Source organism: Siphateles boraxobius, unplaced genomic scaffold (assembly GCF_051911475.1).
Source record: "Siphateles boraxobius isolate OS27281-9 unplaced genomic scaffold, OSU_SipBor_1 39, whole genome shotgun sequence".
Lineage (NCBI taxonomy): Eukaryota > Metazoa > Chordata > Actinopteri > Cypriniformes > Leuciscidae > Siphateles > Siphateles boraxobius.
The window spans coordinates 1,449,988-1,512,485 of NW_027509019.1; the positions used below are offsets into that span (position 1 = coordinate 1,449,988).

At 45.9% G+C, this 62,498-nt stretch overlaps 1 protein-coding gene and 18 non-coding genes across 19 annotated transcripts; 18 read left to right on the plus strand and 1 right to left on the minus strand.

Moving 5' to 3' along the window:
• Nucleotides 1-10,993: 10,993 nt before the first annotated feature.
• On the minus strand, nucleotides 10,994-17,580 carry LOC143703921 (uncharacterized). The gene is made up of 2 exons (XM_077197387.1): nucleotides 16,738-17,580; nucleotides 10,994-16,394 (listed from the first exon to the last, which is right to left on the minus strand). The coding sequence occupies exon 2, from the start codon at nucleotides 12,915-12,917 to the stop codon at nucleotides 11,940-11,942; it is 978 nt and encodes a 325-aa protein (XP_077053502.1). The 5' UTR covers nucleotides 12,918-16,394; nucleotides 16,738-17,580; the 3' UTR covers nucleotides 10,994-11,939.
• Nucleotides 17,581-26,509: 8,929 nt separating this feature from the next.
• On the plus strand, nucleotides 26,510-26,595 carry trnat-agu (transfer RNA threonine (anticodon AGU)). The gene has a single exon. It is a non-coding gene; the product is annotated as a tRNA-Thr (tRNA).
• Nucleotides 26,596-26,768: 173 nt separating this feature from the next.
• On the plus strand, nucleotides 26,769-26,843 carry trnat-ugu (transfer RNA threonine (anticodon UGU)). Its single transcript has one exon. It is a non-coding gene; the product is annotated as a tRNA-Thr (tRNA).
• Nucleotides 26,844-27,800: 957 nt separating this feature from the next.
• trnat-agu (transfer RNA threonine (anticodon AGU)) lies at nucleotides 27,801-27,874 on the plus strand. Its single transcript has one exon. It is a non-coding gene; the product is annotated as a tRNA-Thr (tRNA).
• A 751-nt stretch (nucleotides 27,875-28,625) lies between these two features.
• Nucleotides 28,626-28,699, plus strand: trnat-agu (transfer RNA threonine (anticodon AGU)). Its single transcript has one exon. It is a non-coding gene; the product is annotated as a tRNA-Thr (tRNA).
• A 1,060-nt stretch (nucleotides 28,700-29,759) lies between these two features.
• On the plus strand, nucleotides 29,760-29,833 carry trnat-agu (transfer RNA threonine (anticodon AGU)). The gene has a single exon. It is a non-coding gene; the product is annotated as a tRNA-Thr (tRNA).
• Nucleotides 29,834-30,006: 173 nt separating this feature from the next.
• trnat-ugu (transfer RNA threonine (anticodon UGU)) lies at nucleotides 30,007-30,080 on the plus strand. Its single transcript has one exon. It is a non-coding gene; the product is annotated as a tRNA-Thr (tRNA).
• Nucleotides 30,081-35,291: 5,211 nt separating this feature from the next.
• On the plus strand, nucleotides 35,292-35,365 carry trnat-agu (transfer RNA threonine (anticodon AGU)). The gene has a single exon. It is a non-coding gene; the product is annotated as a tRNA-Thr (tRNA).
• Nucleotides 35,366-35,903: 538 nt separating this feature from the next.
• On the plus strand, nucleotides 35,904-35,993 carry trnar-ucu (transfer RNA arginine (anticodon UCU)). The gene is given in 2 exon segments: nucleotides 35,904-35,940; nucleotides 35,958-35,993. It is a non-coding gene; the product is annotated as a tRNA-Arg (tRNA).
• Nucleotides 35,994-36,410: 417 nt separating this feature from the next.
• Nucleotides 36,411-36,484, plus strand: trnat-agu (transfer RNA threonine (anticodon AGU)). The gene has a single exon. It is a non-coding gene; the product is annotated as a tRNA-Thr (tRNA).
• A 173-nt stretch (nucleotides 36,485-36,657) lies between these two features.
• trnat-ugu (transfer RNA threonine (anticodon UGU)) lies at nucleotides 36,658-36,731 on the plus strand. The gene has a single exon. It is a non-coding gene; the product is annotated as a tRNA-Thr (tRNA).
• A 2,068-nt stretch (nucleotides 36,732-38,799) lies between these two features.
• On the plus strand, nucleotides 38,800-38,873 carry trnat-agu (transfer RNA threonine (anticodon AGU)). The gene has a single exon. It is a non-coding gene; the product is annotated as a tRNA-Thr (tRNA).
• Nucleotides 38,874-39,046: 173 nt separating this feature from the next.
• On the plus strand, nucleotides 39,047-39,120 carry trnat-ugu (transfer RNA threonine (anticodon UGU)). The gene has a single exon. It is a non-coding gene; the product is annotated as a tRNA-Thr (tRNA).
• A 656-nt stretch (nucleotides 39,121-39,776) lies between these two features.
• trnar-ucu (transfer RNA arginine (anticodon UCU)) lies at nucleotides 39,777-39,866 on the plus strand. Its single transcript is given in 2 exon segments — nucleotides 39,777-39,813; nucleotides 39,831-39,866. It is a non-coding gene; the product is annotated as a tRNA-Arg (tRNA).
• Nucleotides 39,867-40,329: 463 nt separating this feature from the next.
• Nucleotides 40,330-40,403, plus strand: trnat-agu (transfer RNA threonine (anticodon AGU)). The gene has a single exon. It is a non-coding gene; the product is annotated as a tRNA-Thr (tRNA).
• A 173-nt stretch (nucleotides 40,404-40,576) lies between these two features.
• On the plus strand, nucleotides 40,577-40,650 carry trnat-ugu (transfer RNA threonine (anticodon UGU)). The gene has a single exon. It is a non-coding gene; the product is annotated as a tRNA-Thr (tRNA).
• An 844-nt stretch (nucleotides 40,651-41,494) lies between these two features.
• On the plus strand, nucleotides 41,495-41,568 carry trnat-agu (transfer RNA threonine (anticodon AGU)). The gene has a single exon. It is a non-coding gene; the product is annotated as a tRNA-Thr (tRNA).
• A 588-nt stretch (nucleotides 41,569-42,156) lies between these two features.
• Nucleotides 42,157-42,230, plus strand: trnat-agu (transfer RNA threonine (anticodon AGU)). Its single transcript has one exon. It is a non-coding gene; the product is annotated as a tRNA-Thr (tRNA).
• Nucleotides 42,231-42,403: 173 nt separating this feature from the next.
• Nucleotides 42,404-42,477, plus strand: trnat-ugu (transfer RNA threonine (anticodon UGU)). The gene has a single exon. It is a non-coding gene; the product is annotated as a tRNA-Thr (tRNA).
• The last annotated feature ends 20,021 nt before the right edge of the window (nucleotides 42,478-62,498 follow it).

The window sequence follows — 62,498 nt, forward strand, 5'->3', positions numbered from 1 at the left end:
TTTTTTCGGCCGTTTTGATTTTACTCTCTCGTACCGCCCGGGTTCTAAAAACATCAAACCCGATTCATTATCTCGTATTTTTGAGCCTTCCGAACGCCCGTCTACTCCCGAGTGCATTTTACCCGAAACCCTATTTGTTTCCACACTCACATGGGAGGTCGAATCGAAGGTCAAGTCGGCCTTAGAAGGGGTAACGCCTCCGTCCGGTTGCCCACCGAATCGTTTATTTGTGCCGGAGGAATTACGGTCCGACGTCATTCAGTGGGGTCATTGCTCCAACGTGGCTTGTCATCCAGGAGTCAACCGAACCAGTTTCTTGGTTAAGCAACGATTTTGGTGGCCACTTATGGCTCGTGACATTCACAGTTTTGTCTTGGCTTGCTCAGTTTGTGCCACTGGTAAGACTTCTAATCGACCTCCAGATGGGTTACTCCAACCGCTGCCAGTCCCTTCGAGACCCTGGTCCCACATCGCGCTAGATTTTATTATCGCCCTCCCGCCCTCCCAGGGTAACACAGTCGTTTTGACCGTGGTGGACCGGTTCTCGAAGGCGGCTCACTTTATCCCCTTACCCAAATTACCCTCAGCTAAGGAGACAGCGTTGACTGTCGTAGATCACGTCTTTCGTTTACATGGCCTCCCGATGGACGTGGTCTCCGACAGGGGACCCCAGTTTGTGTCCAAATTTTGGCGAGAATTTTGTAGATTACTGGGTGCGACGGTTAGTCTGTCCTCAGGGTTCCATCCCCAGAGCAATGGCCAAACTGAGAGAGCCAACCAAGATCTGGAAAGGATGTTACGGTGCTTGGTCTCCAAGAATCCTTCCTCATGGAGCCAACAACTATCCATGGTGGAGTACGCCCACAACACGTTACCGGTGTCGTCCACGGGCCTTTCTCCGTTTGAGTGTAGTTTAGGTTACCAGCCACCTATTTTTCCCAGTCTGGAATCCGAGGTCGCGGTCCCCTCTGCTCACGCCTTCGTCCAGAGGTGTCACCGTACCTGGACTAGAGCCCGTGAGACTCTACTCCAGGTGGGGGCGCGCACCAAGGCCAAGGCCGATCGCCACCGGTCAAGGCCTCCCGTATACATCGTCGGTCAAAAAGTGTGGCTTTCTACCAGAAACATTCCTCTCCGCTCCGTCTCCAATAAGCTTGCTCCCAAATTCATTGGCCCGTTCACTGTCACCAAGATCATTAGTCCGGTGGCAGTCCGCCTCAATTTACCTCCGGCGTACAGGAGGATTCATCCCGTCTTCCACGTATCCAAAATTAAACCCGTGTTTCATTCGCACATTAATCCGCCAGTCCCGGTTCCCCCCCCGCCGCGACTCGTAGATGGGGAAACCACTTATTCGGTCAACCGTATTCTGGACTCTAGGCGGAGGGGGCGCGGATTCCAGTACTTGGTGGACTGGGAAGGTTACGGTCCGGAGGAGAGAAGTTGGGTACCTGCTAGAGACATCCTGGATCACTCCCTTATCGATGATTACAATCGACAGGTAAGGGAGTCTGAGAACGCCAGGAGGCGTTCTTAGGAGGAGGGGTACTGTCACGGTATACTATTCTCTGGTTCCTTCTCGTCTCGTGTTTATGTTGTGGTATGAATGCACGTGCGTAGTGGGCGTGAGTGTGATGTCATTACCTGATCCGCTCCAGCTGATCATCATATCACCACCAGCTGCAGTCCATTTCCTCACCCTATTTATACTCACCGGTTTTTGTCCTCTTTGTCAGATCGTTGTTTGATGTCTCCTGTGTCGGTGTTCCAGTCCTGTTATCCCGCTCGTCCGGTGTTCGTGTTCTTCGTGGATTGTCGTTTCGTTGTGGATTATCGTTTGGGTTGTGTGGATTCCGTCTTCTGTGTTTCACCACTTCACGGTTCCTGTCATCACTTCTGGCCATCGAAGTCCCTGCGCTACCATTCCACGCCCGTGTCATTGTTTTGGTCATTAATAAATTGAGTTACTTGCTATTGCTTCCTGTGTTCTGTTCCCCGCCATGACACATTCCAATTGAATTTTTTTTCTGTTTTTGTTTTTTATCCTGAGTAAAAGTTATTCTTCCATAAGGTGTTGTGACGTGTAAGTAACATGTTTTCTCTAAAATCATAATCTCTAAAAACCCTCTTGTTTTGCGGAGGCTCTTAAGAAGACTGCACAGATCAACTGGCAAGAAACACACATGACTGTCTGCAGTGTAAGCTGTACTGTAAATGTATAGTTGTATAGTTGCTGCTTCTTCTAACTGTCCCCTTTTATTTCCTGTTCAAAGATTTCAGTAAAGACTGGGTCAAATACAGGTTCAAAATATGTATTTTAACAAATATGTATATAAATTTAAAGAGATACTCTTTAATCTGACATAAATCTGCTTCTTTAAATATTGTCTCTGGAATTTCAGAATATAGCATAATATGATGGGTAATTTCAATAAAATTGAAATTTGAAAAGATTTAAATCTCATTGTGTGCTCTAATGCTTTAAAACTTGTTTGTGTGGTGTTGCTACTCATTTAGATGGAACCCAGATGATCCCTAGTTGGGCCAAATGCATGAGATTCCTAGTTGGGCCCCACCTAAAGCCCTGTGAAATCCTGCATACAACCTAAATGAGTAAGTTGCTGGGGCCAACATGGAACCCCTGGACAAACCCACTTACAGCCCGTATTTCAGCCCATGTAGTAACCTTGTAGTACCCACAAAAAAACTAAAGCTGGGACCAAGATGGGTCTTGTGCATGTAGCCCAGTTGGGGCCCACCTGTTTATAAGTGTCATCCTATATGAAATCCATGTGGGCAGTTGCCATGGGGCCATTATGGTACCCGTGGACAATCCCATACAGAGCCCATTTTTCAGCCCATTTTAAACCTAAATGGGCCCCACATACCAATATTAGCAGCTGGGACCGAAATGGGTCTTGTGCATGTTGCCCACTTGGGTCCCGCCTAAGTGCAATCATACATGAAATCCACCTGGGCAATTAACACGGGGCTATTATATAACCCGCGGACAATCCCATACAGAGACCATTTTACAGCCCATTTCAAACCCACATGGGCCCCACATACAAATGTCAACTGGGTTAAAGCTGGGACCGAGATGGGTCTTGTGCATGTTGCCCACTTGGGTCCCACCTAGTACCAAGTCCAATCCTATATGAAATCCATCTGGGCAATTAACATGGGGCTATTATGTAACCCGCGGACAATCCCATACAGAGACCATTTTTCAGCCCATTTCAAACCCACATGGGCCCCAAATACAAATGTCAACTGGGTTAAAGTTGGGACCGAGATGGGTCTTCTGCATGTTGCCCACTTGGGTCCAGCTAGTACCAAGTCCAATCATACATGAAATTCATCTGGGCAATTAACATGGGGCCATTATGTAACCCGTGGACAATCCTACATGGGGCCCATTTTTCAGCCCATTTCAAACCCATATGGGCCCCGCATACAAATGTTGGCTGGGGGAAAAGTTTACTTTTCTTCTTTTCTTTCTATTTTTTTTTTTAAAGAAATGTGTGTTTAGTTTAGTCCCTGAGTAGGGAACGGAGACGTTACCTCTTCCTGCCACTTCCGCTGTACCGCTGGGTAGACGCCTGAGTTCAGTCTCGGCTCCTCAGCGAAGACATGATCTGCCTTTGCCGATGTCTCTCCTTTTATACCCACGCGATGGGGCGGAGTTACGCTATGCAAATTCCGCAGACCCATGGCATTTCATTGCCATTGGCTCGTTTTTATAATACACGAAGATGATTGGCTTTCTAGGCGAAACCCCCATTCGTCGTCATCCGACGTAACGTCTCCGTTCCCTACTCAGGGAACGAGGGTTACATACGTAACCGAGACGTTTTCATGCTTTACTAATACATTATTGTGGAAAATTAATCATTAATTACTAGTGTATTTATGCTTAACTAATGCATAATTCGGAACTCTTAAAATAAAGTGTTACCATATATTTATATATATATATATATATATATATATATTTTTTTTTTTTTTTAAAAACCTTTATTTAACCAGGAAAAGACTCATTGAGATTAAAAATCTCTTTTTCAAGAGATTACTTGTGTTATCATTTAAGACATTGTAATATTATTATTGTGATGTATAATTATATATTTGGGATTTATAACTATACATTCAAATGTTTGCATTGCTTCCTGTTTGTCTCCCATAATAGAATGTGCTGGAACTCAAGCCTACCTGGACCTTGGGTGAGCACCCGTCCCGCTTTGTGTTTGTCATGGCGTTTAAGCACAAAAGGAAGCAATAGCAGGTTTACTCAGGTTTATTATACAGGCGAACACAGAACAGATGATAGACACGGGCGTGGACAGACAACGCAGGGACTTTGATGGCCAGCGTGAGAGGTCCGTGAAGTGCGAGTCCGTGAAGTGCGAGTCCGTGAAGAGCGAGTCCGTGAAGTAATAATCCGTGAAGTAATAGTCCGTGAAGTGAAGACACGAAACGACGATCCACAACAAGACAACGAAACCACGGGAACACGATGACAGGAAAGGCAGGAAGACTTGACAGGAACACCACACGAGACATCAACCAAAACGATCTGACAAAGAGGATGAGAAGGCAGTTAGAATATATAGTGAGATGAGATCTGGTGCAGCTGGTGATGAGATGAACAGCTGGAGCGGATCAAGGAATGTCACACCCACTACACACGTGCTTTCATACAACAACATAAACACGAGACGAGAAGGAACCAATGGATTTGTATACCGTGACAGTACCCCCTCTCCTAGGAACGCCTCCTGGCGTTCCCAGACACCCTTACCTGACGATTGTAATCATAGATCAGAGAGTGATCCAGGATGTCTCTAGCAGGTACCCAACTTCTCTCCTCCGGACCGTAACCCTTCCAGTCCACCAAGTACTGAAATCCACGCCCCCTCCGCCTAGAATCCAGAATACGGTTTACCGAATAGGTGGTATCCCCATCTACGAGACACGGGGTGAACCCTCCTGTACGCCGGAGGTAAATTAAGGCGGACTGCCACCGGACTAATGATCTTGGTGACAGTGAACGGGCCAATGAATTTGGGAGAAAGTTTATTGGAGACGGATCGGAGAGGAATGTTTCTAGTAGAAAGCCACACTTTTTGACCAACGACGTAAACTGGAGGCTTTGACCGGTGGCGATCGGCCTTGGCCTTGGTGCGCGCCCCCACCTGGAGTAGAGTCTCACGGGCTCTAGTCCAAGTGCGGTGACACCTCTGAATTAAGGCGTGGGCGGAGGGGACCGCGACCTCGGATTCCAGACTGGGAAAAATAGGTGGCTGGTAACCTAAACTACACTCAAACGGAGATAGGCCCGTAGCCGACACTGGTAATGTGTTGTGGGCGTACTCCACCATAGACAGTTGTTGGCTTCATGAGGAAGGATTCTTGGAGACCAAACATCGCAACACTCTCTCCAGATCTTGGTTGGCTCTCTCGGTTTGGCCATTGCTCTGGGGATGAAACCCTGATGACAGACTAACCGTCGCTCCCAGTAATTTACAAAACTCTCTCCAGAATTTGGACACAAACTGGGGTCCTCTGTCGGAGACCACGTCCATCGGGAGGCCATGTAAGCGAAACAAGTGGTCAACGACTGTCAACGCTGTCCTCTTAGCTGAGGGTAATTTGGGTAAGGGAATAAAGTGAGCCGCCTTCGAGAACCGGTCCACCACGGTCAAAACGACTGTGTTACCCTGAGAGGGTGGGAGGGCGGTGACAAAATCTAGAGCGATATGGGACCAGGGTCTCGAAGGGACAGGTAGCGGTTGAAGGAGCCCATCTGGAGGTCGATTGGAAGTCTTACCAGTGGCACAAACCGTGCAAGCCAAAACAAAATTGTGAATGTCACGAGCCATAAGTGGCCACCAAAATCGTTGCTTTACCAAAAACTTAGTACGATTAACTCCTGGATGACAAGCCACGTTGGAGCCATGACCCCATTGTATAACGTCAGACCGTAATCCCTCCGGCACAAATAAACGATTCGGTGGACAACCGGGCGGAGGCATTACCCCTTCTAAGGCCGTCTTGACCTTCGATTCGACCTCCCATACGAGTGTGGAAACAAATAGGGTCTCCGGTAAAATGCACTCGGGAGTAGACGGGCGTTCGGAACGATCAAAAATGCGAGATAAAGAGTCGTGTTTGATGTTCTTGGAACTCGGCGGTACGAGAGAGAAAAATCAAAACGACCGAAAAAAAGTGGCCACCGAGCCTGCCTGGAGTTCAGTCTTTTATCGGTTCTGATGTACTCTAGATTCTTATGATCGGTCCAGACGATAAAAGGTACCCCCGAACCCTCCAACCAATGACGCCATTCCTCCAACGCTAACTTGACTGCCAACAACTCTCTATTACCAATGTCGTAATTGCGTTCAGCTGGGGACAAACGATGAGAAAAAAACGCGCAGGGATGTATCTTGTCGTCTGCAGAAGAGCGTTGGGACAGAACTGCATCGACCTCCACCACGAACTGACGTGAAGAATCAGGGGCAACGAGGATGGGAGCTGAAACAAAGCGGCTCTTGAGTTTGGCAAACACAGCCTCGGCTGTATCTGACCACCTGAACGGAGTTCTGGGGGAGGTCAAGGCGGTCAGAGGCGCGGCTAGTTGGCTGAAATTGCGAATAAAACACAGATAGAAATTGGCGAACCCCAGAAACCTCTGTAGGGCCTTACGGGAATCTGGACTTGGCCACTCTACCACAGCCTTAACCTTCTCAGGGTCCACGCGCATTCCCTCAGACGAAATGATGTACCCTAGGAAAGGAACAGACTGTGCATGAAAATCGCATTTCTCCGCTTTGACAAAAAGCCCATTCTCTAACAACCTCTGAAGCACTCGTCGGACGTGTTGCACATGTTCCTGGAGAGACGAAGAAAATATCAATATGTCATCCAGGTAGACATATATGAACTGATCAATCATGTCTCGCAACACGTCATTGATCAGTGCCTGGAAGACTGCTGGGGAGTTGGACAGCCCGAAAGGCATGACCAAGTATTCAAAGTGCCCCCTGGGGGTATTAAAAGCAGTCTTCCATTCATCCCCCTCCCTAATGCGAACCAAATGATAAGCGTTACGTAAGTCCAATTTCGTGAGGACGGACGCTCCCTGCAACCTCTCGAAGGCTGAAGACATCAACGGCAAAGGATAAGTATTCTTTACCGTGATGTTATTCAACCCCCGGTAATCAATACAAGGTCGCAGAGACCCATCCTTCTTCCCCACAAAAAAGTACCCCGCCCCCGCTGGAGAAGAGGAAGGACGGATGAACTTGGTTGCTAGAGAATCAGAAATACATTTCTCCATGGCCTCCCTCTCTGGGACAGAAAGCGAGAATAACTTGCCCTTAGGCGGAGACTTACCTGGCAGTAAATCTATAGCACAGTCATAGGGACGATGCGGAGGAAGAGAAGCAGCCCGAGACTTACTGAACACTTCCTTCAGATCGTGGTACTCCTCGGGCACGTTAGACAAATCCCCTGCCTCCTCCTGTAACACAAAAACAGGCACAGACGGACAAGCAGACATCAGACAAGACTTATGACATTCCTTGCTCCACTCCAACACAGCTTTCTGATGCCAGTCCACTCGGGGGTTATGACGGATGAGCCAGGGATGTCCGAGAACGACGGGTGCCAGGGGTGAATCCAATAAGTAAAAAAAAATAGTCTCTGAGTGATTGCCTGAAGTAATGAGAGTGATGTTTTCAGTGATGAATGAAATGGTGGGAAGTTCCTGACCGTTTAGAGCGTGTACTGCAATCCTCTGTGTGAGTGGTTTGAGAGGAATTTGAAATCTGTGTGCAAAAGTGCTGTCCATAAAATTACCTTCCGCCCCAGAGTCCAGAAGTGCTTGACAGTCGTGTTGGTGAACTGACCATCTCAGTCTTACCGGGAGGATGGGAGATGTGGATGAGGTCTTCTCGGCGGAGATCCCACCCGATAGTAGCCTCATACTTACTATCGGTCTTGACCTTTTACCGGGCAGTTGTAAGCATAGTGTCCCGCACCTCCGCAGTATAGGCAAAGGCCCTGGGACCTCCGCCTCTCCCTCTCCTCCCGGGAAAGCCGAGCTCGACCCACCTGCATGGGTTCGTGATCGAAGATTGGGCTGATCGCGTCCCTGCCGCTGGACCGTTGAGACTCTACTCCTCCCGAGTGTCGAATAGACGGGACTCTGCCTCCTGCTCTGATAAGTCGAGCGTCCACCCTCAGAGCTAACTCGATCAACCCATTCAACGAGGTGGGGAGGTCCAGGGCGTAGATCTCTCTCTGGACGCGGTCAGCCAACCCATGCAGGAACATGTCCCACTGCGCCTCCTCGTTCCAATGACATTAGGCCGCCAGGGTGCGGAACTCGATGGAATAATCCGAGACTGACCTCTCACCCTGACCTCTCACCACCTCGGGGTGGAGTCTCCAATCCCCCGTTCTCGGCCCCTGTCTCCAAAGGGAGTCTGCTACCAAATTCAAATACCCAGGAAGATACATTGCTCTCAGAAATAGTAACCTCCCTTGGGACCACAGGAGGATCTGACGGGCCAACTTGTAAAGCCGGCGAAACCGAAGGCCCCCCTGATGATTTATATAAGAGACCACCGACGTGTTGTCTGACTGAACTAACACATGATGACCTCTCAGGTCTGCTAGGAAGTGTTTCAGAGCCTGGAACACCGCCAACATCTCTAGAAAATGTATAAGCCGTGATAGATGGTGGTCCTGCGACAGCCCTTGGGCTGGACGACCACTCGTGACCGCCCCCCACCCTGTGAGGGAAGCATCCGTCGTTAGCGTTACGCGACGACAAAGAGCCCCCAACACAGGCCCTTTGAATAGGAACCAAGTTTCTTTCCACATGACCAGAGCACGAAGGCAGCGCCGCGTGACTTTGACCGTGCGGAGCGGATTTCCCCTCGGGGAGAATCCCTTGGTCCTGAGCCACCACTGTAGCGATCTCATGTATAAAGTCGGACGCTGTTGCCATCAGACCCGACAGTCTCTAAAACTTTTTTACAGTAAGTAGCTGGCCTAGCTTTACTTGTTTCACAGCTGAGAGAATCGAAACGATGCGGGTCGGAGCGAGTCGCGCCTGCATCGAAACCGAAACCCAAACGACACCCAGAAAAGTGGTCTTCTGAGGAGATAATACACTTTTATTTGCGTTCAGCCTCAACCCCGACTTCCTGATATGAACGAGAACGACATCTCAATGTCGAATCGCCATCTGCTCTGTCTGAGCTAAAATCAACCAATCGTTGATGTAATTGAGGACACGAACACCCTGAAGCCTCAGGGGCACTAGTGCTGCGTCCATGCATTTCGTGAAAGTGCGGGGAGATAAAGCTAGGCCAAACGGAAGAACCCTGTGCTGGTACACCTCGCCCCCGAAGGCGAACCTCAGGAACTTCCTGTGTTGTGGAAGGATGGAAATGTGGAAGTACGCGTCCCTTAGATCTATCGTGACAGACCAGTCCTCGGATCTGATTTGTGACACGATCTGCTTGATAGTGAGCATCTTTTTTGGCTTCCCTACCGAGCGATTCAATAGGCGCAGGTCTAAAATTGGACGCAACCCCCCATCCTATTTTGGAACGATGAAATATCGGCTGTAATAGCCTGACTCCACACTGGGAGGAGGAACCCGTTCTATAGCCTCCTTTTGAAGGAGTGCTTTCACCTCTTGTTCCATAACCAGAGCCTGCTCGGGGCCCACCACTGTAGGCAGAACCCCTCTGAATCTTGGTGGACGACACCTCAATTGGATAGCATAATCCCTTTCTATTGTCTGCAGGACCCAATGAGATGTTTTTGGAAGGCTTTTCCACTCTGCCAGAAATTCTACTAAGGGTACCAGTCTCTCGAGACTGGCCTCTGGTGTAACTTGAGCAGCAAACGCAGCGCCCTGTAACGGCACACCGGCAGGGAACAACTGGTCTAACCGCTCTGAAACCCTCCTCAGAGGGAGCGAGCGTCCCTCGGGAAATCGCTCGCTGGGACCGTCTGCGCCCCGGCATGGAGGGCGGGGTTGGCAGAACGGGCCCCTGAGGGCACCGAGGAAGAATGGGCACCGTAGAAAGAGGTGAACACCTTTCCGCCTCGGTGGGGACCACCCTCAGTGTCCTGCGCACGGTGGCGCCAGGACTTCTTCTTAGCCGAAGCCTTCTTAGCTAATATAACTGTCCTCAGATCAGTTCTATTACTGGGAGATTTCGGCTGAGAGTGCCGCGGCTGAGCCCACTGTCCAGCAGGGGGAGCACGAGACGTGACACTCTGCTTCAGCGCCCTATATGATGAGCTCGCAGACGGCCGGGGCTGCTCCCGCCCAGCAGCCCCAGGGACATGAATTTTTAAAGGGAGAAATTTCTTAAAAGCTGTTGTTTGCTTTTCCTCCTCCTGGAATTTATCGATGACAGAATTTACAGCATCACCAAATAAACCCAGTGGGGAGAGAGGAGTGTCTAAAAGGAAAGCTTTTTCTTTTTCTTTTATATTTGTCTGATTTAACCACAGATGTCTTTCTGCGGCCACCAGTGCTGCCATAGATCGACCAACTAGCTTGGCCGACTCTCTGGTTGCGCGCAGGGATATTGAGTTTTGATACTGAGTTTTTCTACAGCTCTTGTTAATACCTCCACTAGCTCATCACTTTCGGGAGTGTAAGGTGGCAAATCCTCCACATCTCCCTCATTTATAACTGGTGCCTCAGCCCGAGCGGAAGAAACCGCAGCGCGTGCTTCCGAACACGGGACTGAGGCACTGGATCTCACAGGTGAAGGGAGAGATAAGGCAGAGCCCGTCTCTAACCCCGCTGAGAGATCCATCTGCGATCCCCACGATACGCGTCGTCGCTCTGCCTCGGCAAGAGCGGGACCCGAACCGCGGGGAGTGCGCACCGAACCGCTCTCCTCGTAGAGCGCCCGGCGGGAGCGGAGCGTCCTTAATGGCAGACGCTCGTAATGCTCACAATCAGCTCCCTCGAGAGCTGACTGGGCATGCTGCACTCCCAAATAAACAACACAAATAACGTGTGTATCCCCACTCGTACAATAATGCGAGCAGGGAGGGACACACTTCCTACACTGCTGTTCGTTCGCCATATCTCTCTTAATATATATATATATATATATATATATATATATATATATATATATATATATATAAATTGTTTGTGTGGTGCAGAGTATATGAAGACAGACAATATTCACACAGGGACAGATTCACATATAGCGCGACTGAAGGCACAGAAAGCTGTTGCGCTTGTGTTTATGGGGTGCTTTATAGTTTCCTGGTCGATGACGTCACCCGCCTATGACGTTCCATCTCTCCATTGGGCTGATTCCATACGTGCTTCATGACGCACAACGCAGGGGCGTTCCCAGAGCGTTTGACACAGCTCAAGTTCCCTTGAAAGGGAACTGATATGACACACGTACACTCAAAACTGACAAGAAAAAACAAAAACGTCATATCCCCTCACACAAACACTTTTTCCCTTTTTCTTACTCCCTCTCTTTCTCTATCACTTTATATGAATATTAACTCATATATATCTACTAAGACAACAACTCGGATATACCTGACATACACGCATGCAACCACTTAATTTAATAACATGGAATATACGCGGCTTTCGTAACCAATCCAAAAGACTTACAGTTATTAATCATCTAATAAAATTAAAGGCTGATATTTGCTTCTTACAAGAAACACATTTAACAGACACAGAATCACAGGATCTTAAATTCAAACAATTTGACAAAATATATGCTTCAACTTATAACAGGAAACAAAGAGGGGTTTCAATTTTAATAAATAAAGATATTCAGTTTTCACTAAATCAATCTATTATGGACCCAGAAGGAAGATTCACCATCATTAATGCAACCATCAACCATACAACATTTACATTAGCAAACATGTATGGCCCTAACAATGATGATCCATCTTTCTTCCACAATTTTTTCGTAATACTGAAATCGGACACAGGACTTTTTGTGGACCTCACAATCAGCGAGGTAGTCGATGGTCCGCCTAGCCCACTCCTCACTGTGTATCTCCTGCAAGGCTTGCTGTAAATAGCTGGAGCTGTTCCCTAATGTTCTTGGGCGCAACATCGCAACACACCTCCTGTCCAGTGCCAAATGGGTTGTGAGGACAGCTGGGAATTTGTAACGGTAGGAGGGATCGAGCTGTTTTAAAATGTCAATGCTCCAAGGCCAGACGGGAATCATCCATTTGCTGCACCTTGGATAGTCTCCACCCACCAGGTAATGTTTTGAATCAATGTCAATTACCTCCCTGGCTTTAGTGTAAATGCCAGAATGGTGCATCTTTCTATTGCACTGGGTGCATTTCAGAGGGATGCCCCACATCCGCATTGGAACCCACAGGAACATCTGCTGTTGGAAATAATTATGTGGATCAGGAGTTGAGATGGATTTGGTGGGGCTGGGGGGATGAAACCAGCTCTGAGACAGGTTTTGTTTCAGCTGTCCAGTACTGTCATATAAAATGTGGGCGATCCACTCCTGGTCAGCTGGCTGGATGACTCTGGTGAACTGCTTGGGTAGAAAATTCACCCAGTTTACCTCAGGAGGCTGCAGAGTGAGTGGGTGTCGTGGTGGTGCTAGTGACGTCTCATGGGCTGTGGGTGGAGCAGGAACAGGGGCAGGAACATCGGGTTGGTCACTGGGTTGCAGTGTCGTCTCTTGGGCTATGGGAGTGGTAGCAGCAGCAACATCTGGGAGGTCTGTTGGACAAGTCAAAAGGTGACATTCCTCTATGTGCTGTAACAATCCAAACGCCCCCCAGGCCTTTGTACCACACTGCTCACACTGCCCCTGGGTGTGGTAGTCTGACAGGTGCTGCGTGAAGTCCTCGCACATCACCTCCTAACTACACAGCGAGCATGTGATAGACTTCCCCTCGCTCATCCTGCACATAGCTGGAGTTTTCTGACCTACACCTGTCTGTAGGGCTGGGCAAAAAATGTGATTTTTCGATCAATGTTTTTTTTTCTCAATTCAAACACCTCAAATCGCATTTTTTTCCATATTTATTTATCTATTACCCAAAAGCCAGTATTAATTTTCCTCCACTGTTAATAAGCTTGCAAACTCCATTTAATAGCTAATGATGTGAGATTTTATGTTTGTTTTATCTTAATCATAAAATAACCTCAACTAGTGCTGCACGATTAATCATATCGCAATCCCGATGTCAAGCCTACGCAATTATATGATGCAAAATGCTGCGATTTTTTAATGAAATTAACAAAGTTGGGCTGTTAACGCAATTAATGCAGCATCTGTTAATTTTTGTCATCCTTTGGCCAGTGTTACATAATCCTGCTCTTATTCATGCAAATGTTTTTAAACCATTCATGTGCGACAAGACAAAAAAGAGCTGTCGTGAAAAATGTCGTGACTGTGACACACAGAAAGACTTGTGCTGATATCGTGCGTGCGCACAAAACAGCCCAGAATAGAGTTCACTTTCGCGCTTGAACGAACAATAACACACAATTATGCCAAAATGTCTTTTTGTCGAGTATCTTCATAAAATTAGAGCAGTCTTAGGAAGAACGTGAAGAGTTGTGACTCGTGAGAGAATGAGGCGCGTGTGAGATCAACGTCTGTCAGCAGCGACTGGTCTTAAAGGGACAGTACACAGTAGTCACTAATTATATCTTTCGTTAAAATTAATCAAAGAACAAAGGGAACAGAGAAAAACATTCACTGCTCTTGACAAGAACTTTTGTAACTTTAATAAGGATTAGTCTATATATAATTTATAATTAATACAGCGCAGACTGTTTGATAACTTTATTCAATTTCTGCATATGTCCTACCTGTTAGACAGGAAGGGCACAGGTAGATATGATTCTGTTTTAATGTACCCAAGTGTACCTAAAATAAAAAGAGTTTAATATACAGGTTTGTGGCTCTTAATGTCTTTTTATTAATTAACCACTTGTAAACTAATGTTCACTTTTCTTTTCTTTTTTTTTAATAAATATAGGATTTGTGTTAAATATATATTCATTGAGTCGAATCGAAATCGAAATAGAATTTAGAATCGAAATCAAAAAACCGAATGGAGAATCAAAATCGAATAGAATTGAAAGCTTGCGAATTGAAATCTAATCGAATTGTAACATCTGAATCGATACCCAGCCCTCGCTACCTGTCTGTGGTCCTGGAACTTTAACAGCATTCCCAGCTGCTGCACTGGCCTGAGAAACTGTAGCTATTGCACCTGCACTGGCCTGTAAACTCTCAGCTGACCTGAGACACAGCTGACCTGCACTGGATGCTGCTGTCCCTGCCTTCTCTGCTGACTGGGAACAATCAAAGTGGGTTTACATTTAAAGTAAATTTCCACTAATAATTACATACTCACACTGTTTAACACTGGAAACAAACAGTAGAACTGAGGAGAAACCATTTTCCATTACATTTTCCAGTATATTTTCATCACATCACATGTTTAATGAATCAATGGCATCGTTTACCTGGTGGTATCCACACTTGCAGGGGATCCTTTTCCCAAATATGTCTAGTTTGCGGACAATAGTTTGACCTTTCAGGGGAGGTCAAAGGACAATCAGCAATCCGCAGTATTACCGCCCTCCATCTCCTGGACCCCGGCCTCTTGCCAGTTGTAAATGTGTACTTTCCCTGGGCATACAGGGACATCACACCTGCCCAGTAGGCATCTGGTTTCCCAGTCTTTGTCATTTCTGCAGATATTAGGGACAATATATGGAAAACAACAAAAATGAATCGTAACAGATGGAAATACTACTCAACTACTGATTTACTACTTTATTTCTCAATATTTCAGCAATATATGTCTATCAAATGAACAGTATAGCCTACCTTATCATATAACAAATGTGTTGATTGGTAACTAATTAATTTCACAATTTATTTTACTCAGAAAGTTAATCCATAGGTCTACACTTCAACTAGGGTCTTCGTGCTGACCTCACTAGATTATTAAAAAAGCACACAAAAACACCTCAGGCATTAACGGTTTTCACATCAGGTCAATGACACAAAACATAGTTTAAGATGAGCACCATCGAAGAAAAATCTCTTAAACGACAACGACATTAACTGGCCAAACAAACAAACAAACAAACGGCTAGCTTACGTTACCCTACGTAAACAGGGTTTACATCTAGTCTAATTAACCTTACACAATAAATGTCGTAGTACAATCCGAATGTGTTAATGTAACAGAAAGAAAGAGACTAAATGTAAATGTGGGCAGCTATCGCAGTTTATTTAGAAAAATTCACAACAGCGGGTCATTTTAACGTATGGGGTTAACGTTACCTCATTCGTTATGTTACCCTTTCAACATCATTTCCCACGTTTCTCCAAAGGAGCTAGCAAAAACCTACTCTCTCATAGATTTTATAGAACATTCACCCTAAAGTCTATTATTAATATAACATACCTGTCAACGTCGAGAACCTGAGTTTGTAACCTGTCACTAAACGTTGGCCATCCAATCAGCGACGAGATTTGCATGACAACCTTACGCTGTTCGATGGCTAAGGTCCCTCACCAATCAGGAGGAGGAAAGAAGGGGAAGGAGAAGAGAAAAAAAGAGGGGAAAAAGGCGAAAATCGTCGGTTCGAATCCCGATTGGAACATGCATCAACTATTGCAAACTCTTACAAAGTGCTATGAATCTATGAAATATAGCTAAAAAAACTGATACAAATAGAATTGGTAATTGTTGCAATAACAATAATAAAAACAAGAATATGATACTACTACTACTGCTTATAATAATAATAATAATAATAATAATAGTAATAATAAACCTTTATATCATTCTGACAATCACTTCTCACATCCTGTGGACCTGTCCATACAATTATGTCCCTTTCTTGTAAGTTTAATGCTTTGTTGCAATACAAATACTTAAAATAAGAATATGATACCACTACTGCTTATAATAAATAATAATAAACCTTTATATCAAAGAAATGTTTCTGACATTCACTTCAGTTCTCACACACTGTGGATTTGTCTTCAATACCATTATGTCCCTTTCTTGTAATTTTAATGCTTTGTTGCAATAAGAATAATAAAAATAAGAATGTGATACTACTACTACTACTGCTTATAATAATAATAAACCTTTATATCAAAGAAATGTTTCTGACAATCACTTCTCAGATCCTGTGGACCTGTCTGTTATACAATTCTGTCCCTTTCTTGTAATTGTAATGCTTTGTTGCAATACAAATAATTAAAATAAGAATATGATACTACTACTGCTTATAATAAATAATAATAAACCTTTATATCAAAGAAATGTTTCTGACATTCACTTCGCACACCCTGTTTGATCTGTCTGGAATACCATTATGTCCCTTTCTTGTAATTTTAATATCTGTGTGAGTTTGTAAAAAGTTTTCCAGATAGGTTTGATAGAAAAAAGCCAAAGGATACTGTTATAGAAATAAAGTTCTTTTTATTTTTTATTTACAAACACCTTCTCCTTCTCTCTCACATAAAAACACCCTCATGAGCATACACACACACATGCACACATGCACGCACGCACACACACTCACACACACGCACGCGCACCCACACACACACACACACACACACACACACACACACACACACAGACAGTATATAACAGGTTGTGGACTATTTAGAAACAAAAAAGCTTTACGTAAGCTTACATAGTCTCATATGGGGTAAATGAACTAATTTAAAAAGCAAGTGAACAGATTAGCTTCATGGAGGGTGAACAAATGACCCTAACGGATGCGCACACGCACACACACACATGTATACATTTTGAAATAAACAAATTATTTTTTTTATCTGCCCTCTTCTTCTTCATCTCCTCCATCCACTGGTCAAGTGGCATAACAGCAGTCTGGGGACAGTAAATGTGGCCATAATACTGGCTGTGGCCAGTATCTTTGTTGCGGGGCTGGTGGCACAGACTGCACTTGTTTTTGTCCACAGTGCGGACGTAGGGCCTCCGAGCAGGTGGTGGGGAGGGAATGGGGCCAGCAGGAGCAATCTGCCGGACGGCAGGAACTGGAGCTGGACACAAAAACACAAACGGGCCAAAGGCAGGACTGGGGTTGGGGATGACAGGTGAAGGAGCAGAAACAGGTGTTTGGACTATGGGGGCAAATGCAGGACTGGGGTTGGGAACAACAGGTAAAGGGGCAGAATCAGCAGGGAACAACTGCCTTGGCCGGAAAACTTTTGGAGGAGGGGGGTGCGGAGCTGGAACTGCAGACTTTCGCTTGTCCACTGCCTTTCCCACTGTGCTTTCAGGCAAGTGGTAGCGGTGTTGGGGACCAGGCTGTAGGGGTGCTGCAGTGGGGCGAATCTGTCCAGGGGGGAGAGGCCTAGCAGCAATAGGAATGGGGGCTGGCAAGTTCACTACCTGAAGCAGGATGGCACATTCTTGCCTCTTCAGCCGCTTGTTGTGCCACTGAATTAAGGTTGTTTGATTCACCTCAAACAATTGCAGGGTGGTATTCTCCATCACAGTCCCATTGCACAGGACCAGCTGCCGAATCTTGCTGTAGTCCCTCAGAATTAGAGTCCATCTTGTTACGGCATGATTTCCCAATTTTTTTGGGCTCCTGTGAATATCACACAGTTTAACGAAGATAGACTCTACCAGGCAGCAACAGTCTGGCCACTGAGCAGGGGATCCTGTTGACCCAAGGACGCAACGGGTCATGCTGTCCACACCAGGCGTGAATTCAGGCTTGGTTTTTGAGCACCTGAAGCGTCCTGTTGTGAGACGCACCTGGTGCCGGGCAGCGTACGCCACTCTCTGCTGGTCATACGGAAGCAGGCTTTGCCATAGGGCAATGATGGTACTGGCCTGCTGGTGGCTCAGAGTTTGCCCAGTTTCCACCCTAAGCCCCACCAAGTAGCCCGCCAGGTTGTCCACTCTCTCTATCCCTGGTACACCGCGCTCATCCACAGCCTGGTAAAATATAAGAGTAAATCAATGTTAAAAAGATACAATATCACAAGCAGAGGAACAACACAACCATCACAATGTACTTGTCACAAAAAGTCTTACCAGCAGTTGCTCAGGCACTGGTTGCACTGCTGGAGGAGCAGTGGCTGCAGCAACAGAGACAGTGAGAGTGGTCGGGAGAGGAAGGATGGAGGGGTAGGTGGTCATGGCAGATGGACCAGAGGCGGTGTGGGTGGTCATGGCAGATGGACCAGAGGCGGCGTGGGTGGTCATGGTGGATGGACCAGAGGCGCTGTGGGTGGTCATGGTGGATGGACCAGAGGCGGCATGGTTGGTCATGGTGGATGGACCAGAGGTGGCGTGGGTGGTCATGGTGGATGGACCAGAGGCGGCGTGGGTGGTTGTGGAGGATGGACCAGTCATGGCAGATGGACCAGAGGCAGCGTAGGTGGTCTTGGAGGATGGACCAGAGGCGCTGTGAGTGGTCATGGTGGATGGACCAGAGGCGCTGTGGGTGGTCATGGTGGATGGACCAGAGGCGGCGTAGGTGGTCGTGGAGGATGGACCAGAGGCGCTGTGAGTGGTCATGGTGGATGGACCAGAGGCGCTGTGGGTGGTCATGGTGGATGGACCAGAGGCGGCGTGGGTGGTCATGGTGGATGGACCAGAGGCGGCGTGGGTGGTCATGGTGGATGGACCAGAGGTTGTGGCAGAGGATGGACCAGAGGGCACCCTGGTCATCCAGTTGTAAGACTGAAAAAAGGGGGAAAAACATGTTTTTGGAATTTAATTTATCTTTTTTACTTTGCTTTTTTATTAATCTATTTACTCTTTAGATTGTATTAATGGTATTTAGTTTGTTTCTATTTTTCTTTTCATTGCGCTATACAAATAAAGTTAATAGTGCTATACAAATAATACTGCTTGTACTTTTATTATTAAGAATAGTTACCAGTTGTTGATTAGGTGCAGCTGTGGTGGTGTTAGCAGACCCAGTCTGGACAGAGGCAGGAGTGCTGGCTACGCTGATTGTGGTGGGTGATGAGCCAGGGGACAGGTCCAGCACCTCAATAGTGGGATCTAGGTTAAGGTCCAAACTGACATCTCCGAATCCCTCATCCTCCAACTCCTCCTCCGTGCCCTGATCCTCCAACATCTGTTCTGTCACCTCAGAGTCAGGATCCACGTCCTGCATGGCCTGCCCTGTTTGACGGTACAGGTAATCTATACCTATGAGTTCACCTGGGACAGACAGGAGAACACATTAGAGGGAAATCAGTTTTCAGAAAAATAATATAAATATTCTATTTTTATGCAATATAAAAAGCAATTTAAAGCTGAAACTCACCAGTATAGACAGATGGTGGCTGAAAAGACGGTACAAGCTGTCTTCCAAGTACCTTAACACTGTGGGTGTTGACACAGTGCACCAAGTCCCCGGAGTAGCTTAACAGGGACGGAGGTGTGCCTGCCAGAGATGCCATTTTACGGTCCTGATTCCACCTGTTCAAGCCTTCCATGAGGTACAGCTGGAAATTTAAGCTGTTGGCGCTTGTTCCTTTAGATAAGATCAATAACGTTACATTACTTTTTTTTTTTTGCTATGCTATTTGAAAGACATTCATTGTGTCACCCTTAATATTTCTGATGAATAATGATTTATACTGACCTGGAATGAACCTGTTCAGGTGTAGATGAAAGGACTCCAGTGATGTGGAGCCCCTTGCGCATCTGTATTTTGGCAGCACAATACCATCGTTGGTGGTGGTGCCAGTCTGTGTGTAGAGCAGCACACCTGGTTCATCCTGAATGCACTTTACGTGCCTCATCTGGACTTGCCAGATGTGCTGCATCCTCTCCTGGTCCAAGAGAGGGACACCAAGAAGGTCTCGACCCTTTACCCCCATCAGCTCGCTGAGGAGGTGCTCGATCATCAGAATGGTCTGCTGCTCTCCTCTTGTCCGCCTTCGGCAGTCCAGGGCCAATTCATCCTTGGTGATCCGTTGGTCCACCATAGTGTCGGTGATACCAGGGACACCTTCATGTTTCAGCTGCTCCCTCTTGGCCTGCCTCAGCAGAGACACATCCCCACTGTCCCATTCAAAAATGCAGCAAGACATGCGTGCCATGAAAATGGGGTAAAGAGGATGTGCATCTTTAGTGCACCCAGCTGCCAGTCGCCGCATAAAATGGTAGATGTCCAGCTTCACCACCAAGTCTGGCCACCCACCAAATCGCTGCTTGAGCTTGGTCTGCCCAGTGCCCTCCCGACAGCAGTCGCAGTCCACATAGAGGAGCTGAGGCGGAGCCACACCCGCATGTACCTCCGGATGAGGTCAGCTGCCATTCGGTCCAGGGCTGGACCCTCCTGAGCTGTCAGAACACTAATGAGGATCTGGCCCACCTCATTGCTAACAGATGTTAGCCACATAGCTGTCCCCTTTGCAAACCCCGACAGCTTCTTTGTGATCTGTAATCACACAGAAAAGACAGTGAGTGATGCTAAATTATTTATATATGGAACATTACATACATACTACTGTACTACTACTAATGGTGTATTTTCAATTCTTTTGATTGAAATGTAAAAATAGTTACCTTTTTGGTTGAGTCCATCTTCAGAATGCAGCCATATGTGGACGTTATGCTGGCTTTAATGTGGTCAATCCTGCACAAGATATCTCGCCCATAAACAGCCAGCATCCACCTGTGGGAGGGGATAGTTTCGGGCTCAGGTGGCTCCTGAAACCTCACAGGGAGCAGGCTTGGCTGGGAGATGAAGTCTGAGCAGGCACCAAGGTATCGGCAAAGACGATCGGCCACTCCTCGCTGTGGTTCTCCCGCAGCTGCCTCACTAAGAGAGAGGGGCTGTTGCCCAGGGCAAGGAACCTTATGACCCGCATGTCACAGGCATACCTGAATAAAACAAAGGGAAAGAGAGACAGAAATACACAAACATTAAAACCAGCTCATCTCAATTGTGTTTTAAATGACAAACATTTGTTACACAAGATAAGTAATCTCAGTATACTCACTTTCGAGTTAGGATCAGCCTAAATTCCAGTCTGTGGGCTAAGTCCAGCTGGTCCAAGATGGCCTTGCTGGTGGAAATTAACCCTCTGGGGACTAAGCTCTTTTTGGTCCGTTTTCTCTATTTTTACATTTGGGCTTATAAACTATAAGTAATGGAGATGGAACACTATGTGTTTGGTATCTATGGATTCAGAAGACCCTAATCTAACCTAAGCACGCATGTAATATGTTTATAAAGGAAGTATGAGTGAAAATGTATTATAAACTAGAGAATTTCAAAAACGGAAATTCGATTTTTGGCATTTATTTCTGAAAATCACACATCACACAACAATGGTGAACAGTTTTTGAACAAAAAATATATTTGTCAAAGCCTTTGCTTGACAGACATGTGTAATTGTTAAATAAAATGTGTAAAGAACAATGAAAATTTTAACTTTATTTACAAATAGTCCCAGGCGTTTTTCTTAGGAATGCTTAGAATTTTCTAAGCAATGCTTTCTCCCCGTCACTCTCCAGTAATTGTTCCAGAGCTTGTTCTACCTAAATCGTTTACTCCTTGCCATCATAAAAGTGTTAAAACAATAAATAATTATATAATTGTATGTGTATATTATAATTGTTCTGTCTCTCTCTCATATCTCTGTGTGCTCTCGCTCCGTAAAGCCTTGTTTATACTCGACGCGTCCGTTCACTTTCTGTAGTCTCTGCCACTCAACGCTGTTTGCGTAATAGTATATAGTACCACCCCTTGCACGGCTACAGTGTCCTCCGATTTGCTAGAATACGTCATAGTAACCTTCCTCTGATTGGGTAAGAAAAATATTCCTCCATCGGCAATTTTTCCATTGGTTGTTGCTTGTGAATCTGCCAAACAACATCGATTTCATTGGCCTTTGACGTAGTGGTATTGCGCAACAAGGAAGTGTGTATACAAGCCGGGTAAGTTTGTTATCACTGTTTTCAGCGGAATCTAAGGAAGACGGCAAAAAAGCGCACATCTCTATCATTAATAGTTTTTAAGATAATGACACATTTGTAAAAGTATGCCATTTTGGGCGGTACCACCCAATCCGTCCCCAGAGGGTTAAGGCCGTTTTGCACCCACTGCACCAGAGAGTCTCCGTGATCATAAGGTAGTACTGGTCCACATCCAGAACCTAACGGGCTCTCTTGTGTGCCCCATAGCCTGTGAGCTGTCTCCCACACACAGGACAGGACAGCCTGACCTTCCAGAGGTGGTATGGCATCCACAGTAGAAGCCGGTGTGTGAGATAGATCGGTGATAGATCAGAGCTGGCTCTGGTGGATCATGCCACAGCTTCAGGTCAGTACGAAGCCGATGTTGCTTCCACAAAGCTGCTGAAATCCATTTCTGATCCTGTGGTGGTAAGGTTTTCATCAACTTTGCGGGAAGCCATCCAGACTCTGAACCTGGAGCGATCACCCTATCCTCGGCAGGTTGAACAGAGGATCCAGCCACAGATGGAGCAGCAGAGGGAACACAGGTGGAGCTGATCACAGGGGTGAGAGGAGCAGAGGACGTCCCAGAGGAGGCAGCGGCTGACACTTCCTTATGTATTAAAAAAGGCAAACACATACAGTAGATATGATTACAAGCCACTTATGAGGAATGTTTGTTCAAAATGTAGCATATTTATGTGATCCAACAATATTAGTGTGAAGAAAACGATTAAATGAAAGAGTTTCTCACAACTCTAGAAGCAGCTCCTGGAGCACAGGAAGCAGAGGTGGCTTCAGACACAGAAGGAGGAGGAAGAGACAGGGGGAAGACGGTCTGAATATACAGCCTGGGACTGCGAGCTGGAGATGGTGTCCTAGATGCAGGGCTGGACAATGCAGAAGTGCTAATAGGCTGCAAGATTAAGAGAACACAGTTTACAATATTGAATGAAATAATATATCATTATCAGGTATTGCAGTAACAATGATTAGATAAACTCAGCATATCTTTATGGAATGAAATTTCATTTTTTTGACTATATACCTTGGTTGCATGCGTCCTTGTCACACCTAGGTTTGGCTTTAAAGCTGCACCATGGGCCCCACCATACCGTGGCTTTGTAAACTGACAAAAGAAATTAGTAACATTATGTGAAGCATTTTAAAATGCTATAACATATGATAACATAAATATCTGCAAAGACATGCATTTACCGATGCCAAAGTTAAAGTAGGCTTTAAAGGTGCGTTTCCAGATGTTGTTCCTGACTGCCCTGGTGTTACAGGTGGTGAGGTGGATGGTGTGGATGACACAGGGGCCAAACTGGAAGGCTACAGTTTCACAGAAAAGGAAATTAAATTCAAAAATACACAATACACCATCAACACATTACAGTTTTATGAAACACTTATACCTTTTTTGTATGGAAACCACAGTAACATGTCTGTGTCCCCCCAAACAGAGACATTTGCCCCCTGTGTTGCAGTGGACACTTCTCAATCTGTAACATATGACAGTGAATCATAACTATCTGCTCCCTCTATATATGACATAGCTTCCCTGTGTTTATATACATGCCCAAGTTTACCTTCTAAAACAGGTCATGCCATTTCTTCTGGCGTGGTGCCGGTCTGATTCCTTCCTCAGAAGGCCAGACCCCCTGTGTGGCAAATCTGCGCAGGCGGGTCATCCATTCACCCTCACTCATAGCCCTGTGCTTCTTGTGCTTGGAAGCCATCTTCCAATAAAAGATAGCGTGTGGCAAAATACAAAGTTTATGACTATTCAGTAGAGTAGTTAATCAATTTCATACATTTATTTCACATAGCACATATTTCATCTCAGTGTTTTTGGACAAGGTTATAGTTTGATATTTAGTGAGGAAGGGATATTGTGGTGTGTGGGTATATGCCATAACATAACTCGATAACACTTTACTTGAAGGGGTGTACATAAGACTGACATGATACCTTCATAACCATGACATAACATATGTCATGAATATGAAGTAGGGTTTATGCATGTTTATGACAACTGTCATTAAGTGTCTTTCGCTCAATAATGACATTTTGAATGCAAATATGACATTGTTTAAGATGTCTTTGTTATGACACCTTGACATAAACCATAACATCATAACCTGTCAGTGTCTTTGTCATGACAACTTGACATTAAATTAAGTTAAACTGGCATGTGGTTGGGTTTGAAATTGGCTGTCATGAGGCCATTATAACTGTGTCATGAATATTTTTCGTGACCTCAACTACAGTGGTGCAAATTGAATTTGTCATTAAACAGTTATAATGGCCTCATGACAGCCAATGTCAAAACCAACCACCTGACCCTTTAATGTAATGTTAACCAATAAAGCTAAGTGGTTTCTTAAGTTTGATAATTAATCTGCTATGTCATGTTTATGACAGGTTGTGTTGTTTTAGTAATGTCAAGTTGTCATGACAAAGACACTGACAGGTTATGATGTATTGGTTTATGTCAAGGTGTCATAACAAAGACATCTCAAACAATGTCATATTTGCATTAAAAATGTCATAATTGAGCGAATGACACTTAATGACAGTTGTCATAAACATGCATGAAACCTCCTTCATATTCATAACATGTGTCATGTCATGATTATGAAGGTGTCATGTTAGTCTTATGCACACCCCTTCAAGTAAAGTGTTACCCATAACTCCATAAAAATCAGATTATTACATACCATTTCGATTACATAGACTTACAATTAGCCCACATTATGATTATTATCGATTATAGCCCACTTAAACAACACAAGGCCCATATTACGTCATACAACGTAATGTTAATGTTAATAAAGGCGCAGTTTTATGGTTAGCCTATGTATTGAATTACAGCTGAAATTAACAGACACAAATTATTTTACCTCTGGTAAAAACTGGCGCCCAAAACTGTAGGCTAATTAACGTTAACGTTATGCATAATTCAGCCATATAGCGGTACGAGGTAATCTATATGATAGGCTAGCTATTTTTAGCCAACTTAATGTAAGCATAACAACGTAATAACATACATTATGCCCGATAGTAATTATATTGATATAAACATGTAAAACTGTAAACATTAAAAATAATGAAACAGGCCGCTACCCTTGACCTCTGCTACATAAATAAGACGTTCTGGTAACGTTAGTACACGTAATACGCTAGCTAACTAGTGCAAGTCACTTAACTAAATATAACAACATTGTCGGTTTCTTACCTCCATGTAGTAACATGAAATCCAAAGTAAACCCAGTACTTTGACACCTGTAAAGTTTCAACTTTTTTTTCAAAACCGCTGGAAACCACTTAACCTCTGGCGATGCCCCGTCAGGTAGATGGAGGGTTTTTGGGAATGAAGGATAGTGATTGGTGTTCAACAAAAGCAAAGAGACGGAGATTTCGGAAATGGACTTTATTGATTGGCTGTAAACTGTGAGGTAAAGATACACATACTGATACGTGATTGATGCATACGTATAAAAAAAAAAGTTGGAAATGGATCATAGTAATTGGAAGCTGGGAAACGGAGATGATGGGATCAGGCTTTATTGATTGGCTGTGAACAAAGATGGAAAGATGCCAATAGTGATACATGATTGGATGGCAATTGACAGTCTCTCGTTCTCCCGGCACCGCTATCCGGGCTCTTGCTCGAGAAGCGTGCGTGCTGCGTGGGAACGTACAGCAAAATGAATCGTATTGGCGCAGAAAAAAGAGTGTCCTCCAATGCATTGCGTTTCCTACTTCGACGATTCAGAACGGCCGTCAAAACGTCTGCTATGTCAAAATATATTTGCAAATTAGTGGGAATGCAGCCTATTAGACTGATGATAATAGTAATTAAAGGAAAATAATGCTAGGAAAAAGAACAAAAACGCACTGCTACTTGTCTGGAAAGCCTCTTCACACGCTTCAATGCTGTTGACTTGCGGCGATCTTATCGTTATTGTAAACTTGTATCAAAGGCGCAGTTGTTTGTAGCAAATAGTAAGCCCGCGGCACTCTAGGTAACAGCCAGCGAGTGTACTGACACCTAGCGATTAGAAAATATACACGCACCATATTCTCTCTGAAGCAAGATTCTTCCGAAATAAATAGGAGCATTTCGTTTTCAGTCTTTTCTCTAAGGGTTCGAACCTGAGAGCTCGTGGTTTCAAAGAAGGTCCCAGTTTCAATTAACTCGAACATCCAGAGCACATCAAGGGCATGCGTTCAGGTAACATAAAGCTTTTTTGGCCTCCTGTTCTCAACATGTTCATTTAAATAATGTCCTAGTAGTCAAAAGGCTTCAAAATTACTCTTTTGTTTCCTACCACATTTGCTTACGGAAACACAGAGGCTAGCTGGCCACCCCCACGCAGTTGTCATCAAACTCTTTTATGCTATCCAAAGCCTGGTCCACAATTTGCATTTTCTCTCTATGTTTTGATCGTCTGGGTAACCCTTCTGGCAGCAAAGAGCGGAGGTAGGCGCCATGGCTTAGTTGGTTAAAGCGCCTGTCTAGTAAACAGGAGATCCTGGGTATCCTGGGTACCGCGAATCCCAGCGGTGCCTTTGACGATACCCAATTGTGTCGCAAGGCTGTGAACCCTTGCAATGGCTTGCTTTTCTGAGAACTGACCACAAATGTTGAAACTGAGGTTTCCTTTGTAGTTGCTTCCATTTGAAAACCATCCCTGAGCTGTTGTTGAAGGATAGTGTCCCAATCTAATATGTCTTCACGATAAGGCGCCGTGGCTTAGCTGGTCAAAGAGCCTGTCTTGTAAACAGGAGATCCTAGGGTTCGAATCCCAGCGGTGCCTCTACTCCGTTGGCTTTGCACTTTGTGATCGTTCTTGGACCGAGGGCCTCAGAACTTTGAATCGGGTTTCAATTGTGCAGAGCTCCTGTCTTTTCTGAGTGTACAGCATTACAGGGTGTGCAAATGATGAAAATCCATCACTTGGCCTTGCCATGCAAAAACGTGGGCTCTGTGGCGCAATGGATAGCGCATTGGACTTCTAGGTTGCAAATTGAGGCCATTCAAAGGTTGTACAGCATTACAGGGTGTGCAAATGATGAAAATCCATCACTTGGCCTTGATAAAAACATGGGCTCTGTGGCGCATTGGACTTCTAGGTTGCAAATTGAGGCCATTCAGAGGTTGTACAGCATTACAGGGTGTGCAAATGATGAAAATCCATCACTTGGGCTTGATAAAAATGCTGGATCTGTGGCGTAATGGATAGCACATTGGACTTCTAGGTTGCAAAATGAGGCCATTCAAAGGTTGTGGGTTCGAGTCCCACCAGAGTCGTGACTTTTGCTGTTTTGTCAACCCCATACTGCACAGCGTTGCCCTCAGGTAACATAAAGCTTTTGAGGGCTCTTGTTCTCAATATGTTCATTTAAATAATGTCCTAGTAGTCAAAAGGCTTCAAAATTACTCTTTTGTTTCCTACCACATTTGCTTACGGAAACCTCTTGGCTCTTGCACACAAGGACCGGCCGTCACCACAGAGAAGTGCCAGACTTCCTTTGTCTTCCCATAGCTTAGATGGTCTTTGCAGCTCTTGTGAATGGAGCTCCATAAACGTGTGCTGGGGGTTCTGGGAGTCCTACTGAACACAGCTGTCCAACAAACACAGAGGCTAGCTGGCCACCCCCACGCAGTTGTCAGCAAACTCTTTTATGCTATCCAAAGCCTGGTCCACAATTTGCATCTTTTCTCTATGTTTTGATCGTCTGGGTCACCCTTCTGGTGTAAAAGAGCGGAGATAGGCGCCATGGCTTAGTTGGTTAAAGTGCCTGTCTAGTAAACAGGAGATCCTGGGTTCGAATCCCAGCGGTGCCTCTAACGATACCCGTTTGTGTCGCAAGGCTGTGAACCCTTGCAATGGCTTGCTTTTCTGAGAACTGAACACAAACGGTGAAATTGAGGTTTCCTTTGCAGTTGCTTCCATTTGAGAACCATCCCTGATTAGAGTGTACAGCATTACAGGGTGTGCAAATGATGAAAATCCATCACTTGGCCTTGCCATGCAAAAACGTGGGCTCTGTGGCGCAATGGATAGCGCATTGGACTTCTAGATTGCAAAATGAGGCCGTTCAAAGGTTGTGGGTTGAAGTCCCACCAGAGTCGTGACTTTTGCTGTTTTGTCAACCCAATACTGCACAGCGTGGCCCTCAGGTAACATAAAGCTTTTGAGGGCTCTTGTTCTCACCATGTTCATTTAAATAATGTCCTAGTAGTCAAAAGGCTTCAAAATTACTCTTTTGTTTTCTACCACATTTGCTTACGGAAACCTCTGGGCTCTTGCACACAAGGACCGGCCGTCACCACAGAGAAGTGCCAGACCTCCTTTGTCTTCCCGTGGCTTAGATGGTCTTTGCAGCTCTTGTGAATGGAGCTCCATAAATGTGTGATGGGGGTTCTGGGAGTCCTGCTGAACACAGCTGTCCAACAAACACAGAGGCTAGCTAGCCACCCCCACGCAGTTGTCAGCAAACTCTTTTTTGCTATCCAAAGCCTGGTCCACAATTTGCATCTTTTCTCTATGTTTTGATCGTCTGGGTCACCCTTCTGTCGGAAAAGAGCAGAGTTAGGCGCCGTGGCTTAGTTGGTTAAAGTGCCTGTCTAGTAAACAGGAGATCCTGGGTTCGAATCCCAGCGGTGCCTTTGACGATATCTGTTTGTGTCGCAAGGCTGTGAACCCTTGCAATGACTTGCTTTTCTGAGAACTGACCACAAACGGTGAAACTGAGGTTTCCTTTGTAGTTGCTTCCATTTGAAAACCATCCCTGAGCTGTTGTTGAAGGATAGTGTCCCAATCTAATATGTCTTTACGACAAGGCACCGTGGCTTAGCTGGTCAAAGAGCCTGTCTTGTAAAGAGGAGATCCTAGAGTTGGAATCCCAGCGGTGCCTCTGATGATACCCGTTTGTGTCGCAAGGCCGTGAACCCTTGCAATCGCTTGCTTTTATGAGAACTGATCACAAACGGTGAAACTGAGGTTTCCTTTGCAGTTGCTTCCATTTGAAAACCATCCCTGAGCTGTTGTTGAAGGATAGTGTCCCAATCTAATATATCTTGACAACAAGGCGCCGTAGCTTAGCTGGTCAAAGCGCCTGTCTTGTAAACAGGAGATCCTGGATTCGAATCCTAGTGGTGCGTCTACTCCGTTGGCTTTGCACTTTGTGATCGTTCTTGGACCGAGTGCCTCAGAACTTTGAATCGGGTTTCAATTGTGCAGAGCTCCTGTCTTTTCTGAGTGTACAGCATTACAGGGTGTGCAAATGATGAAAATCCATCACTTGGCCTAGCCATGCAAAAACGTGGGCTCTGTGGCGCAATGGATAGCAAATTGGACTTCTAGATTGCAAAATGAGGCCATTCAAAGATTGTGGGTTGATGTCCCACCAGAGTTGTGACTTTTGCTGTTTTGTCAACCCCATACTGCACAGCGTTACCCTCAGGTAACATAAAGCTTTTGAGGGCTCCTGTTCTCAACATTTTCATTTAAATAATGTCCTAGTAGTCAAAAGACTTCAAAATTACTCTTTTGTTTACTACCACATTTGCTTACGGAAACACAGAGGCTAGCTGCCCCCCCCCCCCCCCCCCCCACGCAGTTGTCAGCAAACTATTTTATGCTATCCAAAGCCTGGTCCACAATTTGCATCTTTTCTCTATGTTTTGATCGACACGGTCACCCTTCTGGCGGAAAAGAGCAGAGGTAGGCGCCGTGGCTTAGTTGGTTAAAGTGCCTGTCTAGTAAACAGGAGATCCTGGGTTCAAATCCCAGCGTCGCCTCTGACGATACCCGTTTGTGTCGCAAGGCTGTGAACCCTTGCAATGGCTGGATCTTCTGAGAACTGACCACAAACGGTGAAACTGAGGTTTCCTTTGCAGTTGCTTCCATTTGAAAACCATCCCTGAGCTGTTGTTGAAGGATAGTGTCCCAATCTAATATGATTTGCCGATAAGGCGCCGTGGCTTAGCTGGTCAAAGCGCCTGACTTGTAAACAGGAGATCCTGGGTTTGAACCCCAGCTGTGCCTTTACTCCGTTGGCTTTGCACTTTGTGATCGTTCTTGGACCGAGGGCCTCAGAACTTTAAAGCTGGTTTTAATTGTGCAGAGGGCATTGGACTTCTAGGTTGCAAATTGAGGCCATTCAAAGGTTTGTACAGCATTACAGGGTGTGCAAATGATGAAAAGCCATCACTTGGCCTTGATAAAAATGTGGGCTCTGTGGCGCAATGGATAGCGTATTGGACTTCTAGGTTGCAAATTGAGGCCATTCAAAGGTTGTACAGGGTGTGCAAATGATGAAAATCCATCACTTGGCCTTGATAAAAATGTGGGCTCTGTGGCGCAATGGATAGCGCATTGGACTTCTAGGTTGCAAATTGAGGCCATTCAAAGGTTGTACAGCATTACAGGGTGTGCAAATGATGAAAATCAATCACTTGGCCTGGATAAAATTGTGGGCTCTGTGGCGCAATGGATAGTGCATTAGACTTCTAGGTTGCAAAATGAGGCCTTTCAAAGGTTGTGGGTTCGAGTCCCACCAAGTCACCTTTATTTATACAGCGCTTTTTACAATACAGATTGTATCAAAGCAGCTTCACAGTGATAACATGAAAATAAAATAACAGAGTTTGTTTCTAAAAGAAAATTGTGTCAACGTCCACCTTTTAAGTAAGGCAGATCAATAATATTATTGAATAATAAATGTCCCCAACTAAGCAAGCCAAAAGCCAAGGCAACAGTGGCAAGGAACCAAAACTGCATCAGGTGACAGAATGGAGAAAAAAACCTAGGGAGAAACCAGACTCAGTCGGAGGGCCAGTTCTCCTCTGGCCAACGAAGGAACAGTGCATGATTTATGATTCGGGCAGCATTACAAGTCAGATTGGATCGGAACATTTAGAATATTTATCCATTTCCATCTTTTGGAAGTCCAAGTAATCACGCCGGTGTTGAGACGAGTTGTTGAGGATCAGTGCCGTCCACCATAGAGGGTCCATATCGCCGGTGTTGAGTCGTCTCTTCACAGGCTTTGTGATTGGGGTATCTGAAGTCTCCGTGAAAGGCTGGATACAAACTGGAGCTGACGAACGCCGTTTTTCTCGGGACTCGCGTCCCGAGATAAGAGCAGAAAAGCAAAAAGGGAAAATAATTAGCGTAGCTGCTGTTCATAATGATTTCCATAACACGGGCGTAAATGATGAAAAAACATGAAGACAGTGATTCTTGCGTCCCAAAGTCACCCCCCTCCGTCCCCCACTCAACTCAGCCCTGCTTACTGACCTCTACATCCCTCCTGCTGCTGAGACCCAACCACAATCTCACAATCTCTCCGCAGCCCAACCATACGCGCCGACCCGTTTGACTAAGGCTGTCGAGCCCCACTGTCGTCGTTAAAGCAGGTTCAGTGGCAACAGTTCCGTATGGCATACCACCTACCGCAAAACACAATATCTACCCAACCACCCGTCATTCACGCAATATACACAGGAACGTAATGACTGTAAATACTATGCAACCTATACAAATAACCTACAGACTCTTCAAGTTTTATAATATTAAATGCATTTGATCTGATTCAGCAGTGGTATAAAAGGTAAGCATTATGTAAATGCTTGGCTAAAGACATGCGTCTTGAATCTAGTTTTAAACTGGGACAGCGAGTCAGAGCCTCGAACAATATCAGGAAGGCTATTCCAGAGTTTTGGAGCTAAATGTGAGAACGCCCTTCCTCCTTTAGTGGACTTAGATATCCTAGGAATGACCAGAAACCTCGAATTTAGTGATCTTAAAGAACGCGATGGATTGTAGGGCGATAGAAGGTCCATTAAATTCACAGGAGCTAAACCATTTAGGGCTTTATAGGTCAATAGTACTTTGTAATTGATACGGAACTTGATAGGTAACCAGTGTAGAGATGATAAAATTGGTGTTATATGATCATATTTTCTTGACCTAGTAAGAACTCTAGCAGCTGCATTTTGCACTAACTGTAGCTTGTTTATTGAGGATGCAGGACAGCCAGCTAATATAGCATTACAATAATCTAGTCTCGATGTCATGAATGCATGAACTAACTTTTCTGCATCAGAAACAGATAGCATGTTACGTAGCTTTGGAATGTTTCTAAGGTGGAAAAAGGCTGTTCTTGTAACATATGAAATATGATTTTCGAAAGACAAGTTGCGGTCTAGTTATTCACCCAGGTCTTTAACTGTAGTGGATAAAGTAACAGGACATCCTTCTATATTAAAGTTGTATTGTAAGTGAGTTTGTGGGTAGTGTTTTGGACCAATAAGTAATACCTCCGTTTTATCTGAATTTAGTAACAGGAAATTACGCGTCATCCAGCATTTTATATCTTTGAGACACTCTGTCAAATTTGATAAGTTAGTGTTTTCATCTGGCCGTGATGAAATATACAATTGAGTGTCATCAGCATAACAGTGGAAATTAATTCCATGTTTTCTTATAATATTACCAAGTGGGAGCATATATATTGAGAATAGCAGAGGGCTTAACACCGATCCTTGCGGCACTCCATAGTCTACTGACGTTATCTTTGATTTTTCCCCATTTAAACAGACAAAATGATAACGGTCTGATAAGTACGATCTAAACCAGCTTAATGCCTGTCCCTGAACACCAGTGTAGTTTTGTAGTCGATCCAGGAGTATTTTATGATCGATAGTGACGAACGCAGCGCTAAGATCGAGTAGAACTAGTATTGAGATACAGCCTTGGTCAGAAGCTAAAAGTAAATCATTTGTAATTTTAACTAGCGCAGTTTCTGTGCTATGATGCGGTCTGAATCCTGACTGGAATTTTTCATATATCTCATTTTCTTGCAAGAAAGAGCACAATTGAGCGGACACAATTTTTTCTAATATTTTAGACATAAATGGAAGATTTGAAATGGGTCTGTAATTTGCTAAGTTATTTGGGTCTAATTGCGGTTTCTTAATGAGAGGTTGTATTACTGCCAGCTTGAATATTCTTGGAACATGACCTAAAAATAAAGACGAGTTAATAATATTGAGAAGAGGCTTTTCCACTACAGGTAACACTTCTTTCAGTAGTTTAGTGGGTATTGGATCTAATAAACATGTTGTTGGTTTCGATGCAATGATAAGTTTATTTAGCTCTTCCTGTCCTATAGTTGTAAAGCGGTGTAGTTGTTCCAGAGGGGCGATAATTGAGGCTGAATCATAAGACACCATAAAAGAGTGTACATTTACAATTGTTTACGGATGCTTTCTATTTTCTCATTAAAGTAGTTCATAAAATCATTACTACTATACTGTAAGGGAATATTTTGCTCTGGTGATGTCTGTATATTTGTTAGTCTAGCCACGGTGTTAAATAAAAACCTTGTATTATTTTGGTTATTTTCTATTAGTTTGTGGAGATGCTCAGCCCTGGCTGCTTTTAGAGCCTTTTTATAACGTGACATACTGTCTTTCCACGCGATTCTAAAGACCTCTAAATTAGTTTGTTTCCATTTACGCTCTAAGTTACGAGTTTCTCTCTTGATAACATGCGTAGCACTGTTGTACCAAGGTGCTTTAGTTTTCTCTCTAACCTTTTTTGATCTAATTGGTGCAACAATATCTAATGTACTAGAGAAAATGGTGCTCAAACTGCTAGTCATTTCCTCTAGTTCATCTGTTTGTTTGGGTTCACTGAGCAGCTGAGATAGATCAGGTAAACTATTTGAGAATCTATCTATAGTGGTTGGAACGATTGTTCTGCCTGGTCTATAACGTGGCGCAACATGACAAATTTCAGCAGTACGTATTATACAAGTTACCATGTGATGATCAGTGAGATCGTCACTTTGCGGTATAATATCTATATCAGTTGGATTGGTTCCATATGATATATTTAAGTCTAGTGTATGATTTAGACGATGAGTGGGACCACTGACGTTTTGCTTGACCCCAAAAGAGTTTAATAAATCTGTAAACGCAGTCCCTAACGCATCATTTGTGTTATCTACGTGTATGTTAAAATCTCCAACAATTATTGCTTTATCGGTATTGACCAATAGATCTGAGAGAAACTCTGCAAACTCTTTTAGGAAATCAGCATAGGGCCCTGGAGGTCTATGTACAGTAGCCAAGGCTAGAGATAATAGGGATTTCTTTCTTACATCTAAGAGCGTAATATTTAGTACAAGTACTTCAAACGAATTAAACCTGTGACCTGTTTCCTGAGTAACATTAAGAATACCTCTATAGATTGGTGCAACACCGCCGCCACGACCGATCAGACGGGGCTCATGCTTATAACAGTATCCTGGTGGACTAGACTCATTTAGACCGAAATACTCATTTGGTTTAAGCCAGGTTTCAGTAAGGCAAAGTACATCAAAGCTATTATCTGTGACCATTTCATTTACAATAACCGCCTTAGGTGTGAGCGATCTAATGTTTAGAAGACCTAGTTTTAGAAATTGTTTTTGTTCACTGATATTTAGATTTTCAGGTTTAATTACAATAAGATTTTTCCTAGATCCTACAGTAGATTTATTATATGGCCTCACTAAACGAGGAATAGACACAGTTTCTATATAATGTTCTACACTACTTATATCAATTAATTTGGCACAGCAAAGACTGTGATTTGGACTTTGATTTTCTAGTCATATGGATTGTAACGTCTTGGAGATGTTTTCCGACAGAACAGCCGCTCCGATTCTGCTGGGGTGCAGGCCATCAGCACGGTAGAGCCTAGGTCGCTCCCAGAACAGATTCCAATTATTTACACCAGAGTCGAGACTTTTGCTGTTTAGTCAACCCCATACTGCACAGCGTTGCCCTCAGGTAACATAAAGCTTTTGAGGGCTCTTGTTCTCAACATGTTCATTTAAATAATGTCCTAGTAGTCAAAAGGCTTCAAAATTACTCTTTTGTTTTCTACCACATTTGCTTACGTAAACCTCTTGGTTCTTGCACACAAGGACCTGCCGTCACCACAGAGAAGTGCCAGACTTCCTTTGTCTTCCCCTAGCTTAGATGGTCTTTGCAGCTCTTGTGAATGAAGCTCCATAAACATGTGATGGGGGTTCTGGGAGTCCTACTGAACACAGCTGTCCAACAAACATACAGGCTAGCTAGCCACCCCCACGCAGTTGTCAGCATACTCTTTTTTGCTATCCAAAGCCTGGTCCACAATTTGCATCTTTTCTCTATGTTTTGATTGTCTGGGTCACCCTTTTGTCGGAAAAGAGCAGAGGTGGGCGCCGTGGCTTAGTTGGTTAAAGTGCCTGTCTAGTAAACAGGAGATCCTGGGTTCGAATCCCAGCGGTGCCTTTGACGATACCCTTTTGTGTCGCAAGGCTGTGAACCCTTGCAATGGCTTGCTTTTCTGAGAACTGACCACAAACGGTGAAACTGAGGTTTCCTTTGTAGTTGCTTCCATTTGAAAACCATCCCTGAGCTGTTGTTGAAGGATAGTGTCCCAATCTAATATGTCTTTACGACAAGGCGCCGTGGCTTAGCTGGTCAAAGAGCCTGTCTTGTGAACAGGAGATCCTAGGGTTCGAATCCCAGCAGTGCCTCTACTCTGTTGGCTTTGCACTTTGTGATCGTTCTTGGACCGAGGGCCTCAGAACTTTGAATCGGGTTTCAATTGTGCAGAGCTCCTGTCTTTTCTGAGTGTACAGCATTACAGGGTGTGCAAATAATGAAAATCCATCACTTGGCCTTGCCATGCAAAAACGTGGGCTCTGTGGCGCAATGGATAGCGCATTGGACTTCTAGGTTGCAAATTGAGGCCATTCAGAGGTTGTACAGCATTACAGGGTGTGCAAATGATGAAAATCCACCACTTGGGCTTGATAAAAATGTTGGCTCTGTGGCGCAATGGATAGCGCATTGGACTTCTAGGTTGCAAAATGAGGCCATTCAAAGGTTGTGGGTTCGAGTCCCACCAGAGTCGTGACTTATGCTTTTTTGTCAACCCGATACTGCACAGCGTTGCCCTCAGGAAACATAAAGCTTTTGAGGGCTCTTGTTCGCAACATGTTCATTTAAATAATGTCCCAGTAGTCAAAAGGCTTCAAAATTACTCTTTTGTTTTCCAGCCGTCACCACAGAGAAGCGCCAGACTTCCTTTTTCTTCCCGTAGCTTAGATGGTCTTTGCAGCTCTTGTGAATGGAGGTCCATAAACGTGTGATGAGGGTTCTGGGAGTCCTGCTGAACACAGCTGTCCAACAAACACAGAGGCTAGCTGGCCACCCCCACGCAGTTGTCAGCAAACTCTTTTATGCTATCCAAAGCCTGGTCCACAATTTGCATCTTTTCTCTATGTTTTGATCTTGTGGGTCACCCTTCTGGCAGAAAAATGCAGAGGTAGGCGCCGTGGCTTAGTTGGTTAAAGTGCCTGTCTAGTAAACAGGAGATCCTGGGTTCGAATCCCAGCGGTGCCTCTGACGATACCCGTTTGTGTCGCATGGCTGTGAACCCTTGCAATGGCTTGCTTTTCTGAGAACTGACCACAAACGGTGAAACTGAGGTTTCCTTTGCAGTTGCTTCCATTTGAAAACCATCCCTGAGCTGTTGTTGAAGGATAGTGTCCCAATCTAATATGTCTGGACAACAAGGCGCCGTGGCTTAGCGGGTCAAAGCGCCTGTCTTGTAAACAGGAGATCCTGGGTTCGAATCCCAGCGGTGCCTCTACTCCGTTGGCTTTGCACTTTGGAATAATTTTTGTACCGAGGGGCTCAGAACTTTGAATCGGGTTTCAATTGTGCACAGCTCCTGTCTTTTCTGAGTGTACAGCATTACAGGGTGTGCAAATGATGAAAATCCATCACTTGGCCTTGCCATGTAAAAACGTGGGCTCTGTGGCGAAATGGATAGTGCATTGGACTTCTAGGTTGCAAATTGAGGCCATTCAAAGGTTGTACAGCATTACAGGGTGTGCAAATGATGAAAATCCATCACTTGGCCTTGATAAAAACTTGGGCTCTGTGGCGCAATGGTTAGCGCATTGGACTTCTAGGTTGCAAAATGAGGCCATTCAAAGGTTGTAGGTTCGAGTGCCACCGGCGTCGTGACTTTTGCTGTTTTGTCAACCCCATACTGCACAGCGTTGCCCTCAGGTAACATAAAGCTTTTGAGGGCTCTTGTTCTCAACATGTTCATTTAAATAATGTCCTAGTAGTCAAAAGGCTTCAAAATTACTCTTTTGTTTCCTACCACATTTGCTTACGGAAACCTCTTGGCTCTTGCACACAAGGACCGGCCGTCACCACAGAGAAGTGCCAGACTTCCTTTGTCTTCCCATAGCTTAGATGGTCTTTGCAGCTCTTGTGAATGGAGCTCCATAAACATTTTTATGGGGGTTCTGGGAGTCCTACTGAACAAAGCTGTCCAACAAACACAGAGGCTAGCTGGCCACCCCCACGCAGTTGTCAGCAAACTCTTTTTTGCTATCCAAAGCCTGGTCCACAATTTGCATCTTTTCTCTATGATTTGATCGTCTGGGTCACCCTTCTGTCGGAAAAGAGCAGAGTTAGGCGCAGTGGCTTAGTTGGTTAAAGTGCCTGTCTAGTAAACAGGAGATCCTGGGTTCGAATCCCTTTGACGATACCCTTTTGTGTCGCAAGGCTGTGAACCCTTGCAATGGCTTGCTTTTCTGAGAACTGACCACAAACGGTGAAACTGAGGTTTCCTTTGTAGTTGCTTCCATTTGAAAACCATCCCTGAGCTGTTGTTGAAGGATAGTGTCCCAATCTAATATGTCTTTACGACAAGGCGCCGTGGCCTAGCTGGTCAAAGAGCCTGTCTTGTGAACAGGAGATCCTAGGGTTCGAATCCCAGCGGTGCCTCTACTCTGTTGGCTTTGCACTTTGTGATCGTTCTTGGACCGAGGGCCTCAGAACTTTGAATCGGGTTTCAATTGTGCAGAGCTCCTGTCTTTTCTGAGTGTACAGCATTACAGGGTGTGCAAATAATGAAAATCCATCACTTGGCCTTGCCATGCAAAAACGTGGGCTCTGTGGCACAATGGATAGCGCATTGGACTTCTAGGTTGCAAATTGAGGCCATTCAAAGGTTGTACAGCATTACAGGGTGTGCAAATGATGAAAATCCATCACTTGGGCTTGATAAAAACATGGGCTCTGTGGCGCATTGGACTTCTAGGTTGCAAATTGAGGCCATTCAGAGGTTGTACAGCATTACTGGGTGTGCAAATGATGAAAATCCACCACTTGGGCTTGATAAAAATGTTGGCTCGCTGGCGCAATGGATAGCGCATTGGACTTCTAGGTTGCAAAATGAGGCCATTCAAAGGTTGTGGGTTCGAGTCCCACCAGAGTCGTGACTTATGCTGTTTTGTCAACCCCATACTGCACAGCGTTGCCCTCAGGAAACATAAAGCTTTTGAGGGCTCTTGTTCGCAACATGTTCATTTAAATAATGTCCTAGTAGTCAAAAGGCTTCAAAATTACTCTTTTGTTTTCCAGCCGTCACCACAGAGAAGCGCCAGACTTCCTTTTTCTTCCCGTAGCTTAGATGGTCTTTGCAGCTCTTGTGAATGGAGGTCCATAAACGTGTGATGGGGGTTCTGGGAGTCCAGCTGAACACAGCTGTCCAACAAACACAGAGGCTAGCTGGCCACCCCCACGCAGTTGTCAGCAAACTCTTTTATGCTATCCAAAGCCTGGTCCAAAATTTGCATCTTTTCTCTATGTTTTGATCGTGTGGGTCACCCTTCTGGCGGAAAAGTGCAGAGGTAGGCGCCGTGGCTTAGTTGGTTAAAGTGCCTGTCTAGTAAACAGGAGATCCTGGGTTCGAATCCTAGCGGTGCCTCTGACGATACCCGTTTGTGTCGCATGGCTGTGAACCCTTGCAATGGCTTGCTTTTCTGAGAACTGACCACAAACGGTGAAACTGAGGTTTCCTTTGCAGTTGCTTCCATTTGAAAACCATCCCTGAGCTGTTGTTGAAGGATAGTTTCCCAATCTAATATGTCTTGACAACAAGGCGCCGTGGCTTAGCTGGTCAAAGCGCCTGTCTTGTAAACAGGAGATCCTGGGTTCGAATCCCAGCGGTGCCTCTACTCCGTTGGCTTTGCACTTTGTGATCGTTCTTGTACCGAGGGCCTCAGAACTTTGAATCGGGTTTCAATTGTGCACAGCTCCTGTCTTTTCTGAGTGTACAGCATTACAAGGTGTGCAAATGATGAAAATCCATAATTTGGCCTTGCCATGTAAAAACGTGGGCTCTGTGGCGCAATGGATAGCGCATTGGACTTCTAGGTTGCAAATTGAGGCCATTCAAAGGTTGTACAGCATTACAGGGTGTGCAAATGATGAAAATCCATCACTTGGCCTTGATAAAAACGTGGGCTCTGTGCCGCAATGGATAGTGCATTGGACTTCTAGGTTGCAAATTGAGGCCATTCAAAGGTTGTACAGCATTACAGGGTGTGCAAATGATGAAAATCCATCACTTGGCCTTGATAAAAACTTGGGCTCTTTGGCGCAATGGATAGCGCATTCGATTTCTAGGTTGCAAACTGAGGCCATTCAAAGGTTGTACAGCATTACAGGGTGTGCAAATGATGCAAATCCATCACTTGGGCTTGATAAAAACATGGGCTCTGTGGCGCATTGGACTTCTCGGTTGCAAATTGAGGCCATTCAGAGGTTGTACAGCATTACAGGGTGTGCAAATGATGAAAATCCATCACTTGGGCTTGACAAAAATGTTGGCTCTGTGGCGCAATGGATAGCGCATTAGACTTCTAGGTTGCAAAATGAGGCCATTCAAAGGTTGTGGGTTCGAGTCCCACCAGAATCGTGACTTTTGCTGTTTTGTCAACCCCATACTGCACAGCGTTGCCCTCAGGTAACATAAAGCGTTTGAGGGCTCTTGTTCACAACATGTTCATTTAAATAATGTCCTAGTAGTCAAAAGGCTTCAAAATTACTCTTTTGTTTTCTACCACATTTGCTTACGGAAACCTCTTGACTCTTGCACACAAGGACCAGCCGTCACCACAGAGAAGCGCCAGACTTCCTTTTTCTTCCCGTAGCTTAGATGGTCTTTGCAGCTTTTGTGAATGGAGCTCCATAAACGTGTGATGGGGGTTCTGGGAGTCCTGCTGAACACAGCTGTCCAACAAACACAGAGGCTAGCTGGCCACCCCCACGCAGTTGTCAGCAAACTCTTTTATGCTATCCAAAGCCTGGTCCACAATTTGCATCTTTTCTCTATGTTTTGATTGTGTGGGTCACCCTTCTGGCGGAAAAGAGCAGAGGTAGGCGCCGTGGCTTAGTTCGTTAAAGTGCCTGTCTAGTAAACAGGAGATCCTGTGTTCGAATCCCAGCGGTGCCTCTGACGATACCAGTTTGTGTCGCATGGCTGTGAACCCTTGCAATGGCTTGCTTTTCTGAGAACTGACCAGAAACGGTGAAACTGAGGTTTCCTTTGCAGTTGCTTCCATTTGAAAACCATCCCTGAGCTGTTGTTGAAGGATAGTGTCCCAATCTAATATGTCTTGACAACAAGGCGCTGTGGCTTAGCTGGTCAAAGCGCCTGTCTTGTAAACAGGAGATCCTGGGTTCGAATCCCAGCGGTGCCTCTACTCCGTTGGCTTTGCACTTTGTGATCGTTCTTGTACCGAGGTCCTCAGAACTTTGAATCGGGTTTCAATTGTGCACAGCTCCTGTCTTTTCTGAGTGTACAGCATTACAGGGTGTGCAAATGATGAAAATCCATCACTTGGCCTTGCCATGTAAAAACGTGGGCCCTGGCGCAATGGATAGCGCATTGGACTTCTAGGTTGCAAATTGAGGCCATTCCCCATACTCCCGTAGCTTAGATGGACTAGGTTGCAAATTGAGGCCATTCAAAGGTTGTACAGCCTTACAGGGTGTGCAAATGATGAAAATCCATCACTTGGCCTTGATAAAAACTTGGGCTCTGTGGCGCAATGGTTAGCGCATTGGACTTCTAGGTTGCAAAATGAGGCCATTCAAAGGTTGTACGTTTGAGTGCCACCGGCGTCGTGACTTTTGCTGTTTTGTCAACCCCATACTGCACAGCGTTGCCCTCAGGTAACATAAAGCTTTTGAGGGCTCTTGTTCTCAACATGTTCATTTAAATAAGGTCCTAGTAGTCAAAAGGCTTCAAAATTACTCTTTTGTTTTCCAGCCGTCACCACAGAGAAGCGCCAGACTTCCTTTTTCTTCCCGTAGCTTAGATGGTCTTTGCAGCTCTTGTGAATGGAGGTCCATAAACGTGTGATGGGGGTTCTGGGAGTCCTGCTGAACACAGCTGTCCAACAAACACAGAGGCTAGCTGGCCACCCCCACGCAGTTGTCAGCAAACTCTTTTATGCTATCCAAAGCCTGGTCCACAATTTGCATCTTTTCTCTATGTTTTGATCGTGTGGGTCACCCTTCTGACGGAGAAGAGCAGAGGTAGGCGCTGTGGCTTAGTTGGTTAAAGTGCCTGTCTAGTAAACAGGAGATCCTGGGTTCGAATCCCAGCGGTGCCTCTGACGATACCAGTTTGTGTCGCATGGCTGTGAACCCTTGCAATGGCTTGCTTTTCTGAGAACTTACCACAAACGGTGAAACTGAGGTTTCCTTTGCAGTTGCTTCCATTTGAAAGCCATCCCTGATTATAGTGTACAGCAATACAGGGTGTGCAAATGATGAAAATCCATCACTTGGCCTTGCCATGCAAAAACGTGGGCTCTTTGGCGCAATGGATAGCGCATTGGACTTCTAGGTTGCAAAATGAGGCCATTCAAAGGTTGTGGGTTGAAGTCCCACCAGAGTTGTGACTTTTGCTGTTTTGTCAACCCCATACTGCACAGCGTTACCCTCAGGTAACGTAAAGCTTTTGAGGGCTCCTGTTTTCAACATGTTCATTTAAATAATGTCCTAGTAGTCAAAAGGCTTCAAAATTACTCTTTTGTTTCCTACCACATTTGCTTACGGAAACACAGAGGCTAGCTGGGCACCCCCACGCAGTTTTCAGCAAACTCTTTTATGCTATCCAAAGCCTGGTCCACAATTTGCATCTTTTCTCTATGTTTTGATCGTCTGGGTCACCCTTCTGGCAGCAAAAGTCAGAGATGGGCGCCGTGGCTTAGTTGGTTAAAGCGCATGTCTAGTAAACAGGAGATTCCGGGTTCGAATCCCAGCGGTGCCTCTGATGATACCCGTTTGTGTCGCAAGGCCGTGAACCCTTGCAATCGCTTGCTTTTCTGAGAACTGACCACAAACGGTGAAACTGAGGTTTCCTTTGCAGTTGCTTCCATTTGAAAACCATCCCTGAGCTGTTGTTGAAGGATAGTGTCCCAATCTAATATGTCTTGACGACAAGGCGCCGTGGCTTAGCTGGTCAAAGCGCCTGTCTTGTAAACAGGAGATCCTGGATTCGAATCCTAGTGGTGCCTCTACTCCGTTGGCTTTGCACTTTGTGATCGTTCTTGGACCGAGGGCCTCAGAACTTTGAATCGGTTTCAAATGTGCAGAGGGCCTGTCTTTTCTGAGTGTACAGCATTACAGGGTGTGCAAATGATGAAAATCCATCACTTGGCCTTGCCATTCAAAAACGTGGGCTCTGTGGCGCAATGGATAGCGCATTGGACTTCTAGGTTGCAAACTGAGGCCATTCAAAGGTTGTACAGCATTATAGGGTGTGCAAATTATGAAAATCCATCACTTGGCCTTGATGAAAACGTGGGCTCTGTGGTGCAATGGATAGCACATTGGACTTCTAGGTTGCAAATTGAGGCCATTCAAAGGTTGTACAACATTACAGGGTGTGCAAATGATGAAAATCCATCACTTGGCCTTGATAAAAACGTGGGCTCTGTGGCGCTTCATGCCGCCTGTTAATCGTGGTTATTCTTGGTTATGACAGCCAATCACGTTCCCTGCTGCAACCAAGATTCATACTATTCTTGGTTATGACAGCCAATCACGTTCCCTGCGGCAACCAAGATTCGTACGCTTATGGCCAATCGCGGCTCTCATCGCTACCATGATTCAGCCAAGTAACTAACCAATAATTGACCAATAAACGTCAAGAGTCACCTCCCCCCAGAGAGTTGCGAATTGTGACTGGAGAAGAGGATAACATTCATTGATTAACCTCGGATCAAAATTCGCAAAGTCAGTCTTTTGTCAATAAAAGTAAAGTGCCAAATATATAGCTGTTTTATATGAATAACATGTGTCTCAGACTAGCTAATAATTAAAGTAATTAATACAAAATATAATTAAAAAATGTATTCATAGATAAAACGACCAAGCAGAACAAAGCATATAACGTTACAGTTTACTACAGCTTTACCAGTTGCAACATTAAAATGATTGTTACACACTAAGGCATCACTAATTATAATTCAATTACTGTAATATAGTGTACATTATGCTTCTACTTTTAGTACTTTTACTATATTTTGATGCTAAACTAACTTGTTTTAGCTAACGTTAAGTAGGCTAACATTTTGAATGCATTACATTTAACTGTTACTTGTAATAGAGCAAAGGATTTCAAAGAGGGGAAAGTAGTGGTATAACAATGGTATAATAGTGGTAAAATAATTATTGAAAAAATGACCTCTTATTCTGGGATCATTCTGAGATTCTGATATGTAAATCAACATTTTAAGCCTGTTAGAAAAATATAGACACACAAAGCATAATATATAATCAACATTACAAGGTGATCATGAGTAAATATAGTAATGTAATAGGCACGGCTGTATTAACTAATGTGTTACCAAATGTGTTTGTCTGTTTCTTTCTCTAAATTCTTTATATCTTCAAACATTTTTTTTTTAAATTTAGATGGAACCTCGCTTCAGGAGACGAGCTGATGGCAGCCTGAATCTGACTGATACGATGGAAGCGGCAAAGGTGAAGGAGGCCAACAAAGGAAAGCCGTACACAAGACCCCTGTCCCCTGACATAGTGCTGGACAAGGCCAAGAAAAGCTTAAGTCGGCCCCACGGAGATCTAGCTAACAGAAAGCACCTGCTGGGTTTCTTTGAAATCCAGTTTGGTGTATTTCGAGGGCAAACCTTCAAGTGGGTGGCTGAAAATGCCCTGGGGTATGCAGCTTACTTGGTGGCAGCTATGAAGAGGGACCCCACAGGAGGCAGCAAAGACTCCCAAGAACATGCCCACAACAAAGAGAGTTTCAGGGAGTATTTTGAGCTCTTTCCTTCTGGCAGAATTGCCATTGCGGTGAAGGAAGAGCAATATGCTGGGAAAGCTCTCCAGCACGCTGCCACCACCCAGCACGCTACCACCACCACCCAGCACGCTGCCTCCACCCAGCACGCCACCATCACGTCCCAGCACGCTGCCTCCACCGAGCCCGCTACCACCACCACCCAGCACGCTACCACCACCACCCAGCACACTACCACCACCACCCAGCACGCTACCACCACCACCCAGCACGCTGCCTCCCCAGCACGCTACCATCACATCCCAGCACGCTGCCTCCACCCAGCACGCTACAACCACCACCCAGCACGCTGCCTCCACCCATACTTCCACCGCCTCTCTCCGCTCCCTCTTGTTTAGGAAGTTGCCTAACCAGAAATGCCTGACCAAGACCATTGAAAGGCTGGTTCCCTTTCAGTCGATAACGTCGGACGTAGTCGACGCGACTGAAATGGGATCACGCTAGGGAGCCTATCATCTTCGAGTACTATTGAACGAGCCAATGTAATTGGCGTGCGTGATTCGCATCACACACTCCGCCCCCGCGGCGCGGGTATAAATACGGAAGTGGATGCACGCACTAGTTGCCTTTCGCTTCGGAGCCGATCGTTTGATGTCTCTGAGAGTGCTGTTGTCTACAACGAGCGAGTGTGTCGGTGTTCTTCAGGAAGACTCTCCCAGTGCTGGTGTTCTACAGCGCGAGTGCAGCGGTGATCGCGAGCTTTGAGCTCTCAACTGCTGTTTTAACAGCAACAAATTTCTAAATGTTTGTGTGTGTTGATGGCTGGTTAGAGGGCGGAAAAGTGAGTGCTTCACTGTTTCAGTTCTCTGTTCAGTGTTGCCGCGGTCATTTCCCTGTGTGCTCCGGCACTGGTGACGGTCCTATTTTCTGAAAGAGCAACACGGGTGCGTTTGCGTCTTTTTCAAGATGTCATTCCGCCCGTGCGTTTCTGGGTGCGGTCGTTCCCTGTCTCTCTCTGATGGTCACAACTGTTGTGTCACGTGTTTGGCTTACAGCACGCTGAGACAGCTTTTGTGGACAGCTCATGTTTTCACTGTGGGAACATGACTGTCGCAGTGTTGAGGGCGAGACTCGCCTTCGTTCGCGGAGAGCGAGTCCCCATTACCATGCCCCACCCTCGGGTGCTGTGTGGGATGGGTGACCGGAGGGTAGTGTTGGATGTCCCGCCCGGTAACCATTCCCTGTGGGCTCCTCACTCCTCCCTTCCACTGCAACCACTGGAGCCTCCGGTGTTTTCTGCTGGTCCATCTGTAATGGGTGGGCAAGCGGTTTCACTCGGGGCTCCCCTGGAGGACAGGACGCCGATTGCAGCATCAGAGGGTGAGCTGACTTCTGGAGATGATGACTCGGCTGCATTGTCTCCCTCCGGGAGTTCAATGTTGCCCGAGCCGGATCCAGAATTATCAGCTATGCTGAAACGGGCCGCCGAGGCTGCCGGGCTCGAGTGGAACCTCCACCGTGTCCCGTTCAGTCTCGGTTGGAATCTGGAGTTTGGTATCTTGGGGCGGGCCGCGCTGGTTCTCAGCTCGCCGCCCCAGTGCCTTTCTTTCCCGAAATGCATGGAGAGCTTATCAGGTGGTGAACAGCATCTTTCTCTGCCAGAAACTGCCTGAATAGCTTTTCCCCCTCATTACCCTTGATGGAGGAACGGTGAAGGGTTGCGAGGTGTCCCTCCATTGGAGCGGTCTGTCGACACAGGTGCACCTGTGTCCGGCGGCCGCTGCCTTTTGGGGGGATCCTCGTCTCCCCCCTAAGGCCTGTGAGTTTCGTCCGTTCCGACAAACAGAGCTTACAAAGCCTGTGGGCAAGCCCCTTCCTCTTGCGTGCCATGGCGTTGCTGCAGGCTAGGGCACCCATGGCATGCACGAGGGTAATCCAGACCGTGCGCTCATAGGTGAGCACCGCACTGCATCCGACCTCACCCTCCGGGGTACGGGTGTCGTAGCGTGCGTGATCGGTCTGGCGATGTCCACCTTGGTGGTCCAGTAGCGCCTTCGTTGGCTCAGCCTGGTTGGTATGGCGGATGCGGACAAGGTTCGGTTCCTGGTCTCCCCAATTTCCCAGGTTGGGCTGGTCGGCGACGCGGTGGAGAACTGCATCAAACAGTTCTCTGCCGCTCAAGCGCAGACGGAGGTCATCCGGCACATCCTGCCCCGGTGGCCAGCTGCTGCCTCCACCCGCCGCCGGTGGCAGCTCCTCCGCCTGCTCGTCGCCGTGGGCGTTCTCCGGCCGCCGCTCCTGCTGGCCCTCCGCAGCAGCCTCCACCCAGGCCTCAGCAGGGAGCCGGCCGCAGTAGAGACGCCCAGCCCGCTCCAGGCGCTGCCAAGCCAGGTGGCAAGCGACAGCGAAAGCATTCCGGAGCGGGCCGCCCAGGAATGGATGAGATGCTCTTGGAGTGGCACGATCACTCCCTCCCCCCGGGTGAGGGCCGGGTGGAGCCTTTGTTTGTGTGTGTGTCTGTTCCGCCGCTGGCTCCCTAAAAAAAAAAAAAAAAAAAAAAGCGGAGCAAGCGGTACCCACACTTCAAAGAGAGAGCAATTTCATCTGTTCCTGGGTCCCAAGAGGGCCAGTCTGGCGGGTGTGACCCTGTATAGCCTTACACCCCTCAGCTCCCCCTTGGTCGCCAGCAGGCAGCTTGGTGCGTTCGAGGACCCGGTCATCCGCCTTCTCACGCGCCCCCTGCCGCTTGTGGAGACAGGTAAGTGTTGCACAGCACACTAACACCACTCTCTCTACTTCGCTGCCCCACCTCAGGCTCGGCTACCCCGCTCAAGTCAGTGATAGTCATCACATTAGGTGTTGAGCAGACGTGCTCCTGAAAATTCAGTGATATTCATCACACCGAGTGTTGAGCAGTGCTCCTGACTTGTGCGTGCTTATCTTATCCTGCTGGCGAAGGATTTGATATAGCCGCTCCTCCAGCCGGTACGAAGGCCAGTTGTAAACTCGTTCTTCGTGCTACTAGGTGGTGGGTCGTGACCATCTTGGCCCAAGATTGGTCTGCAGCTTTGACCTGAAAGACATGTGCTTCAGATCTCTACCTCCCGCACCGCAGGCCATCCTGTGTGTTGCGTCTAAGGGTGGAGTATCAGTACAGTGTCCTTCCCCTCGAGTGCTCCAGAGCCCGTTGGGTCTTCAGGTCAACTGGAAAAGAGTAATCTCGCCCACGGGCTGAGTATCTCTTTTCTAGTTTTGGAGAGGTACTCGGTCCAACATGTCTCTCCAATGAGAATGTGTTCAGCTGGTGTTGAAGTGAGAAAGGGTCCCACTGAAAGAACTTTCAGAGGCTCCTGGGGTATATGGTAGTCGCAGCCTTTGGCTCCCTCCATATGTGACCGCTTCAGCGCTAGCTTCACGATCGAGTCCCGAGGTGACCGTGGCAGAGCAGCTCACCCTGTGTGACTATAGTTCATCCCGGTCTGCTGCCAAACCCTCTTCAACAGAACGGCCATGTACAAAGGGCGTGTTTTAACGGGGGCCTGGGCGACCCCCGACTACACGGGCATTCGTGCCTCGAGTTGTTAGACATTGCGACCGTTGCGCAAGCTTCCCTTGCATGTCACAAACTCACCCGTCACCTCCTCCTTGGAGTCAGACGCTTCTGAGGGCGCCTTATTCCACTCCTCCCGCTTACTCAATCGTGCCGCCATCGAGCCTCACGACAGTTATAGCCAGGGCAAGTGGAGACTCCATCCCCTGGGTCCGGCTGGGTCATGACCATTCCGGGGCCGCTCAGTTGCCCCCCCGGTTTTATTTTTCCGCCAGTGTTTGGGTAAACCGAGCGGACTACCCTTGGACAAACACTGGGACTCAGCGGCCCCAGGGGCCCGCAGAAATGCGTTTAACCCCAGTGAGCCTTCTAAAAGTGACTGCGACTCATGGTCGCCTTGCGCCTGCAAGTCAGTGAAATCATCACTCTTCATGTTGAGCAGATTTGCTCCTGAAACTCAGTGAAGTTCATCGCACTCTGGTGTTGAGCAGCAATGCTCCTGTAGCTCAGTGAGTCCATCACAGGTAGCTCAGTGAATTCATCACACGCAGTGCTGAGCAGAAATGCTCCTGGTGCTCAGTGAAGTTCCTCGCACTCAAGTGTTGAGCAGAAATGCTCCTGAAGCTCAGTGAGTTTATCACACTCAGGTGTTGAGCAGTAATGCTCCTGAAGCTCAGTGAACTTGTCACACTCAAGTGCTGAGCAGAAATGCTCCTGTCGCTCAGTGAGGTTCTTCGTACTCAAGTGTTGAGCAGAAATGCTCCTGAAGCTCGGTGAGTTTATCACACTCAGGTGTTGAGCAGGAATGCTCCTGAAGCTCAGTGAACTTGTCACACTCAAGTGCTGAGCAGAAAATGCTCCTGAAGCCCAGTGATCTTCACATGTTGTGTTGAGCAATGCTCCTGTCTTTTGCGCCCGTCACTTGCACCTACGTGCCATGTCAGGAGAGGAACAGGTCTTCATAGTTGCCCCTCATTGGCCCAACTAGACCTGGTTCCCTTCAACAGCCTTCCTGACTTCCCCTGGATTCGGGGACGGGGCACGATGGCACACGCGTTCTTCCCCCGGAGATTCCGGGCGGTTTTACATCCGAACGCGGAGGTTCAGGTGGCTATCACAAGAACATGTGTTAGTTACCATCACTTCTGCGAGCACCCCCTAGAATTGGGTAGCGTGCTTACGCCTTTAGAAGTGGAACCTAGTCGTTGAGTGATCTTCTCCCCTGAGGAGATCCTGAAAGCTTTCGATCACTTCAGTGCTCTCTTTCCTGCAAAATGGGTTGCAGTAGGCTGTTTTCCTAAATCACCCTCAAAATGATGTTGCCTCGGTGTTTAAACGACGCTCATCGTGTTGCAGAAGTATGCAGAAGCACGTTCTGATCGTCAGGTTCCTGAGGAGCAAGGTCTTGTAAATCCTTGTGTCCCTCTTTATCCTCTTGGGCCTTGTCCCTGGTGCGACTGCACTGCAGAGACCGCCCCTGAGCCACTGCAGGTAGTGAGTTAAAAATTCTGTTATATCAGTTCTCCTGCTCGCGTGGTCTCTACTAGAGGGTAGGGACTTGCTCGCTTTCGGTCAACGTACTGTGCCTGGAGTCTGGGCCGGCTAACTCTCACAAGCTGAGATCCCGGCTCGGATTGTGCCCAAGGTTCCTACCTCTCCCGTAATAGGAGCAGGTGGTGAGCCTGCAAGCGCTGCCCTGGAGGAGGCAGATCCAGCCCTGGCTTCTCTGTCCGATTCGCTTGGACGTGTACAGAATGCAAGTCATAGACCTCAGACCAGCTCTTCAAATATCTGTGGAATTCAGCAGAGAGGGAAGGCTGTTTCCATGCAAAGTTGCACTTAGTGCTTGCCTTCATTTCGGCAAAGATCCGAGATGCAACATGTCCACTTAGGTGTTGAGCTCCTCTATGATGAGTGTAAAGTGCTCCGCCTGGGCGTTGACGATATACTTTGCTAAACAGATTCTAGAGTTGGGGGCTGGACGACACCTAGTTGAACCGCTGCTTCCCGTGGGCTCCCTTCTCATGAAGCCAGTTTCACCGTGAGCCCGGTTCAAGTGTCGGCTTGCTGCGCCATTCCCCTCCTATGGACTGGATACGTGCGCCTTTCTACTCCAGTTGAGTTCCCTTAAAATTGAACCCTGTTGAGTTCCTCCACACCCCTCCGACGTCGGACGTGCGGAACGTCTGGTGTTAGGCCTACCACTCGTAAGCAGTGTGGAACCTGTGTTTGGCTGGGTCCATATGTTGCGGTCCCTCCGGTGACCCCATATGTGTATTCTTCCACGATACGGCTCCCTGCGGTGAGCCCGTGTCTTCCCTCGGCAGAGTCTCTCTGCCGTCACTGTCCGGTGTGTCTCCCCCCGTCTTAGGCTGGAGCCACCCCAGTGACATTCCATATGTTAGACTGCCCGGTTTCCGCCCAGTTCATATGTGTATTCTCCACATTTCCTCCCTCGGGTTGGATGTGGCTTCCGCAGCGTCCCTTCCTTCCAACGTACGGGGAACGCTTTCCCAGTGGTCCTGTAGGAACAGCAGTGACTTCCCTGGCCTAAGCCCTGTCCTTCCCCGCCTTAAGTTTGCGGGGGCATCAGGAGGCTTTGGTTTAGGCACTGGAAGGTGGCAGCGTTAGTGGCGTGTTCAATGGTTGATCCCATTTCAGTCGCGTCGACTACGTCCGACGTTATCGACTGAAAGGGAACGTCCTGGTTGCGTATGCAACCCACCGTTCCCTGAAGGAGGGAACGGAGGACGTAGTCCCCTTGCCACTACCGCTGGACCACCGCTGACCCCGGGTTACTCTCGGCTCCTCAGCGAAAAGCAACTAGTGCGTGCATCCACTTCCGTATTTATACCCGCGCCGCGGGGGCGGAGTGTGTGATGCGAATCACGCACGCCAATTACATTGGCTCGTTCAATAGTACTCGAAGATGATAGGCTCCCTAGCGTGATCCCATTTCAGTCGCGTCGACTACGTCCTCCGTTCCCTCCTTCAGGGAACGGTGGGTTGCATACGCAACCAGGACGTTTCCCCCGTCAAGTCCACACCTTCTAAGCAAACACTTTTTTGGTGTGTTTAGTATTTATTGCTTTGTAGGATTTTAGGATTTATTGTTCTGTAGTCATGTTTATCTGTTCTGTGTTTTGTTTTGTAGCTTTGGCCCAGGCACGTACGCGGCCCTCAGCCACCCTCACCCGCCCGACTGTGTCCATCAAGGCAGCCACAGGGACCTCAGCTATCCTCACTTGCCCGACTGTGTCCATTGAGGCAGCCACAGGGACCTCGGCTATCCTCACTCGCCCGACTGTGTCCATTGAGATAGATGACAGCACACTGCTGGCAGAGGCAACTAAGTTTGAGATGGCACATCTGGCATGTACGTTTATACTTATTTAAAACACGCAACAAAATATTCAAGTTCCATTCCAGGGATAAAAAAGTTAAGGGAAGTTATTGTGAATTTACATTAGTTGTATTTATTACATTTTTTGTTTTTTTCCCCAGCACAACGAGTCTGTCTTCCATCTGGATTCCATCAGAGGTGGATTTCCAAGGCCCTGTTCAGGTGGACAGCAAATGTGGACTCACACATTTCTGAGCGCTTTATTAAACAGAAATTTGCTGTTGGTGTATTAACCTAAAACAACATGCTCGCCAGATTGTTTATCTAAATAGACCTATGTTGTTAGAATTTAAATGTGCAAATGACACGTTTCTGATCGTGACAACAAAAATTAGCATACTTATCAAAAATCAATGTAAAAAAAATGCTTGAGGCTTAAAGAGAATGACACATTTAATAATTTTTAAATTATTTTATTTACACAAATAAAAAATAAAAGACAGACATGAAAAACACTTATTTTTTTGGTCTCTTAGCTTTGACGAGTCTTTCACAAGCTCTCTTCCGTTGTTTGGCTCTATGCCGCCTTCTGGCCAGCGCCTCCTCTTCTGCCTTGGCTCTTCTTGCTGCGGCAGCACTTGAGGATGGCTGGAAGTCAAACTCCCTCCTTCGTTCCATCTCCTTTAGGGTTGCCTGCTTCCTCAGAGCTTTGTCCTTGGTTCCGGCCGACATGATATTGTGGCACATCCCTTGGTCCACTGGCCAATACTTCAGGTCTTCTCTATGAAATATCTGCAATGCCGTCTGCTTCCGGGTCAGCAAGGCGTGTTTCACAGTTTGGATTGCACTCAGAGTGGAAATGTTCATGCTGCCACTTCTCGAGTCAATGATTTCAGACATAAGACTAAATGAAGACTCCACCAGTGGCCCATGGAACACCGACAACGCTGCCTTTACTGCCATGCTGAGACCTGGGTACCTTCCCGTCTCAAAGACAGCTGCCCACCAGCTGACAGCATCGTCTCCTTCTCTGTAAGTTGGCAGACTCTGGTCTACGCCATACTGGAAAACCTAGGATAAGATAAGAAGCACTTAATTATCCCACCAGGGACATTTAACCTCCACAGCAGTATAGGGTTAAAAATAATATCAAATAAACAGAAACAATATCAAAAGCATCCACACAAGACTCACAAACAAGCATTACATACAAACATTAGGGAAGTGCATTATCCAGCTAACCTCTTGCTGAATATCTACATCGGCAGGGAGAAACTGGTTTAACATCTCCGCAAGTTGTCTCAGCAGACGTCCAGTCTTGGAGTGCCCCCTTGCAATAGGGTCAACAGAAGACAGGCACTGCAGGGTCATGCTCTCCAGTGGAAGCTTGCTCTGCAGGTATTCCCCACATGCGATGTATCCCTGAAGTACTTGGTCCAGGAAGGGCTTCAGCAGCTGTATAAATATTGATAACAACACACTGGTAAAGTTGTGCTCCTTTATCATTGGCAATAAAATGGCTTTGCTCCAAAAGTCAGTTAACTCATTTTAAACCACTCACATGGTGTTGAGGATGCTCCCGTTTGAATCTATCTGCCACTCGACCCACATACACGTCTCTTGCAGGCAGCAGTTTGTCTCCCTTGAGTTCGAGACCTGCCAGGGTCCTGGGGATTGGTGGCAGGTGTACTGGCTTCACAGAGCATGCAGGGAAATTGGTAAAAACCTGCAGCTGCTTGTCATGCAACTTGTGCACAAGGGTGTCACGACTCTGTGGAGGTAGTAATATTGTGCAAGTGAGAGATGGATATGAATTTTTACCATACAAGCAGAGTAAAACAGAGCCAGTTACACTGAATAACAGTTAAAGCCAGTTACATAAAATAAAAGATGCTACCCCAGAAGTATTTTAACATTTAAAACTATCCAAGCTTTATGATTACAACATAGTTGTTAAACAGTATTTCAATATACCTGGAACACCATGACGTATTCTTTCAGAATAGCCAGGACACCTGTGTAGACACTGAGATGGAGCTCTGTTTTGGTGTCTTCATGCCACAGTTTCTTGACCACCCGCCGTTTTCGGTTTCTGTCCTGCTGTGTCATTCCTGGAAGAGAATATATCAAAGCTCTTGTTTGTTGATTTACCAAAGCAAATGTAAGATATTGAACATGCAGGCCAATGTTGACACACCATAAATATTCCCATTAATTTTTCCACATTATCCAGCCAATCTACAACCACAATGGATTGATTTACCTTTCCCGCTGAGGTCCTTGTGAAAAGACTGAATGCGCCTCTGGGCCTTTTCATTCACATGGTGAGCAGCATAGAGTTGTTCCAAAGGTTCTTTGTATAGAGCCTTGTCTTCTTCTTCCATGAACACAAAGTACAGGACCTTGTAAGCAGGAAGCATGGTCTGAGTGCTGAGTCCAACATCATAACATGACAGCCAACGATGCTCGATGAATCTCTTTGGAGTTGATCCAGGAATGCTCATGTATTCACAGATCTCTCGGAGGTAAGCCCGCTGACAAACAGAAAGAACACATGTCTCAAGTTATCATTCAGTCCCATATGATAATCATGAATCAGAAGACAATAATAAGGCCATCTAATGGCCATCAAATGACCAAAGTGTCAGTGGTTCAAATCCTGTCTCCTCTTGCCCACATGTCAAAATGTCCTTGGGCAAGAGACTGAAACCCTCGCTGCATGGCAGCTGCTGCCATTGGTGTGTGAGTGAGAGTGAATAGGTGAATAAGAGGCCATTGAGTGCTGTCAAGGTGGAAAAGAGCTATACAAGTGCACTACACTCCTGTATGAATTTACCTGGTCAGGAGCCCACTTGTGATCAACATGAAGGTCACTGAAGAGCTGTTCTAGATGCCAATTGAAAGGACTGTAAAATCTCTTTGACGCATTATGAATGTGATGGCACGAGTCCCCGTCAATATCTAGAAGCTGTGGGCAGTGGTTGTGCCGCACTCTGGTTTCCAGGCCCGTCTTGCTGCCTCTCATCACCGCACAGGAATCCATCATCATGCTCACCAAGTTGGACCATGGGATATTGTTGTCTGTGGAAAACTTGTCCAGGACATTCTCCAGGATTGCTGCAGTGACCTTAACTATTTCAAACGACCCAAGGTGCTCCATATCAACAGCCTTCCTCTCTGGGTTATAATAGCTGACCAAAATGGAAAGCACCTGTATAAATGAGAAGACTATTGTTAAAGGAGAACGTCAGCCGTTTTTAACTCATATCCCTGTTGATCAAGGTCACCGAGTGCTGTCAGTAGGAAAAATAACGAGAACATTTGGCCACAATATTTACCGAATATCAGGATGACAGCTAAAGCAAACCTATAGGGACAGACATCCTTAAGTTTCCCTTTCGGTTATGTCTGTCCCTATAGTCGCTTTAGCTGCCGTTCTGATACTCGGTAAATATTGTGGCCAAATGTTCTCGTTATTTCCTAATGACAGCAGTCGGGTGGGTTAAAAATGGCCAGCGTTCTCCTTTAATTGCTTTAAGTGTCAAAAGCACTGTATAAATACTAGGAATTACAATTAATACTATCATTACCTTTTTGTCACTACTTGAGGTGGCCTCATCAAGATTGAGGGAGAATGGTAACTTCCCAGTGATGTTGCTGAGGATGCGGTCAGAGAATGTCTTCCCCAGGCCGTGAACCATTTTGTACTTGTGGACTGAGTGCCACTTTGTCCTCGGCCAGCGTCTGTGCAAGGTTGACGATGACGGGGGCCATTGTGAATGGCAGTGAGTGCTCTGCCAAAGTGCCAAGAACCATTGCCTGAAAGCAAAGCAAGTTAAAATCAAGTTAAAATGTAACCTTGCAACCTATCCTACATAGTCTACTATGATAAAACAGTGTGTCTCCATATTGTATGGCTGATATGCAATGAGTAAAATACATGTATAATTATAATAATAATGAATTTTATATGTAGTGCTTTTTACATTGAATAAACAATCTCAAAGTGCTAGTGAAGTGTTCATAATGTAAATTCAACCAACAAATCAATACATTTTCTGTATAAATAGTAGCTAGGTACTAAACCTCTGCATTCGCAACACGCTGAAACATGGACACAGGCAATTTCCCTCTCTCCCTCTCTCTCATTGCTTCTGGTCCCTGGGTCTCAGGAATGGCATTTTCAGGGGGACTACGAATAGCCCTGTTTGTCAAAATGCTAAACACTTTCTCTTTGTGTTTGGCTGTGTCACAGTGGGATGTTAGGGCATGCACCCCCTTCTTGGCATAGTTGATCTCTTTTGTACATAAGGTACATTTGGCATGTCCTGCCTTATCTACTTTTTTGAAACACAATGAAAGTGGTAGTGTATGTGTTGCTCCCTTCACTTCCTGCTTCACTTCCACTTTGATCCATGCCCAGCTCCACTTGCACCTCCCTGCTGAGTCTAGCTGTGCTATATATAATGAGTCCTTCTCATTAAGCTCCCTCATTCTGAAATAGAAAATCACAGGATAAGTTAGCCAATCTCATCGTTCCTAGGACTGATCTGTGTTTCGAATCGAGATATACGGCTACTCGAATTCTGAGCTACAATACAAATGTAAAGATTTCAAATGATAGACTTGGATGCAAAATGTAGCCATTTATAATACAGAAAGTTGCTGTTGGTGTATTAGCCTAACACGCTCGCCAGATTGTTTATCTAAATAGCTATCCAAATAGCCCTATGTTGTTAGAAATTAATTTACCAGGTAACGTTATGCGGCACGGCGCATCCCATGCAACAAGAGATTAACACGGTTGCCAAATTGCTTTATGTTACACTTACTCTCGCATCAGCTGGTGTGTAAACACTCACATTTAACTTACCCACATCGCGAATGACTGCCTGCCTGTCACATAGGACGCGGAATGCGCTTCGCTATGAAACGATAAGCCTAGCTAACGTTACAGGGATATTCCACCATTTGGGGAATTAAGCAAATTTTTTTTACCGTTTTAGAAACCATTCAGCTGATCTCCGGGTCTGGCGGTACCACTTAGCATAGCTTAACGTAATTCATAGGTATGACGACAAGTCAACAATAAAATATTATTGTTATATCACATAAAAAAGCACTAGCTAACGTTAATTGAATCAAGCAAACAAATAGCTGTTGTTTTTGCTCCAAAAAGCTTGACTTACCTCAAATTTCACATAAGACTCCTTCGATTCCATCAGAATCGCGTGTTAGCCAGGTGTCTCATCCAATGGTGAGCTCAGTTGACGATGTGTGCTTCAAGATTCTGACGCAAGTGCTAAGATTCCGATTGGCCAAGAGAAACAATGCTAAGATTCCGATTGGCCCAGAGAAATGTCAATTATAAGAATTATCCAATAATGTTGGAATAATGGAAAAAATACTTGGAAAAAAGGGCGTGCCTGCCTGCCTTGAATCTGCTCCTTCAATGCCTTCTGTCCCTAAGCACTGGTGGTTGATGCAGGTGTACGCCCAGGATGTCCTGCAAAGGCTGGATGAGATCAAGGCCACTATCACATCACAATATGGTCGATCTTAAAAATGGATTCAACAAAAAAAGTGGCCAGAAAACTAGCAGGACGCAGCTATGGCACTGCAACCTGGGCAAACAATGTTGGCAATGAGCACGGACAGGTGATCATGTCCGTGCTCACAGCCAGTGAAGGTTTTGGTCTCGGGCCAATGATTGAAGGCCTCATCAAGCGATACAGAGTGGCTGGGGTGGCTCCTCCCGAGGTACTGTATGTCAACCGAGACTGCTGTGGCAACACTCTTCTGAGAAGAATTTTTGAAGAGTGGGAGCAAATGATCATCCGTTTAGATGTATGGCACTTCATGCGGAGGTTTGCTGTGGGTTGCACCACTGACTCTCATCAGTTGTATGCCACATTTATGAGTCGCCTCAGCCACTGTATTTTCATGTGGGACCAGGTTGACCTGACGGCCCTGAAGAAGGCAAAGCATGCAGAGCTAGAAGCTAACTGGAAACCTACATCCGAGGCTGATGTGCTGCGCCGTATCAGCCGTAACGAGCTAGCCCTACATTGCAGGAGAACCACTCGCGGGACCAAGGAGACCCTGGCGCTGATTGAGAGCCATATTCAGGCCTTTGATGGAGATGCTGGTCGTTACACTATGGGAGTCCCACTAGTAAACTCAGCCCGGATGAGAGAGATATTGAAGTCCCAGTGGAAGCATGTGGCCTGCATCCAGGATCCTGTAGGTGTGCAGCTCTACATGCAGACGGGCACTGTAGTGAAGGGAGGGCACCGTCTGCCAACCTACCGCTGTGCCAGAGGTTCCACTTCGCTTGAGTCATTTCACCTGCACCTTAACAGATTCATCCCAGGTAAATAAGTGACTTAACTGAATTATTAAAATAAAATTTGATTTAATTATATATTAAAATAACTATGGGAACAGCTATTTGTGTATCCATATGACATTTTTGTGTGGTCTTATTTTTCTTTTTTGAATTTACAAGTACGCTGGCGAGTGACACCTTCTTCCAGGCGTATCTTTTGGATGGACTTGCAAGGTGGAATGAGGACCGGGCAGTGGCAGCAACAACTGATGAGCAGCAGCCCCATTCCTACAATCATCTTCTGCGTCATGCTGTCAATACTCTTGCAGAGGAGGTTATGGGCAAGAAAATCATCCCTTATGTTGGGCCAAGAAAGTACACTGGTAGATAACTATTTGTTGTTTTTGGTCACATTTTTTTTAAGTGTACACATACCATTTAACCTCTGAATTATAATATAATATCCTGGTATATTATCTAATTTTCAATGTTTTAATATTTTAAAGGTGAGCTTATTGGAGTGGAATACCTTTACCAGCAAACTGGTAAAGATCTGCAGGACTACAAGTTGGCCATTGAAGAGTCCGAGACCACTGAGGTTGGTATAGAAGTGGATGAAAGTTATGCTGAACTTGAGGAGTTTCAGGACATCACTGTCCCCACCTTTGACTTGAACGGACACCTGTTGTCTCTTCACAAGCATCAGTGTCTGCAGCATCATCTCCAACCCCTCCTGTCACCAGCTCCATTTCATCATTGTCTGTGGTTCCTCCATCACCAGTGACATCTCCTGTCACCAGCTCCACTTCATCATTGTCTGTGGTTCCTCCATCACCAGTGACATCTCCTGTCACCAGCTCCATTTAATCATTGTCTGTGGTTCCTCCATCACCAGTGACATCTCCTGTCACCAGCTCCATTTCATCATTGTCTGTGGTTCCTTCATCACCAGTGACATCTGTCACCTGCTCCATTTCATCATTGTCTGTGGTCCCTCTGTCTCCTGTCACCAGCCCACTGCACAGTCATTCAAAGCCAGGACTCTTTCCTGGAGCACATAGCTGTGAGTTTACCAAAGTATCTATATAGAGTTATTGTGACAACAATTACCACCACCTCTATGTATATATGTCTTATTGAAAAGCAAAAATACAAATTTAAACTGAATGTTTGCCTTTTTCATGTAGTTCCAGTGGACCAATTATCAGCTGAAACTGGTCTTCTGACATCTGAAGAGAACACTTCACATGATGTAAGGGCCAAGTGTACATTTAGGTCTGTAAACAAAATCTTAGTTATGTTTGCTGTGCTTTCATGTGAATATTTGTATTCATTGCTGCTATCAAAAGTTCCTAAATTATCTTTTATTTTAGGATTCTGTTGGACCTGATAATATTGGGGGGTATGGAGCCGTGCAGGACTTGGCAGAGTTCTTGGTTAGCCTCAGAGACCACCGTCTGGCCTTGACTGGAGAAGAGTGCGTCAAGATTATCACCCTATGGCAGGCATTGGGGGAGTATGACAAGAGGAAAACCATTTACCCACGACGTCACCAAACCTCCCTAAAACAGGGACGATTCAGAGGCACTAAGAAGATTGTGGCACCAGGTGTGGAGAGCACCAAAATGTATGTTAAATTTAGCAAACACAGGCTCTTGATTGTCTAAAATTTTGTATAAAACAAACCACAAAACATAACTGTGCACAGATATTAAAAATTAACATCTATACAACACAAAGCAAAACAGACAGATTAGAAAAGGGGGAAACAAACAAGAAAAATAACAGAGTAAGGATCACACATTGAAATGAATATGTATTCTGCTGTAATTTGCGGGTGTTTCGTTGGGGCTCATAGTCCTGCACAGTGGCCTGACTGCAACCGAGTGGTGGAGGCCATCTTCACAAGGCGTTGTGCCCTCTACCCAAACGTGGTGCGGTGTGATGGAATGAGGGTGTCCCGCTTCACAATGGTGGTGCGTGCTTACAAGCACATCCGAGAGTGCATCCTCACCAATGCTAAGGTGATGAGCGAGACCACCATCCAGCTCCCAGAAGTTAACACTGCAACAGTCACACAATGGTGAATAAATTAGCATTGTTCCAGCTAAGCATAAATTGAAGTGCCACACAAAGCGCTCAAGTCTTTTATGTGGTTGTCTTACAGTTTTTTTAAATCGCCAACAAGCGCTTACCCATACTTCAGATACTTTTACGAAACTCTTAACACAGACTCACACCAACAAAACACAATTGGCCAAATGGATGATTTTCTTCTCAAAAACACATTTTGTTAAATATATACTAACTCTTCATTTCAGTACAGAACACATCTATCTCTACACACTAAATTTCCCAAAACACTGGAAATCTGACTCAAAATGAAATTATTCTGTCAAAGAATAACACTTGTTTTCACTTCACAAGGTACATGCAGTCAATCAAAGTACACCAGGTTTCAAAATAATGGCTATTGTTGACATTACAAAAACTACATAGACTTGTATGTGTCAGTTGTACAGGTATTTGCATGCAAAACATGCAATCCCCCGTTTTTACACTAAATTTCTTGGTTGGGACTTTTATTTCCACATGTACCGTACTGTTCACATTCAAAAGCATTCCAGTAAAAAGCAAATCAGTTTTTTTCACCTCTCTCTGCACCTGCACCTCTCACTGCACCTCTCACTGCACCTCTCACCGCATCTCTCACCGCATCTCTCACTGCACCTCTCACTGCACCTCTCACTGCACCTCTCACTGCATCTCTCACTGCACCTCTCACTGCACCTCTCACTGCATCTCTCACTGCACCTCTCACTGCATCTCTCACTGCACCTCTCACTGCATCTCTCACTGCATCTATCACTGCATCACTCACTGCATCTCTCACTGCACCTCTCACTGCATCTATCACTGCATCTCTCACTGCACCTCTCACTGCACCTCTCACTGCACCTCTCACTGCATCTCTCACTGCACCTCTCACTGCACCTCTCACTGCACCTCTCACTGCACCTCTCACTGCATCTCTCACTGCATCACTCACCGCACCTATCACCGCACCTCTCACCGCACCTCTCACCGCACCTCTCACCGCACCTCTCACCGCACCTCTCACCGCATCTCTCACCGCACCTCTCACCGCACCTCTCATTGCATCTCTCACCGCACCTCTCACCGCACCTCTCACCGCACCTCTCACCGCACCTCTCACCGCACCTCTCACCGCACCTCTCACCGCACCTCTCACCGCATCTCTCACCGCACCTCTCACCGCACCTCTCACCGCACCTCTCACTGCACCTCTCACTGCATCTCTCACTGCATCTCTCACTGCACCAATTTGAATTTAGTGCAACGTTATCATTCATTCTATTTATCATAGTTAAAAAATTCTTTTAACATGAATAAATTAACAAACATACGTAATTTGACAACCATCCATTTGTAAAATCCCTCTTCTACATAAAATTTGTCTTAAATGTTTTCCTAAGCCTTTTCTTTAAATTTCACTTCATTTGTATTTCTCTTAAGTTGTTCTCAAGTTGTCTGGTATTTACCTTGTTGTTTCATATTTATAGACATGACTAAGACTGGTAAACCAGACTCATACTGGCATGACATCATGTGCAAGTATGCCCTAGGGAAGTACCACTTCTCAACAGGCAAGAAGCCAGGAGCAAAGAAGTGGAAGCATGCCTTGGAAAGAATTAATAACTGTCCATTAAACAAACAGACCTGTGCATATGATATATTTGGGAAAATAATCACTTGCAAATGTGGTTATCATAAGGTATGTAATGAATGTGATTATTTTACCTACGCTGGTGATCATTACTAATTTAAAAACATTTTTTAATAAGAGAAAATATATATGCGCACAAACTGAGGAAATTTAGTGCAAATGCTGTCAGTACACTATATTAATTTCTTAGCTTTTAATGTAAATCAGTAAGGTCTTTATAATGGTATAACAGATTACTTGCATAAAATGCATATAAATGTCAATTTAACTCAGTAAAAAGATACCTGCACAAGATACCTGCTGAAGGTGGGTGTTTTTACAATTCTACTAAAAGATCTATTACTTTCCTTAAAAAACAACAACCTATGAATCAGACGACAGTTTGCATGTAGTAATTGTGTACAACATGTTTTTCAGCAAAGTTTTGATTTTGATGATTTGCAGATTTTGAGACCTAGGGAAAACACTATTGCTTTTTTTACAGTCAGCAGAGCAGACAGTGTTAGGCATGCAAGCAGGACCACAGAGCAGTGCAGGCATGCAAGCAGGACCACAGAGCAGTGCAGGCATGCAAGCAGGACCACAGAGCAGTGCAGGCATGCAAGCAGGACCACAGAGCAGTGCAGGCATGCAAGCAGGACCACAGAGCAGTGTAGGCATGCAAGCAGGACCACAGAGCAGTGCAGGTGCGCAGGCAAGACCAGCGAGCAGTGCAGGTGCAAAACCTGCCTCATGGAGCAGTGCAGGTGCAAAATCAGCCTCATGGAGCAGTGCAGGTGCAAAAGCAGCCTCATGGAGCAGTGCAGGTGCGCAGACAAGACCAGCGATCAGTGCAGGTGTGCAGGCAAGACCACTGAGCAGTGAAGGTGCAAAATCAGCCTCATGGAGCAGTGCAGGTGCGCAGGCAAGACCAGCGAGCAGTGCAGGTGCAAAACCTGCCTCATGGAGCAGTGCAGGTGCGCAGGCAAGTCCAGCGAGCAGTGCAGGTGAGCAGGCAAGACCACTGAGCAGTGCAGGTGCAAAATCAGCCTCATGGAGCAGTGCAGGTGCGCAGACAAGACCAGCGAGCAGTGCAGGTGCAAAACCTGCCTCATGGAGCAGTGCAGGTGCGCAGGCAAAACCAGCGAGCAGTGCAGGTGCGCAGGCAAGACCAGCCTCATGGAGCAGTGCAGGAGCGCAGGCAAAACCAGCGAGCAGTGCAGGTGCAAAACCAGCCACAGAGAGCAGTGCAGGCTCAAGATCAGTCCCAGAGAGCAGTTCTTCAATAAAGTGTGGTCTTTGTGGTGAAGACATTGATGTGGAGT

Bases quoted from the DNA above. Each gene is read 5' to 3' on its own strand.
- LOC143703921 (XM_077197387.1), bottom strand. From the start codon at position 12,917: ATGTGCGAGGACTTCACGCAGCACCTGTCAGACTACCACACCCAGGGG.